At 37.2% G+C, this 72,089-nt stretch overlaps 1 long non-coding RNA gene across 1 annotated transcript; it reads right to left on the reverse strand.

Moving 5' to 3' along the window:
- Positions 1–12,077: 12,077 nt before the first annotated feature.
- On the reverse strand, positions 12,078–38,984 carry LOC150019385 (uncharacterized). The gene is made up of 3 exons (XR_016509248.1): positions 38,911–38,984; positions 13,719–13,805; positions 12,078–12,772 (listed from the first exon to the last, which is right to left on the reverse strand). It is a non-coding gene; the product is annotated as an uncharacterized LOC150019385 (long non-coding RNA).
- Between the last annotated feature and the right edge of the window lie 33,105 nt (positions 38,985–72,089).

Genomic DNA, 72,089 nt, shown 5'->3' on the forward strand with positions numbered 1-72,089 from the left:
GCATTTTAATGATGATGTGTCTTGGTGTGGTCCTTTTTGGCTCTATCTTGTTTGGGACTCTTAGTGCTTCCTGGACTGGTATGTCTATTTCCTTTGCCAAATTTGGGAAGTTTTCCTTCATTATTTTCTCATGTAAGTTTTCAGTTTTTTGCTCTTCCTCTTCTCCTTCTGGCATTCCTATTCTTTGGATGTTGGCATGTTTAAAGTTGTCCCAGAGGTTCCTAAGCCTCTCCTCATTTTTTATCAATTCTTGTTTCCTCATTCTGTATTGGTTTACTGTTTTTTCTTCCTTATGTTCCAAATCATTGATTTGAACCCTGGTTTCCTTCCCTTCATCATTGTTTTTGTGTGGATTTTCCATTGTTTCATTTAGCATAGCCTTCACTTCTTCCCTTATGCATTTGCCATACTTAAGGATATCTGTCAAGCCTGTGAACATCTTTATCACCAGTGTTTTGAACTCTGCATCTGTTAGGCTGGCTATCTCCTTATTTGTTAGGTTGGCTATCTCCTCGTCACTTAGTTCTACCACTGGAACCTTGATCCATTCCCTCTTTTGGCAATACTTCTCTGTCTCCTCATCTTGACAGGCTACTGTGTTTGTTTGCCTCTGTGTCTTAGACAGAGCTGTTGCACCTGTTATGTTATAAGGGGTGGAGCCTTAGGGATTCATCAGTACAGAGAGACCTGTTTCACCATGTTATGGCGCTGTGTGTGGGGGGGGGGGGGTCTGAGAGGGAACAATGCCTCTTTCTCAGCACTCGCCCCTTTTCTAGGCACTTCTCCCACTTCGTATGAGACTGGTGCCTCCCTAGCTATTGTTCTTGCCTTTGTTCCCAGAGTGGGTGGATCTGAGGGCATTCTAGAATTGTGGGAGCCCTTTAAACAAGCGGCCTCTGCTGAGAGACTGGCAGTTTCTGCCTCCACCCCAACCCCCACTGGTTTGCACAGTCAAAAGCAATGAGGCTTTATTTTCCCCGCCACTGGGACTGTGAGCTGCATGGTCTAGTCTGGTGCTTGGAGTGCTCCCCAGGTGTCTCTTCCTGCTTTTTAAAACATATGACTGTGCTCTCCACCACCCTGCCACTGCTGCCACTCCTGCAGCCACCACATTGCATCCTTTCCACCCAGGCTTCTCCCGTCCTACGTGTCTGGATGAGTATTTCTTCTTTATATCTTTGTTTGTTGGACTTCCATGCATCTCAGTTTTCTGGAACTTCTCTGGTTGTCTCTAGCTTTGAGAGAGACTCCTTCTTAGTTGTAGAGGGAGACATAGCATATCTGTCTAGGCCTCCATCTTAGCCGAAAGTCTGCATTCCTATTTTTAATGCCTATTTAAGACAGACCTTAAAAATGTGTTGTTGGAAGCATTTATTTGCCATGTTTAGAGTGTTGCAGTTCAACAAAATTGAAAAATACTTCTGCTGCATTAGTAACATAAGAAGAAAAATGCATTTTATCACTTTAAGTATGTAACAACACAGAGGGCAGATATTCAAATAATAGAACTAGGAAGAAACATAGTCTAATGGACTCAGCAGAGAATTAGAAGCCAAAACTATCTAAGCTGCAACCTTGGCTCCAATATAGGGTTCTTGTCCTGGGGTATGTTCCTTTCTATTTGTGGGGAAAGAAAAGATGCTAAAAACTGAAAAACAAAAAATAGCACACATGCGTGCACACACACACACACACACAAACCTCATTGTAGTAGAACAAGGGGAGAGTGATAGTAAACATGACAAATATTTCAATATAATCTAAGCAAGATTTTCACCTTAGTTCTGTCTGTTTTATTTCTATCAGTTTTTGTCACAAACTTGACATAGTCTTTGTTTATGCTGCTGTAATTCTAATTCTTTTATTGTATACCCCTTGAAGTTGAAAACTCTCTGGGCATAAGGAAGTCATTTGAAGGTGTTGAGTCAAAGAACCTTACCTTCGTTATCATCACTACAATGGCATGCAGTTATATATTCTTTAAAGAGGTAACTAGTTCAGAACCAGAATACTCATGCCTTATGGTCTCAAGTTTCTCTAAGGGTTCGACCAGGTTGAATATATTCTACTACATGCAGTCACCATCTGTGATGTTCAGACAGAAAATAGAACACATGGCACCTCACCAGCAACTTGTATAAACTTGAGGTTTTAATTAGTGAGTCCATTTGTGTGAGGGCTTACACATCACATAATGAGAAACAAGGATCTTCTCACACCACAGAACATCCCAAAACACCACTGGAAGGCAGACCCATTTGTTGCTTCTCTGGATTTCCAGCATCTAACAAAGTGTTTGATACATAGCGGGAGACAAATAAGTGTTTGTTAAATTGTTTTGAAAAAGTTTAAGTTTCTCTTTCTAATGATATAAGTAATATATTTCTCTAGCCTCCAGTCAGAGAAAATGTAATGGACTAGAACAAGGATGTCCACTTTCATAGGTTAGGTGGGCACTGCCAGATTAGCCACCACCCCACCATGCATGGAAAGGACCACAGCCTGGTTTTGTCCCATGGGAGTCCTTCTCCAGATCTTGGTGTCCTAGACAAAGTACCATGTAAGTCACCTCCTTTCCACTCCTAAAGGACTGACTGGCATAGGAACTCTCTTCCTTTCTTCCCACAACAATCACTTTCTCAGAGTTTGGGCAGGCAGCACTGGGAAACCTCCCTCAAATACTCCTACTTTTCTCCACCTTGCAAGTCAACAGTCCCAACCCTTCACTGTCCCCAGTTAAACACAGATTGCTACCTCCACCAGAGGACCCCAGCAGTGACTTTGACCCTTCGTGTTTGTGGAGGCTTGCTCTGCAGTGTGAGAGATATAATTAGAGCAAATCATTACAGCAACTGCCCTAAAAGTATCCTCTCATTGGAGTTTTTGCATAAAGACACCACTACGTCTCTGAAAGATAAAATATGTACATGCTTCCAAATTAAATCCTTTTTAAAATTTATGAGGTTCTTGAGGTTCTATATATAAACTGGAACTATTAGGGAATAGACTTTCTTCCCAGAATGTTCCTTTGTTGGACCTCTTTCTTTCCCTGTCTCACTCTGATGAGACAAAGGCAAAATGTTACTGTCTCCCAGGGAGCTTGGTTTTACCAAATGCATCAGTGGAAAGTCACACATAAAACATTCTTTCCCAGGCAGAAAGGTAAGTGTAATACACATTACTTTTAACAGGAGGTAAGTCCGTTTAGGGGGTAACTGTTGTGTACAGGAAATGAAAATATGCGAGCTCTGCTCCAGCCAGGGCAATTCTTTAGTCTTTGGCCAAGTCCAAGTCCCTCAGGGTATTTCAAGCTTGGTGAGATGGGAGGACAGAGCAAGTAAAGAACTCAGAGACCCGTAACTATGCTAGGTTGGCATTTGGCACAGAGATGTCCCACCATCTAGTTCTGCAGCTCAATGTTGGCTCAGTGATAAGTTGCGGGTAGAGGTAACAAGAGTAGCTCGGGATTCCAAGCTTAGTAGGTAAGGAAGGGATTAAAAGAGATAGGACTTCACTTTGAAAAACATTAATAGAATGGACTCCAACCATAAATTCTCTTTGGAAGAGCTTTGACCTTTTTTCTCACACTCCACGCTTTGGTAAGGAAATCCTCTTTTTATGTTCAGGCTGGGATCCATGATGGAGAGAAGGCTATGTAAGAAAAAACAAATGGGATACATGCAGTATAGGATCTTCACTGAATCTGGGACAATTGACTGCTCAAGAATTCTAAAAATGAGAATATGAGTGATTTAGGTATGAGTCCAACCTAGGAACATATTACTATAGAAAGAAAAGTAAATGCCTGTAAAAGCTACAGAGAGTAAAGCCTAAAAGACTCACAAGCTATTGATCAGGCATTATGGACTGAATGTCTGTGTGGCCCCAAAGTTTGTATGTTGAAATTTTAACCTCCATTGTGATAGAATTAGTAGGTGGGGCCTAAGGGAAGTGACTAAGAATGGGTGGAGCCCACAGGAATGGGTCAAGTGACCTAATAAAAGGGTCCCCAGAGAGCCCTCTCACATTCCTGCCATGTGAGGACACAGAGAAAAGACTATGAACCAGGAATCGAGCTCTCACCAGATACAGAATCAGCCAGTGACTAGTTCTTGCATGTCTCATCCTCCAGAACTGAGAGAATTAAATGCTTGTTGTTTAAGCTACCCAGTCTATGGTATTTTTGTTATAGCAGCTTGGACAGACTAAGGCAGCATAGATGAACTGAGATCTAGAGACAAAAGGAAGCAGAATTTGAAACCATTGCTTCAGTGTCATCTAAAACATTCGAGACAACAAAAGACATAAAACAGGACCTACGATAAAAATTAGCAAAGGATCCCAATCACAGAATGAGAGGCCACTGAACTACTGTGCAAGGTTACAAGTATATTATTTAAGAAATGATATCAAAGACTTGGAAAGGTACAAAAATGTCAACAAAATGATCAACGGTATCAGTATTTTCAACATTTATAACTGCAAAAAGAGGGGACAAAAATGAGCTTTGTGTTCATTAGAAAGGACAAGATTAGTAGAGATAATTTTTGAAATGTCTAAAACTCTGATGAGTATTGAGAAGGAAGAGACAGGAAATGGCTCAAAAGAAAAAAACAGAACATGAGCAGAAAGAAACAAAGAGATGTGCATTAAAGGGAATTCAGCAGCAATGTACTTACAGAGTAATTACTGACTGTGGTCTGCAGAAAAGGCTTCCCACATTAGACAGGCAATATCTATACCCTGAGTGTATTTTCACATGAGTCCGGTGATTGCTTTGTGGTGGGGCGGGGGGTGGGGGTACTGTCTACAGGCACAGAAGCTGCAGGAGAATGGATGCAGTTGCTAGGACAATGTGGCTGCTTTCCTTCCTGAAATGCGAGCTGCTCTTCCTCATTAAGTTAACACACTGATCTGGCATAGCCACATCCTGGAATCCTGAAGACATCAGCTTCCATTTAAGCTTTTCATTTCTTATGTGCTTAATTTGGCTTAGTCAGCTGGATAGCAAGTTTGCAATATTATAAATATGCATATGGCGTGGTATCTGCCACTGTCTGATCCTGACTTATTTGCCTATTGGAGAACGCATAAGCCAGATCAGATGTGCAGCTGGGCAAACCTCCAGGTCTAGAATTCAGGTTCCATCTTGATAAACATCAGAGAAGACCGAGTGTTTATCTCGGAGGGTCAGTCCTACAGAGCCTCTGACCTTTCTCCAAACACCTGACTTGCTCTTACCTTCTGGAGGGAGGGTAGAAATTCAAAAGCCACCCATACCTACCACAGTTTTACCATATTTTGATCTATTATTGTTATGAACTATTTTGACAAACCAATACTTGTTTTTCTCTGTGAGTCTACACTTTCCCTGAACATTAAAATGTATAAAAATTCAGAAAATAATAAATGCTTGAGTTACTGCAGACCATCCATGGGGTGGAAACCCAGTCTCACAGGAAGAAGTCTCCTTTTTTTCCCCCTCAATCTAACTCGACACCCCTGCACCCACAAGACATTGTTCTGTTAAATATCTCTGTCGATTAAAATGTTAATCTTCCTTTCTTCAACCTATGAATATGTTCAGATATCTCCCCGCAAAGTGCCTCTTTCCTAGTTATAACCATGCCTCATCCTTTAATCAAGAAAATTTTCTCTGAAAAAGAAAAAAGCACACACTCATGGTTCTGCCTCATGACAGTCACCAGCCCCTATTACCTCCCCAGCACCTGCGATTTGGCTTCTGGCCTCATCAGTAAATGGAAGCTGCTCTGGGAAAGGTTACTAATGACCTAATAGCCAAACCTGATGAACATTTTCAGTGTGGGGCATTCTAGCAGTTTAAATCTGCTTCAAATCCTGCTTCCTTTGGCTTCACAGACATCACTGCCTCCCCATTGTTCTGTCAATCCCTGTCTGGACGTCTTGTTTTCTTCCATGGATTCTTCTTGCTCTAAGTACTCCTTCAAGGTGGTGTTTCCAAGATTATCTCAACACTCTGCTTCTTTCCGCTTTGCTATTTCCCCTGAGCGCCCTTATATGATCTCTAAGTATCTTCTATCACCCACGTTATAAACTTCCCAAATGTGTATTTCCATTCCAAACCTTTGCTGGGTTCCTAAAACCTCAAACGAAACTGTCTACATACAGTGTCTGACTGTCCCTCACATCCATAGCTGTAATTCATTGACCTTCAAGCCTTTTTCCCATCTGCCAGTCTCTAATTCTTCCTCATTCTATTTCTATTAATGGCAACTCATAAATAGAGAAAGAATTTTAAAGTCTTCTTTCTTCAACATCCACATCCAGTTCCATTCTACCTCAAAAAAAATTTTTTTTAGAGTCAGTTTCCATTTCTCAGTTTCATGGCCTTAGCTTTTACTTCAATCATACTCCACTCAATCTATTGAAAAAGAGTTCTGCTCTTCTCCCAGCCCTCCATTAGCAAGGTTTTTTATAAATCAAATTGATCACATTACTGTCCTGTTTATATCAGGCCATTTACCGTATCAGCCACCAGAAACAAATCTCTTCTTCCATATTCAATCTCTTCCCCTATCATTATTTCCTGTGCTCCATCTAGTCTTCCCTGAGCATTTTAATATACTTGAGGGCAACATACTCTCTTGTGCTTTGGTGACACTACAAAGGTCCTCCTCCAATTATTTACCTGGAAAACCTGTCCATATGCTTCAAGGTTTATTTTAAGTATCATTTTGACATATCATCCCGGATCCTCCCCATCCAAGACGAATCAGAGTATACTTTGAACTATAGTCCTAAAGCATTTAGTAAAAATCTCTGTTACAGCTGATATCACATGTGGTCTCTACATGGTTTACAGAACTATTCCCCTTTAGGTTATGAGCGCCCAGAGGTCAAGAATGATGTTTTGTCTTTTTTGTCTTCCCTTAGTACAGTAACTGGTTTATAATAGGTACTCAATAAATGTTTACTAAAATCAATAAAAAATTTAGTTTATTGTTTCCTGGGGGTGGGGAATGTTCAAGTTCACATGGTACCAATGGTTGGGAAGGAATACCACCTGATTTCTTCTATGAAGAGTGAAGAAGGTGGGACTGGACAACTCTCTCTAAGTTAGTTTGAAAAATTCCCATGAATTTAAGCCACTAGAAAAAGTTGAAAGAATTTAACTTTTTGAACAAATGCTTACTAACCAACCCCAGAAGTTATTTTAGAGGTGTCTGGATCTGAATTTTCTTAAAGAAGTTTAATAGTAGCAACACATGTGGTATATGTAGCATTTTTTCCCTAAATGTTTCCATCTTTATCTTGGCTTATAGTTCCACAAATGTAGCCAGAAGATATGAGAATATACTGAGATTTCATTTAGCATATGAAGAACCAAGGACTCAAGATGTTAGGTAATTTTCTCAGAATTGTACAATGTGTCAACAACTGATTGGTATCCAGCCCCCTAAATCCATGTTTTATGCTCTAGCAACCTAAATTTGTTATCTCCTTTCTAAAAGGTCTTCCTTTCTCATGTAATTTCTTTTATTAATGATATATACATGCATTATACAAAGGTTTTACTAAGAGCTATGACAAAATAGAAGGAATAATCTTAGAGTTAGGAAGCCTTACCTTGAGCTCTTATGTAAATACTCAAATGCAGCAGAGCATACTGAAGAGAGAAGTTGAAGTTAGAAGATCTGGGTTCAATCCCAGCCCCACTGCTTTCTGGCTAAGTGATCTTGGGCAAGTCACTTATTTCTCGGAACCTAAATCCCCTTATCTACAAAATGGAAATAACAATACTCATCCACTTTGCTACATGGATCTGGTGAGAAAGAGCACATGAAACCTCTTTGTAAGGTGTAAATGCTATACAGTGACATTGAAAGCCTATATGGAGTGTGTACTGTGTGCAAGATGGGGTTCATTTTAATCCTAACAATAATTCTATGCAGTAGACATTACTACTTTTCACACTTTACAAATGAGAAATTCAAGATATGAAGGAATTAAGTAACTTTTTCAATACCTGACAAGTAAGAAATGGAGCTAAGACTGAACTCAGACAGTGAAATGCCCAAGCTCATCTCTAAACCACTTAATTATGCTGGCTTCCAAGCTAACATACTGAATACTTCCATGTCCTAGGATCTTAGGGTATATTAAGTCACTGAATTACTCTTTCTGGGTATTATCTTACTCAATTTCCTCTATAACCCTATATGTTTATCCAGAAGCAGCGAATAAAGAGAATGAAATTCCAAGCTTGCTCCTCTGGTCTGTTCTGAACACAGACACCAGCGCAAGCCCTCTTTTCTTGAATAAAACTCACTAATGCTTCCCATTTCATTCAAAGTCAAATCCAAAATATTTCCCATGGCCCATAAGAGCCTCTATAGTCTAGACCTTTGCTGAGTCTTTCCTCCCCTCATTCCTCAATTCTGTCCTTCTGTCCAAACTGACCTCGCTGTTGCAGAAAATGTCAGACCAGCTCCTGTTTGAAAGCTGCTTTGTCCACCATAGTCTCTCCCTGCTTACAATGTCCTCACTCAGATAATGACAGGCCTCAATCCTTTACTCCATTCAAGTCTCTGCTTTTTTTAAAAAAAGGGACCTATCAGAGGCCCCTTTGACAATTCAGTAGAAGACAGGAACTACCTCATCTCCCTCAACCACTCCGGCTAGCTCCTTACCCTGGCTTTATTTTCCTTTATGGCTCCCATCATCATTGGTATCCACTTAAGACAACTGATAGGTCTGATACTTATTTTTCTATTATCTTTTCCCCTCTTTCCATATATCATATACACATAAATGCACATAAACACTTTCCCTCTACACACACACCACACACGCACATATGCACACATGAATACTTGCTACATACCGAAGGTCTTGGTTGTGTTTTTGTTTTACCCTCTCGTACCCAGAACAATGCCTGACATGAAGCAAATTTTTCAAAACTGACAACTTGTGTGAATAAATAATCCTGTGCCTTTGCAGAGCTTAAAATCTGGTAACAAAAATAATAATAATTTTTTAAAAAAGATGAAGGAGCGTTCTTATACTCATAGATTTCTCAGGAAAAACCTGAGAGTGGCAGGAAAATCTTGGATAGCGTATGTTTGACTCTATTTCTTTAGAACCTTTCTGGAGTCCCAAACACAGTCCTCTGTTATAAGGCTGAGTAAATATGACCAAATAAATATATAACTATAAAACTTTCTCCCACAGAAGTGCCTACCTTTTGCTTCCAGCCAGATAACGGCTTATGTTATTTTCAGTGGCAAATAAGAGATTAAAATTCACCTGACTCAAGACAATTGTGGACCAGGACATAAAGTTGAAGCAGGTGCAAAATGATTTTTTTTTTTTTTTGGTTATGATCTGGTTTATGAGAATTTTTGTTTAATTAGGAGTTACAATACGCTGTGTTACCAAAACGCCTCATCCATCATTTTTAATCCATGAGAAGAAGGGCTCTAACTGACCTCTCATATTTCCATTCCTTTTCCTGTAAAACTCTGTTTCATAATGCCATACTGCAAATGAGTTGAGAAAAGAGCTGTCTTGATAAGAAAATGCTAACACAGAACACAACCTGCATGGAGGAGAGAGGAAATCACTTGAGAGAAAGACCATTTGTAGTGGTCCTAGTTAAAAATTTACCAGTGTTTACTATATTTGACACCCTGATGCATAATATGGTGGTGTTATCACCATTTCATGGAAGAATTGCTCAGAATCCTGTCGTCGGCAGCCGTCCGTCTCGAGAGACGATGGTGTAGCTTCTTAAGAGTCTATCTGCACCGCCGAGAATGGCTGTGCAGTCCGACTCGGGAGTGACACGGTATCTGTCTCCTCCCGTGTTGAATCGACATCTTGCGATGACGCTGGAGTGTCCTCTCCAGTGAAGCTGAAGCTACAGAGCCTGGGCAGGGTGATATGGAGGGTCTGCTGCTGCCCATGCAGCAGACCCCCCCTCTCTTCGCAGCTGAAGGGTCCAAGGGAAAGACGGAGTCAATACAGCTTGGCTTCAGGTGCGCCGCAGGAGTTGCCGGTGTTGACTACAACGTCAAACCGCCTTAGGGACTCCGGCTCCGGATTTTCTGTTGGGGTTTACTCCCTTAGCCTTTCCCCTGAAGAGGTATGCCGCAAGGCAGCGGAGGTTTTTTGGAGTCAGAGTTTTCCTTCTCTGAATCCTGTAAACTGGAAAATAAATCTCCACTGTTCACTATCTAGACCAGGTACATCAGTTTTTTTCCTTTCTATGAGACATTAGGATCAATGGGAAAAGCATAGGCTTTGGAATCACAAAAAAAAAAAAAAAATTGTTTTCATTTTTGGATCTACTACAGGTCAACTATTTGACTTTACTATGTAACCTAACCTTCCTGAGCCCATTTCTGCCCATCTAAAATTGCACTTGTTGCCTGGGCTCACTGGTTGGAGCATCCTCCTGTAACCTAAGGATCGTGGGTTTGATTCCTAGTCAGGGCACACACCTAGGTTGTGGATTTGCTCTCTGGTTTTGGCATGTATGGGAAGCAACTAATAAATGCTTCTCCCTCACATTGATGTTTCCTTCTCTCCCTTTCTCTCTCTCTCAAAAGCAATGAAAGAATGTCCTCGGGTGAGGATCAAAAAATGAAATAAAATAAAATTGCATTTTTAATTATGTAAGTAAAGCACCCAAGTGGTCTTGTGACAGAAAAATCTGTTATCCTCCTCTCCTTGACATAACAAAAACAAAAAACAAAAAATACTTTAAACTAGTTCTTAATAAAGAATCCAATAATTAAAATATTATTCTATCATTTGTTTCTGAAAGGAAGATTTCAAATGTTTTTCCAGACATAGCTAGGGACTTGGGGATCTGGGGACTCTAACAAAAAGGCCTAGTGTCAAATAATAAGGTTGGGGGTAATGAAAACTCCCGCATTTACCTTCTATATGTTGAGGAAGGCATTTAAGAACCAGCAGATGGTGGTTATCCTTGTTGTATCCATCCCTTAAATTTGGTAAGAAAAGAAGAACTACTCCAATCTTTAGCTTGTAGGAGGAGATATGAGATAAAATGCAAGAAGAACTTTGGTATAAAGAGAGCTGAAAAAGACGATTTGTCCCTAGGGAATGTCAGCTCTCTTCTGTCTGACTCTCTTTTCACTCACACACACACACAAAATACTGAGAAATTTCAAAGTCATTGGGTTAAAAGAAAACTTTAAAACAGCCAGGATACTTACAAAGCAATTCTTATTCTGCCTTGAGTTATGTAGGAAGCAGCTTGGATCTTCACATATCTAATACAGTGTTAGCCAGTCCCTGGATTGTCATGAATCTTGCATACAGGGTAAGTGTACTCTCAGTTTATTGCTCTTTGGGGGGTAGAAATTGGAACCCCAAATTTAGCTCTGTGTTCTGATCATGTCTCAAGAGAGTGGGAGCCCTTGAATGAGCTCCTTTGATGGCAAGGTTGATGTTCCCAAAATTCAGTAGTGAAATCTGTACTGAAAAGTAGCAACAATAGAAATTCTGATTCTAAGAGAAAAAAATAACATGGATGTAATTATAATAAAAAGGAGAACAACAATAAGCTATGAAACTACATGAAATAAATTTCTTAAAATTCATGTTATGGCTCTATTAGAAGGGAAATAGAGCTAAGTATCGGTAACATGTTTAGCTTTTGTTGTTGTTGTTGTTGAATTTATTTTATTTAGAATAAGTTTGAAGCCACCAAATTAATGATGGGCTAAGATTTTAAAGAAATGTATTTAAAATTTTATATTTTAAATATTTATTTCTCTGTACTGCTTACCTGTTGCAACTTAAGGGCTTGGTTTGTGAAAAGCACTTACTCTGCAAGCACCCAAAGCACCCAAAGGTGTCTTAAGAATGTATCCAGTAAAACTGAATACTAAGATGTCCTGAAAGATGTTTTTTTAATCTTAGTAAATTTCTATATATCAAATGTACTTGGGCAATTTTTATTTTTACATAATTAGGATTAGAGGTTATATTAGTAAAGAATGACACATTCAAAAATAATTATAATATTTTACTATTATATTGTATCTTACAACTCACTTGAACATTTTCAATATTTTGTGTGAACACACAGGACATTTTGTCTATATTACAGTAACCCTGTAAAGTAAAATTCTGTTTTACATTGATGAGAAAACTGGGACTCAGAGAATTAATGGTTCTTTTTGTCCAAGCAATGTGGCTAGAAGAAAGTAAAGCCAGGACCAGAAGTCAATTCCTTTTGGCTCTGGGAGTAGTGGTCTAAACGAATGGGCAATGAGGATGTGTGTTATGTGCAATGAGTTGGTTCCAACTCCTGGTGACCTTATAAATGAATGACAGCCAGTGTTCTGTCCTCAATAGCCTTGCTCAGCTTCTATAGACTCTTGCCCATGGCTTCTTTTATGGAATCAATCCATCTCATACTTGGTCTTCCTCTTTTCCTGGTGCCTTTTATTTTTCCCAGCACTACTGTCTTTTCCAAAGAATCTTACCTTCTCATGATATTCCCAAAGTAGGACAGCTTCGATTTTGTCATTTTTGCCTCCAGCAGTGGTTCAGGATTAATTTGACCTAGTACCCACTTGTTTGTCTTTCTGGTGGTCCAGGATATTCATAGAGCTCTCCTCCAACACCATATTTCAAATGAATCAATATTTCTCCTATTAGCTTTCTTCTCTGTCCAACTTTCACATTCATGCTCAGTAACTGGCTATATGAAGGTGACAAGTCAGAACTCCAGGGTTGTTATCAAGAAGGAAGACTATTTAGAAACAAGGAAGAAGAAAAGAAGAAATCACCAGAAAACGATGTAAAGATCCATTTCAAAATACTGCACTTGATAAGGATTATGACTCAAAATACAGAGGAAGTATCCTTAAAACTGCCAGTCAAGGACTTTTTAATAAATATTGTAGTGACTCTGTTGATGATTAGTGAACATCTTTTTTTTTTTTCAGATTTAATGTGTTTTATTGATTAAAATATTACATTTGTGCCAATTTCCCTTCCCTCTGTGAAAATCTTTTTTATCTACTCTTTGAGTGTCTACTATGAGTTGAGCGCTCTGCTAGGTGCTAACCACATAAAAATAAACATGCCTCATTGTCTTTCCTCAAGAAGCTTACAGTCCAAAATTCAGTATTGTGAGATGAGTGCTGTGCTAGAGGTTGAATGAAGGAAGGCTTTTAATCCAGCCTTGAGGCCACTAATAGATTCTCAATGAGTTTGATGACAATATCAGATAAATTTTATAGAATGAGTAGGAGTTACACAGGTGATGATAACAGAAATAGCTTTTCCAGGATGTCAAAGGGTAGAGGCTGCAGGGTAAGTTCTAGGAATTGCAAGGCAAGTTTTAAATATGGCTGAAGTATTAAGTGCTGGAAAATCATGAGTGATGGGACTAGGTATATATGCAGGAGCATATCTTGAAGATTTTTGTAGGTCATGCTAAGAGATAAAAATATTTTTATAGAGAAACATAAGAGTTCTTACTTTAAGAGGTTGAATAAACCAATAATTACATTATAATGTATGTCTAGAGGAAAGGCAATGTAATCAAAGTAGGCTGTCCAAGAGGCCTTACCAAAAATGTGATCCTTGGGCTTTGATCAAAGGGAAGAGAGATCATCTTCTAGGAAAAGCAAAAGGCACATCTAAAGTTATGGAGTCATAAAGTAGCATAGTGTTTAAACAGTTCAATATACCTGAGTCATGGGTGATGAAACTAGAGAAATGCAAGTGACCAGACCGTGATGATTTCTGCATACTAAACAAAGTTGTTGGACTTTACTCTGAAAGGAATGGGAAGACATCAAAAGACTTTAAGCAAGAAAATTACACGAGATTTCCATTTTAGAAAGATTTGTGTGTGTTGTGGCTGAAAAGTTACAAAACCAGTGAAAATAGTTCTCAAAATCATGGTACCACCCAGAAGGCATTTTGGAAAACTTGGAAGTTTTTGTTGTCATACTAATTAGGAGACATTATGAATATTTAGAAGACAAAGACACTGAATACCTTGCAGTGTTTGCAGTCCTGAATAAGAAAGATTGTTTCTGTACACAACACTACTTCCTAATGTCCTATTGGACATTCAAGTATATGAAAACTCTTTTCCTAATTATCTGAATTAGAATCTAAAACTATTTTACACATTAAAATTAAGTATTTTCACTGTTTTAATATATACTGAATTTTGCATGAATACAGGTACCACATCAATGAGGTAAAAATAAATTTTTGTTTTCTTTGGCACTTTGTCAAGAGTTGCTCACCATTTCAGAAAGAAAAAAAAAAAATCCTGAAACAAGGAAATACTGCTTGTCACCAGTAGAGAACACTTGAATCAATGAATTATTATCACTGTTGTATTCGCTGTGCTTCCGCAGGTGTGAGCTTTGACGTTTTTTCTTCCCCAGCCAGCCTTCCCTGTGGCACTGCCACAGTCCCAGATGCAAGTTGGGTAATGGCACCTCTCCAAGCCCCAGCCTTGCTATAGAGAAGGGTCTTAGAGAAAATCTAGAAGTCATGAGACAATGGAGTAGTCAGTTCTGAGTTTGGGAAGAGGAATGGATTTGAACGATGGCTCTCCAACTGGAGTATGCCTCAGCAGCAGAATTAGCCAAACTGTTCAATTTTAAAGGCAGAGTCTCAAGCTCTACCCTCTGAGAATCTGGGTTAGATAGTCTGGGGTAAGGCAAGGGGTTTGAATTTTTAACAAGTTCCCAAAGGTACTCTGATCAGATGTTTAGACCTTGGAAGATGTCTAGAGTCTCCTCTAAACTTAACATCCTATCACCCTATGAAGACTATGGCAATGGGAGTAAGAGATGTCTCTCCATTTCCTGCTTAGGACCACCAAAACTCGAAGCACCACCATCCTGAACTTGACTCCGACATAAGTGATCACAGGAGTCACATGAGTGTGAGTGCTCACACAACATATACTGTAAGCAACTGACAAAGTAGTCACACTGTTGTTACACAAAGTAATACCTTTACTATTCACACACATCTATAAAAAAGATAATGATCAAAAAACACTCAAAATGTGTAATTACATCACAGCAGGTAATAAGAAATAAAGTTTGCCAAACTGCACTAAAATTTACTCCATGACAGGAGCAGAGCATTTTTTCCATGGCTGTCATAGATTTCATGGATCCTGAGAAATCCAGCCATTTTTAGAAATTCCATGAAATTTACCTTTTCACTCAAACCCACATGAAATCAAAATTTTTCCCTACGAGTCCCCATAAAATTGGCACATTTCCTCAGAAGACCCCATGAAATTATAAAGAATATTGCAGATTCTTTGCTCCCAGCCCTTGTTGCACATCTTAAAGAGACAGGCTAGAATGCAGAATTATATTATTTTTCTATTGATGTTTACCTAAAATGACCATGAAAAACAAGGCAGCAGCTATTAAATAAATAACTTCCAAATCAAAATAGAGCTTGACCCTACATTGCATAAACAGAAAATATAAGGCATAATCTCTTCAAATTAAGTATGAGAAATATTCCAAGAAACTGACAAAAATATGAAGTGGCCCAATTTTTTTTCCTTAAATAATATTGTCATTGTTACTCATTTTCTAATTGCTCTTCAAAAACAGACTTTATCTAAACTTGGACCATGTAAACATTTGTGGAAAACCATCTGAAGTAAGGAAGTTATGAATAAAAGGACTATCCCATTTGTTTTCACATTCACAAACTATGCAATATTCAAGACAAAATATGTGTTCCTAAAAGCAAAAAGTCACATTCTCATATATGAGTTTGCAATGTCACACAAAGTCATTTATAAAGTTATGCCTCAAATGAGATCATGAATGAGCAAGCACAGACTGTGAAGTGCTTTGGAAATATTGAATAGTAAGGTGGGAAGGTTTTCAGATTTAATGAGAAAAAATTGATTATTATAATAAATGAAAACATAGATATGTCTGCTAAAAGAAGAACACATCTTCTAATAATGCAAAATGAAAACTCAGCCTTTTCAAAAAGAAAAATTAAACATGAAAAAAAATTTTAAAGGATATCACAGCAATACCAAGCAAAATTGCAACAGGTATATGGCTTTAAATTACACCTATTTATTCATTATGAAAATAAAAGGAACATACATGTTTTATATACCAATTGTAATCATAAAATCTCATCCTTCTGGTTCTGCCTGGGTACTGATTCCCTGGGACTGAAAAGCAAAACAACCTCACCAGTTCAAGTCCGCAAGGCCACACTTAAAATGCCATTTCCTGAATGTGAGCCAGTATTCCACTCAAATGAGAAAGGTTTGCTGCAGACATATCCTCTTTAATGGTAACTGACCTAATAGAAATTCTTAACTGCCTTCATACTCTCATTTTGAATCCTGTGAATATTTACTCTTTTATTAAATTCATCATCCATAATTACAAGTCCAGAAAGATGCTAGAATGGCCACAAAACTCAGTCTAATGGAAAGAGTTACTCCAAGCTGCCAGTTAGAAATTTTAGCAACATTTATAACTACCCCCAAAGTAGACAGATGCAACTACAGAGGGGAAAGAGAAATTTAGCTTGTTCTGATATTTGGAATTCTGATTCTCATCCAGATGGGAGAGACTGTGCTGTTTAAAACATCAATGTAGACAGAGAAGTGCTTCTCCTGGCTCTCTACCAACATTGATTGGATTCCCCTTTAGGTTAATCAATCTGCAGCTGAATTAACTTTCTTTCTGTTGTGATGATAACCTTCCTGCCTTTCTGCTAACACAGCGGATAGAACATGGGATTGAAAATCAGAGGAATGGGATTCTAATCCTTACTTTGCTATTAAATATCATGTGACTTTGTGCACTTCAGTTAACCTCTGTGAGCCTCACTTTCCTTATCTGGAAAATGGGGACAGTAATCCCTGGTTTGACAAATTTTCAGAGTTTTAGTCAACTCATAGCACCTTTTCAACTGAAAACTGCTGTGCACCTGTAAAAGCTTTCCTCAGCAGGGAACTCAGTGAGCAGAGGCCCTCCAGGAGTATGCCCTGGAGCCACAGCCAAGGGGCTTCCCTCCAGTAGTTTCAACATTCGCAGTATTTGCAGTGAGCAAAGGGAATGCATATATCTGTCAGCAAACCACTTTTTAGGCCTCATATTTCCAATCTAGAAACAGCCTGGGTAATGAATTTGAAATTGATATTTCTCATGTTATAAGAGGTTTTGAACAGAGTGCTTAAAACAAACAAACAAATGTATACCTTTGGTAAAATGTTAATAATCCAGCACTTGACCTGTTGATGAACTAATTTAGTCCTTGGATCTGTTTAATGAACCCATTTGGTAAGCTACATTATTTTCCTCAGCACTTTATTGACGAGAAAACTGAGAGGTAACAAGATTTGGTTATGGTCCTAAGACCCCCAGTTAGGAAATGATAGAGACTTGAATCCACATGATCTTTATCACCTTGTCATGAAGTTCCATGAGGCCTTTGTCTTCGTTTCCATTGATATTGAGAGTGGCTTCTAAAAAGCTTTGTTAACAAGGACAGTTGTCTGTTACTACTTTTTATTAACAAAAAGTGCATTTGACAGTGGAAAGTAGAAATTGGGGATGGTTAAGGAAAACTTACATAAAGGTAAAGCAAAAATACAAATTTAGCAAATGTGGCTTTACTGTTTTTATTTTTAATTTTAAAAATCAGAATGAACCAACAGAGTTAAGGATTACTGTAATAAGAAATTTTGTAGCTAGTCAAATGTGAAATTGCTACTACTGTATGTTTTCTATATGCCCTGCTTAGATAAAACAAATAAACAAACACACAACAACAACAAAAACCCACAGGCTGACATAAAGTCCCAAATGCTCATGAATAGCAACTCTGTGCCCAAAGAATTAAGGCTGTGAAATGGAGTGCGGACTATGGAATGAATGACCCATAGAAATGTTAGTCATCCCCTTGCCAGGGACAATTGGTGTTTCTCCAAAGCTACAGGACTACTTATATCTAACTTGAGACATTTAAATGAAATGACTGCTTGGATGAGATGTCCCAAAATCTGTCAGTCACAGAGACTCCACAATTCACAACTTTTTCCAAACTTTGATGAGTATTATAAATGGAACATGAATATGTCACAAATAATGCTTAATTTATCTGAAGTATCATAGGGTAGAATTTTAAAAAATATTAAATAGTAGGAAAAGAGATGGTTAATATATGTCAATTAAATAGTTACATTTATTTTATTTTATTTATAACATCATTAATATCTTGGGATTTTTCATCATTTTAAAAAGGCATCTGATAATTCATCTACTCATTAATTTGAACCCCTAATTTTGTATCAGGCAATAAAATTCTGAAAATATAGATATTACCATGATTCACACACCTTCCCCCTATCCTCAATGTTATTTCAGTAAGGTAGATAGAAGTCAGCCATCATGCAATTGAAATAGGATGTGTAAGTAAAATTGCATGGTGATATGCCAGTTACCTCAGGAGTGGATTAGCAAGGATTGGTGCCTTTCTTACGGTCTAAGGGGTAACTGGTCTTAAATCAGCATGATGGTACCACACATAAGAAGGCTAGAAACTAGGCAGAGATACTCATGCACCTAGAGGTTGTGAGTAGAGGATTCATCGAGAAGGAGATGAGGAATGAAGAGAGGAAGTCAAGATAAAGTAAATCTCGACATCAGAAAACTGTAATGAGTAGGTGCCTGAAGCGTCCATGTGTGAATCCCAAATAAGTGCATTTATTTGGAAGCCTTGCCACACAGATGTTATCTATGACCAGTTGCACACTGCCAGGGGAAGAGCAATGACTGAGAGTGGTCTACAGAATTAAGGAAACATAACTAACACTCCCCATGTCAAATCCCTTCTGCCCCTTTCAACACAAAACCAAATGGTGAGAGGAGGAGTTAAGTGCAGATAAGCTCCACCCCCAACCCCGATTATTGGTCAGTCATGGGCTGGAGAAAAAGAGAGTGTTACACTGAATATGTAATGTTAAATGTGACTGAATTGATCTTTTTTATGATACCTGAAAGTGACCAGCCTGCCATGGGATTCTCCTGAGATGATACTAGATAGAAAAACCATTTGAAGATGGGCCTTCAAGGAATAATAAAAATGTATCTTTATTCTAGCTGGTATGGCTCAGTGAATGGAGTACAGGCCTGCAGACTGAAAGGTTACTGGTTTGATTCCTGGTGAGGGCACATGCCTAGGTTGCAGGCCAGGTCCCCAGTTAAGGCTGTATGAGAGGCAACCAATCATGCATCAATGTTTCTCTCCCTTTCCTCCTCAATCTCTAAAAATAAATAAATAAAATATTTTTTAAAAGCTGTATCTTTTTTGTAACTATGGTGGAGTTGGCGCCATTCAAAATGATAGCTATGAGACTTCTGGCCAAGATGGAGGCCTACACTGACACACTCCGTCTCCCTCCACAATTAAGAAGGAATACAACTACCACAAAACAAGAAATAACCAGAAGTTCCAGAAAATAAATGGAAGTCCAGCGTATGAAGTTATAAAGAAGTGGTCCTTGTCCAGACGGGTAGGAGGGGAGAAGCCAGGGCAGAGAGGTCAAGTTGTGTTGGCAGCGGCAGCAGCAGTGATGGCAGCAGGACAGCAGTAAGCACAGACACCTGTATTTAAGGGGAGGCAATAAGTGCCTGGGGAGCACCCCCGGCTGCAGACCAAACCCATCAGCTTGTGATTCCAATGCCAGGGAAGGCAGACCCCCGTTTCCTCAGACTGTAAAGACCAGAGGGCATGGGGATGAAGGAGGAGGCTCCTGGTCTCTCAGAGGAGAGTGAATGGCAGGAATCCATCTTGGACCCCCAACCCCACAGAAAATGCCACAGCATGTTGAGAAGGATCGCCAACTTGTGACGAGTGCATGAGGCTTCACCCTCTATACCATAGAAGGTGTGACAGCCCTGCCCAGGAAGCAAAGGTAAACACAAGACTGTCAGGATGGCACAGATCATGATAGAGATCCCAGTAACGCAGCTGACCAAACAGCAAATATCTAATCTAACGAACCAGCAGATAGGAAATCTTTCTGAGGCACAGTTCAGAACTTTGGTTATAAGAAAGCTTACACACCTAACAGCAGATCTTAAACAAGACAGGGAAGGAATGAAGGCTAGTCCTGCTGAAATTAACAAAAACACATATGAAACTAGTGGTGAGGGCAAGAAAACCAGGGATCAAATCAACAAATCGGAACACAGGGAAGGGACAAACAGTCAACCAGTGTAGAAAGAGGAAACGAGAAGTGAGGAAAATGAGAAGAGGCTCAGAAACCTATGGGACAGCTGTAAGTAGGCCAACATTCATATCATAGAGTTGCCAGAAGGTGAAGAAGAACTAGAAATTGAAACATTATGTGAAAAAATAATGAAACACAACTTCCCTAACTTGGGGAAGGAAATAGACTTACAGGTCCAGGAAGCACAGAGTTCAAAAAAAAACTGGACCCAGGGAGAACCACACCAAGACACATTATAATCAAAATGTCAAAAATTAAGGCTAAAGAGAGAATCTTAAAAGCAGCAAGAGAGAAGAAGAGAATTACATACAAAGAGGTCCCAATAAGACTATCAGCTGATTTCTCAAAAGAAACTCTGCAGGCAAGAAGGGACTGGCAAGAAATATTCAAAGTAATGAAAAGCGAAAACCTACAACCACGATTACTCTATTCAGTGAAGCTGTCATTCAGAATAGAAGGGCAGAGAAAGTGCTTCCAGGACAATGTAAAACTGAAGGAGTTCATCAGATCCAAACCACTATTATATAAAATGTTAAAGGTACTTGTTTAGGAGAAAGAGGATCAAAACTATGAACATTAAAATGAAAACTGTATCACAACAACCAACAACAGAAGCTAGGGAACCGAAACAAAGGCAAACTAAGTAGACAACAAGAGTGGGAAAGGAATTATAAGTATGGGGAATATTGGGGGGAGGTCAGCAGGGATGGAGAAGGGGGGAAAGGGAGGGAGATGGAACAGAAATTAAGAAGCATAGTAGGAGGGAGTGGAGTAGACAGGAAGATGTTGAGAAGATCTATATGCACAACCAATGGGCATGGACTAAGGTGGAGGGACAACTGGAGGAAGGGGGGAAATGGGGTGGAGGGGAACAAAAAGAAAAGAAATTGGGACAACTGTAACAGCATAATCAATAAACCATATTAAAAATTAATTAATTAATTAAAAAAAACTAAAAACAAAATGATAGCTATAAGTGTTATAAATAAGATATAGGTACAAACAAAGATATAATGAGAACACTGAGAAGGGAAAATTAACATCATATTGGGTTACCAAAGAAGTCTCAAAAATGTTTATGGTTATGAACAGAATAGTACCTTTGTTAACCTCTCTAAGCCTCTTTTTCTTTTTTTGTAAAGTTACTTGTCAAAGTCCTTGAGTCATATTTATTTTGGTCTTAACTCTAGATCAGTTAATTTTAAAATAGCAAAGTCCTTGCTTTTCATAATGCATAGTCCAGTCTGTTCATACATATTTTCAAATAATTGAATTCCAGTTTGGACAGTGGTGACTTCATTCCTTTAAGTTGCTAACTCACCTTAAAGCATTCTGAGGATGGAGAGGTTTGTTCTCGTGTTGTAAAGAGAAACATGAGTGTCCAATGGAAGCACGGATTTCAAAAACCATGTTATTTGGGTTACTTGTATTAGGAAGTGAACAAGGAAGGTAAGCAGAACAAAAGAACACACACAAGACATTCTGAGGGACACAAGAGCCAGCATTTCAGCTCACTTCCTGCAGAGATGCTGCAGTTTCATACACATTTGGATGGAAGCTGGCACTGAGGAGGGGACACTAATCCTGGCCACCAGATGTGCCTGAGTGGCTCACACTCCACCCTCACTCACCTCTCCCTTTCCCACTGCAGAGTGTGCTTTAAAGAGAGAGGTCCAACAAAGAAGTCACTTCCTTTCTTTCTTTCTTAGTTTCTTTTACTTGATTTTTAAAAATCTTCAGCCTTTGTCTTGTACCATATGACTATGACTATAAGAAATAAAATGCAAACCCTCTGAAACCAGAGTGACTAAAGAGAAAAAATTTTCAAACCAAAAGCATGCCATTTTATTCAGGAAGCTTTTAACATGCCTTTCTCTGACGATGCTTTTACTTTCGTATAATTAAGAGATTTCAAAACCTGAAAAACATGAATGGTCTTGTTCATTTATGCTCATGTACACCATATATGCAGTGCTCATAATGACTCGTGCTATTTTGTGCAATTGACCAAAAAAGTATGCCTTTGCCTTTTAGAGCTAAACATTTTCATCTTTACTTCTTGCAAACCCTCATCCAAACTGTGCACTCAATGTTCAAAAGTAACTTTATGCTACAATTACTTAAACTGAAAAAAAGACTTTTTAAGTGAGAATGACAAAATTGTCTGATTTCATAAACTGAAACTTATTTTACCTATATAGTGCTATTACTTTTTTTATCATTGCCTGTAAATTTACTTGTAATTGAAGAAACTGTTATCATTTAGCACTTAGCTATAAAAACTAATAGTAATAATTTTTCACCATCACAGATAATTAAAATTTAATATAGTTCAGATTATATAATTAGGTGTCCTTTTTCTCTCTCAATGGTATAATTTAAATATACAATGTGAATAATATAAAATTATTTGAAATTTAATTTTAAAAATATGTAAGATACAAATAAAGTAATTTTCATATCATAACAGCTATCAGATTTATTAAATAAAAACAGTATCTGGTTTTCAAGTTTGCACAGAATAGCTATAGAAGCCTTCTCATATTCTTGCTCTTGGGTTTTATTTTGCTTTGCTTTGTTTGGAGAAAAAACAGTGACTCACATCTTTAGTTACAAGTTTAGAAAAAGTGACTCAATTAACTCTACTTATTAAGTTTAATTGCTTAACCAATACATATTAACAGGAAACAACTTTAATAATAATGATCAACAACCAAAAGGAAAAAAAAAGAAAGAAGGAAAGAAAGAAAGAAAGAAAGAAAGAGAGAGAGAGAGAGAGAGAGAGAGAGAGAGAGAGAGAGAGAGAGAGAGAGAGAGAGAGAGAGAGAGAGAGAAAGAAAGAAAGAAAGAAAGAAAGAAAGAAAGAAAGAAAGAAAGAAAGAAAGAAAGAAAGAAAGAAAGAAAGAAAGAGAAAGAAAGAAAGAAAGAAAGAAAGAAAAGAAAGAAAGAAAGAAAGAAAGAAAGAAAGAAAGAAAGAAAGAAAGAAAAAGAAAGAAAGAAAGAAAGAAAGAAAGAAAGAAAGAAAGAAAGAAAGAAAGAAAGAAAGAAAGAAAGAAAGAAAGAAAGAAAGAAAGAAAGAAAGAGAAAGAAAGAAAGAAAGAAAGAAAGAAAATGTTAGATGTGGTTTTGTACTTCATAGTAGATTGGAGTTTTCTCAAGTTAAACATACATTTACTAAATGACCCAGCAAATTTAGTCCAAAGTATCTGCCACTGTCCCCCCAAAATAAAAATCATGGCCACAGAAGGACTTAGTGTAAATGTTCATAGCTGCATTGTTCAAAATGTAAAAACAAAGAAAACAATTAAAATGTTCAAAAACAATGGAGACAATGCAGGTAAAACCAGCTGCAGTACATGCACATGATGGAATACTGCTCAAGGATGGAAATGTAATGAAACAGGTGACAACACGAAACCTCAGACCCATTACACTAACGTGAAAAAAGCTACACACAGAGGACAATGTGTGGTATGATTCCATTTATGTGGAATTTCCAGAAACAGAAAAACTCTAGAAATGGGCAGCAGATCAATGTTTGCCTGGGGCTCATGATGGGAATGAGAATAGGCTGAAGTGGGTATCAAGGAAATTTGGGGGCAGTGAAGACTACTATCAACACACACAACAGGGTTATATCAGTGCCATGAATGAAAATAATCCTCTCCCCAAATGTTAATCAATGTTTTTTCAGTATTCATACCCACTTTTTATATAAACATATTTTTTTAATAAAACTTTTTCACTTACAGTTTACATTGCTTATTTTTGTATTTTTTTATTCTTGTTTATTCTATTACAGTTGTCCCAAATTTTCCCCCTCTTTCCTCCCCTCACAGCCCCCATCCCACTCCCACAGTCCATCCCCACACCATTGTCCCTGTCCATGGGTCATTCACACATGTTCTTTGACTATTCCCTTCCCCTTTTATCCCATCATTCCGCCCCTTTCCTCTGGCATCTGTCTGTCTGTTCTCTGTTTCCATGCCTCTGGTTCTGTTTTGCTCATTAGTTTATTTTGTTCGTTAGATTCCTCTATATAAATGAAGTCATATGGTATTTGTCTCTTACCGACTGGCTTATTTCACTTAGCATAATAGTCTCTAGTTCCATCCATGCTGTCTCAAAGAGTAGGAGTTCCTTCTTTCTTTCTGCTGCATAGTATTCCATTGTGTATGGATCTTATCGGATCACAATGGCTTGAAACTAGAAACTGACCTCAAGGAAAAAATTCAAAAACATTCAAACACATGGAGGCTGAATAACATGATATCAAATAATAAATGGGTTAACAATGAGATCAAGGAAGATATCAGAAAGTACCTGGAAACAAATGAAAATGAACAGACAACAACCAAAAACCTATGGGACACGGCGAAGGCAGTCCTGAGAGGGAAGTTCATAGCAACACAGGCCTACCTAAAAGAGACAGAGAAATCTCAAATAAACAACCTAACCCTACATCTACAAAAACTAGAGGGACAACAACAAACAAAGCCTAGAGCAAGCAGAAGGAAGGAAATAAAACATAGATCTTAATTTAATAAAATTAAAATATCATATATATATATATATATATATATATACATATCTTTTATTTGCATTTATGCAGAAACTTTGTGAACTTTGTTTCTTCTCCATCAACCCCAGAGTTCTGAAGAATGAGAAAGAAACCTATGGACAAAAAAATGTATACTCCAAAAAATGGCACATGACAAGGAGTCCCTGATACATACAACTGTCCTTCCCATGCGGACAGTAGGTTTTACATGCTCCACTTTTAATGCTTGCCTAACCCTGTTATTCAACAGTGAGAGTGGAAATTGTGTTGATTTGAAAAACATATAGCATCCAAAAATAATTCTCTTGTAATTACTTATAATAAGTCTTTTACCATGTTCTTGTTCAAAGACTTTTCATCTTCCTGAAACTGCTCCTGTCCCATTTCTTAGTGTTATTCCTTCATAGTGTGCAGCCTGACTTCTGATAGAGCACATGCTGTGGAACTGTCATCTGTGTGCATGGGTGTTTTCATTTCACATGGTACACTGCTCTTTGGCCCTATTTTCAAACCAAGTCAGAAGCATGAATGTCAAATGGTAAGAAGGATTCTTATTCAGTGTTATTGATGAAAGTAAAAGTCTTACATAAATCAGTCTTGCAGAAATAAGAGAAAGAGAGAAACTGTGAAATTTGGTGTCATCTGTGACAATTGTCTGTTTGGCTTGAATTTGTATGGAAATTTCTTAAATTCAAGTTCTAGAATGATGTTTTGCTTCTATCAGCTTTTAAGCACCTGAAGCTATGGACCCTGGGAAATATTTCCATCAATAGAACGACTTCAGTATTTGTTGCTGTGACCAAACACTTCATTTAAAAATAATCCTAACATGTTATGTCCAAAATATGTCTAAATGTAAGAAGAAAAAATTTTGGTTGTGCAAAGAACTCAAATTTAAAACTGGGAGTGGGGTGAATAAAACCAGGCTTTCCTAAAAGTACATAGGAAACACAATATCAGTTATATTCTCTAAGTAATACTACATAGCAGTCATTAACAAGGATAAAAAGAAGTGAGAGAAGTGATTTTAAATGAACACTAAGACTTTTCTCTTCATCAGCAATAACATTGTGATGGTAGCCATCTTTTAAATAGCAGTAAGTTATCTTTTTGATAACTATAGACGAAAGAGCAGAAAGATGGTACTTGGTCTATATATTTCTATTCTGAGATGGAAATGGAAATGATAAGAATATTAGGTGATTTAGAAGCACAGCAGGTGCACAGAAGCCTTGAGATGAGTTGTCCTTTTACAAGTACTAACTGGATAGGGAGACCCAGGTAAGAGGTCAGTGGTTTTTCTCTAATAAGGAGCTGAAAAGAATAATGAGGTGAAGCCTGAAGCAAAAGCTGCAGGAGCCAGGCTCTCCAAGTCACAGAAATATTAGCATTTGTGAGCAGAGCAGCAAACAGGTTTAATGTAATGTAAAGGACAATAGATCAACATTTCAGATTTGACTAAAGCAAATTAAAAGTAGATTAAAAAGACATTTGTGTATAGGTATTGGCAGTCTTGCCTCACAAATATAAGATATGAACTCATATATAATTTGCAAACTAGAAATTATATTCTTGTCATCTAAATGAAAATTATAATATTAGTGAAAGGTGACATCAAATATATATTTTATATACGTGTAAATATACATCTGTGAGTGTGTGTAAAGAATTCATATTCTAGTTTGGAAGTATAGTTTTTTTTCATTCATCTCAAGTAATCGTTCTCGGAAAAGAATAACTCATTCAATCTTAGTTCCACAGTCGGTAGCCAATCCTGTTTACTTAGGATCAGCTACCTACATCACACAAATGGTGCCTAAATGAAATTGATCAGCCTTCATTGGAAACACTTTAATTTTGTAATGGGATTTACAAAATTGCTGTCATTTTTAAAACTTAGAAGTAGGCTTTGAAAGGTTTAACATTTTATACAAGGATTTAAAAAGAGGTCATTTTAGCATGAGGTGGTGGGAAGAGCCTCTGCTAACAAGGAGAAAGTCACTCTGATAGATATCGTTAATGTTTATTATCCAATTGGAAGTGACCTCCAGCCATATAGCATGCAGTCTGAGGCAGCGAGACTTAGTTCAGGTCTTCCTAGGGTCCTTTGGTAACCAGCTCTGTTTAGAGGGATTGCATCCCCTCCAGCCTGTCTTAATCTACAGCTACTCCCCCCAAACTAAATTTGACCTAGAAGCTTTTGGAACACATATGGTTAGTAACTTAAGTACATCATTCAAACTGAGTAGTCCTTTCTGCCCGTGGTAACATATTACTTCTGGCTAAAAGGATAATCTCTAGTAGTTAAACTACCCCCTCTCTCTCCACAAACTCTCTTCCCATATGCACTAGACTTTGTGCCTCTCCTTCTGCTATTACAGGCTATAGCACAACCACCTAATGCACATGCTGTTCACACAATCCAAAAAGGTAAGAGAATTAACACTCTATGGGGCACAATTTGAACAGTAAACAGAAGGATCCAGAAAATAAATGTATCATCCTCCTTCCCCTTTGCAGTCTGTACAAGAAGCTATATGGCCCATATGGTTCTTCAGAGTCATCCCAAAACTCTAAATGTCTGTGTTTGCTTTGGAAGCTGTGGCCACTTCAAGAACACATCACATTACATTTGCTTTCCCTTTGTTCCTTCCTCGCATTTCCTTTTTTCTTCATTCTTGCTGCCCCTCAACTGTACTCTATGAGGGAGGGGGCCCCCAAAATGGAGTTTACTTATTTTAAAATGTGTAATTATTCTTACAAGTTTAAACTTCAGTCACCTTCATAGTACTCTCCATTTGATGCAATACACCTATCAGGACATTTCTTCCACCACTCAAAACAGTTTCTGAACTCACAGATTTTGATGCCTTTTAGTGCTTCTGCCATTTTTGTTTCACCTATTCCACATCAGCAAAAACAGTTCCCTTTGAAGCCTTTTTTTCATCCAGGGACACAAACTAACAAACAAAAGTTGCTTGGGGCGAGATCTGGTGTGTAGGGAGGGTGAGGCACAGGGGTCAGGCTGTTTATGGTCAAAAACTGCCGAACACTCAGCACAGTGTGGGCAAGTGCACTTGTAAGGCACCCATCATGAAATGGGCAAAAGCACTGAAAGAATCTTCAAAAAAATTCACTGAATCTGAACACAGTCTCTCTCAACAGTGCCAGCTGGTACATTGATACCGCTGGGTTCCTAGAACACTCACCTAACGGAGGAAGCCTATACTACAAAGGGCCCACCCTCCAGAAGATAATTCCATTTTGGTGGGATGGGTCCTCCCTTGTATAATAAAGCGTTAGTGTATAAATTTTTGCCTCAAATTAATTCTGAGTTCTAAGGCTAAAAGGGATGCTTGTTAATTAAATGCCATCACATGCAGAAATTATTTTCCAATGATAATATGCAACCTAAAGTCTGTAATCTATTTAAGGCACTCCAGAACAAGTATATTCCTAATCTTTTATATAAACAGAATAAAGTAAGAAGCACAAACATAAGATTTCCAGTAGAGGATTTACAGATGTCACAGATGCTATACTGACTTCATCTTTAAGAAAGGACAAGAATATTTTGACCTATCTTGATTTAGAAACATAGCCATTGCCTATGTTTATCTGATATATTCATGTGAGATGGGAAAAAAAGTCATCACATTGTAGTCTAGAAGTACTAGGCCCTGTAAGAGATATTCCCAGAGGTCTCCTTTAATACTCCTACACATAAATTTTGGATATATCAAAGTTCTCCAAACACAGTGCTAAGAAGTTCTCACACTTCAGTGTCCTGACAGGCCATTCAATTCCCCCCGAATGCCCTCTCTCTCTCTCTCTCCCCCCTCCACCCATCTCTCTTTCTTTCTCTGTGTGTGCATGTATGTGTGTGTGTCACACATATATATATACTCATGATTCAGCTAAAGGACCTTTTCTAGTGACCGTCCCTTCTTCTCACTGCAATATTCAGTTTTCCTGCCTCCACTTTCATAGTCTCCAATTTATACTTCTATTTCAACACCTAGCTCACAGACAGCACCTATCTGTCTACTTCCTTCTTTTAATTATAGAGGGAATTCTCTAAATTTTAGTATTTCTTTACTTTTATATTTATATCCCCAATATCTCTTATGACTCCAGAGACATGAAGAGGACTCAGTTAAAAGGAACAAGGGAAAAGAAAAGAGGTGACAAAGAGGAGAGGAAAGAAGAGCATGACAAGGTATATGATCACGTCTCCTTCCATTCTTCCTTTCTCCTCAAATTTTGGTTTTGAAGAAAAAAGTCAAAGTTAAAATGATGCTACATATTTTTGAAAATCCAAAAAATCATCCCATACTGCAATGCTCTATATCACAAAACATTTTGAATCAAACTTCCAGAGATTTCTTTTTCTTTTTTCTTATTGAAAAATGATTATAATAGACAATAAAAATTAATAAAGAAAAGGTTTGCTTTCCAAAAATTTATTTTGAAGGAAATTGTCCTGAAACACTTTAAATCTATAAACTGGCAGACATTTGTATTAAAATCCTGAAGTTTTATACGAGGAAAAGGAACTCTGTGAATTAGGATGGATCATTGGGTGACTAATAATAAGCCTGCTCATCCCAATGAAGAGATAATAGCTTGTAAATATAGTCTTTTTTTTTTTTTGTTCTATTACTGTGGTCTCAATTCCCCCACCCCTTGCTCTATCCTGCATTGCTCATCCCTATCACCCACAGTCAATCACTGCCCTGTTGTCCATGTCTGTGGATCATTTATACTTGTTCCTTGACTAGACCCTTCCCCTTCTTTCCCCCCTTATCAACTTCCTCGCTCCCCTCTGGTCATTGTCAGTCTGTTCCTCGTTTACATGCCTCTGATTCTATTGTGTTTCGATCATTTGTTTGTTTTGATTATTAGTTTCCTGGATTAGGTGAGATCACATGGTATTTGTTTTTCACCACATGGCTTGTTTCACTTAGCATAATATTCTCCAGTTCCATCCATGCTGTTGCAAAAGGTAGGAGTTCCTTCTTTCTTTCTGCTGCATTGTGTAATGTATCAGTTTTTTGATCCATTCATGCACTGATGGTCACTTAGGCTGTCTCCAGGACTTGGCTATTATAAATAATGCTGCTATAAACATAGGAGTGCATAGGTTCTTTCGAAGTGGCGTTTCAGAATTCCTAGAATATAATCCCAGCAGTGGAGTTGCTGGATCAAAAAGCAGTTCCATTTTTAGTTTTTTCAGGAACCTCTATACTGTTTTCCATAGTGACTGCACCAATTTACAATTCCATCAACAGTGCACTATTGTTCCCTTTTCTCCACATCCCGGCCAGCACTTGTTGCTTGTTGAGTTGTTGATGATGGTCATTCTGACCAGCGTGAGGTGGTATCTCATTGTGGGTTTAATTTGCATCTATCTAATGGCTAGTGCTGTGGAGTATCCTTTCATATGTTTATGGGTCCTCTGTATTTCCTCCTTGGAGAAGTGCCTATTGTCTATTCAGGTTCTTTGCCCATTTTTAATTAGATTGAGTCATGAGTTCTTCGTATATTTTGAAGATTAAACCCTTGTCCAAGTTATCGTTGACAAATATGTTTTCCCATTGAGTTGGTTCCCTTGTAATTTTATGCTGTTTTCTTTTGTCATGCAGAAGTTTTTTAGTTTGATGTAGTTCCATTTGTTTATTCTTTCCTTTATTTCCCTTGCCCTGGAGGATATATTGGTAAAAATATATGGGATATCTGAAATGTTAATATCTATGTTTTCCTCTTGGATTTTTATGGTGTCTCCAGCTTATGTTTAAGTTTTTTATCCATCTTGAGTTTATTCTGGTGTGTGGTGTAAGTTGGTGGTCTAGTTTCATTTTTTTTGAGTGTCCCTGTCCAGTTCTCCCAGCACCATTTGTCGAAAAGGCTATTTTTACTCCATTTTATGTTCCTGCCACCTTTGTTAAATATTATTTGACCATAGAGACATGGGTTTATTTCTGGGCTCTCTATTCTGTTTCATTGATCTGTGTGTTCTTATACCAGTACCAGACTGTTTTGATTACTGTGGCCCTGTACTATAGTTTGATATTAGGTATTGTGATCCCTCCTACTTTGTTCTTGTTTCTCAAGATTGTTGAAGCTATTCGGGGTCTTTTTTGGTTCCATATAAATTTTTGAAATGTTGGTTCTAAATATATGAAATATGCCATTGGCATTTTAATACCGATTGTGTTGAATCTATAAATTGCTTTGTATAGTATGAACATTTTAATAACGTTAATTCTTCAAATTCATGAATATAGTATACACTTCCATGAATTTGTATCTTCCTTAATTTCTTTCTTCAGTGTTCTGTACTTTCCCAAGTACAGGTTTTTACTTCCTTGGTTAAGTTTCTTCCTAAATACTTTATTTTTCATGTTTCTATAGTAAATGGGAATTTTTTCCTAGCTTCTGTTTCTGACATTTTATTGTTGGTGTACAAAAATACCTTCAATTCCTGAATATTTACTTTGTATCCTGCTATTTTGCCAAATTTACTTATTAGGTTGAGTAGTATTTTTGGTGGAGCCTATAGGTTTTTCTATGTACACTATCATGTCAACTACAAATAATGACAGTTTCACTTTCTCCTTTTTAATTCCAATGACTTTTATTTCTTTTACTTGTTTGATCACTATGGCTAGAATTTCCAATACTATGTTGAATAGAAGTGGTGAAAGAGGATACCATTGTCTTTTTCCTGATCTTAGAGTAAAAACTTCTAGTTCTCACCTGTTGAGTATGATGTTGGCTGTAGGTTTCTTGGATGGCCTTGATTATATTAAGATATGTTCCCTCTATTCCCAATTTGCTGAGTGTTTTTTTCATAAATGGGTACTATACTTTATCAAATGCTTTTTCAGCAGCTATTGATGTGATCATGTGATTTTTGTCCTTCATTTTGTTTATGTGGTGTATTACATTCATTTATTTGTGAATATTATACTATCCTTGCATTCTAGGATAAATCCCACTTGATCATGGTGTATAATATTTGTGATGTGTTGCTGAATCCAGTTTGCCATTATTTTGTTGAGAATTTTAGAATCTACATTCATCAATGATATTGGCCTGTAGTTTTCTTTCTTTGTTGTGTCTTAACCTGGTTTTGGAATTAAGATAATACTGGCCTCATAAAAAGAGTTTGAGAGTCTTCCCTTCTCTTGAATTTTTTGGAATAGTTTAAGAAGGATAGCAGTTAACTCTTCCCTAAATGTGTGGTAAAATTTTCCTGTGAAACCTCTTGGCCCAGGGCTTTTGTATGCCAGGAGTTGTTTTTTTTTTTTTTTGTTTTGTTTGTTTGTTTGTTTTATTACTGCTTCAATTTCACTAGTTGCTATTGGTCTATTTAAGCTTTGTGTTTCTTCTTGATTCAGTTTTGGAAGATTATATGTTTCTAGAAATTTGTCCATTTTTCCCAGGTTGTCATATTTCTTGGCATACAGTGTTCCTAGTAATTTTTACAATCTTCATATCTGTGGTATCCATTGTAATTTCTTCTCTTTCATTTCTGATTTTATATATTTGGGTCCTCTCTCTTTTTTTCTTGATGAGTCTGGTTAAAGACTTGTTGATTTTGTTTATCTTTTTAAAAAACTAGCTCCTGAATTTATTGATCCTTTGAATTGTTATTTTAGTCTCTGTCATTTAATTTTGCTCTGATTTTATTTCCTTTCTTCTACTTGCTCTGGGCTTTGTTGCTGTTCTTCTTGTTCTTTTAGATGTAGGGTTAGGTTTGTTTATTTGAATTTTTTCTATATTTTTTATATCTATTGCTATGAATTTCCCTCTCAGGGATAACTTCTCTGTTTCCCTTAGATCTTAGGGTGTTTTGTGTTCATTTTCATTTGTTTCCAGGTACTTTTTGATATCTTCCTTGATCTCATTATAAACCCATTCATTTAGCATGTTATTCAGTCTCCATGAATTTGAATGTTTTTGAGTTTTTTTCTTGAGGTTGGTTTCTAGTTTCAAGCCATTGCGATATGAGAAGATGCTTGATGTAATTTCAACTTTGTTTTATGTCCTACTATGTGGCCTATCTTTGAAAATGTCGTATGCACATTTGAAAAGAATGTGGTGAAAGGTTCTGCATATATATATAAAAAAAAATTCATTTCATCTAGAGTGTTATTTAGTGCCATAATATCCTTGTTGATATTTTTCTTGGAAGATCTAACTGTTGTTGACAATGGGGTGTTCATATCTAGTGGCTTTTAAGATTTTCTTTTTTGTCTTTGATTGTTGCCTTTTTAATTATGATGTGTCTTAGAGTGGGCCTCTTTGGATTCATCTTGTTTGGGACCCTCTGTGACTCCTGGGCTTGCATGATTTTTTCTCTCATCAAGTTAGGGAAGTTTTCTGTCAGTACTTTTTCAAACAAGTTTCCTATCTCTTTACTAATGAGAAGAAAAATTGTTTTGAGAGGCTGGAGAGGAGAGTCATAGTAAGAGTGTGGAATGACAAAAGTCATAGCAAGAGAGAAAATAGAATTTAAAATGAAAATAAGAAGAGGAAATAAGAAGGCAAAATGAAGTAAGAGAAAGGAGAAGCAATATATGAGATTTGAAATAAACTGTAATGTAAAAACTAGTGACCTAATAGACACAACCTTTAAGAACAAGATATGAATGTTAAAAAGCTGTGCAGGAGGGAAAATAATGCAAATCATGAAGAAGACCATGCTAGAATTCATCTCAGTAGAATCTAGTGTTTACCACTGTTTTCTATTTCTGGATCCACCACTGATGATATCATATGGTGTCCTAGTCTGGCCCCAGGCAGCCTGTTTTGAGACTACCAGTGACCCACAGTCTGTGACTGTCTCCTTCACTTGTTAATCTAGCTAATCTGTAATCAACAGTCAGGCAGGGTTGGGCAAAGTAATTCCCATGGGTGGGGCTATTGCTTCTCCTCAGGCTGATGCCACTTGGAAGGTATTGTTCTGCCTGAGCAAGATGGTTCCTGCCATATAAGCAATGGCTCAGCACAGGGGTCCTGGCGGCTGCTCCCTCAGTTCTCTCCTCAAAACCACCATCCCCAGACTATCCTCAAGCATCTCTAGTCCACCCTGTCCACCCTTTCCCCCCTTTTCTGGATCCCATGGTAAGTGACTGCAAATTAAATTTTATGTGTTGGCCCTTTAAGAGGCTCTTTCTGTCTCCAGCTGTCTCTCCCTTGCAGACAGAAACCCCGCTACTTTTCATAGCTAGCTGTTATCTGAGTTCCTTTATGGCTCTGGTGCTATAGGCTGTGGAGCCCAGCTTGGGCTTTAGACCTCACAGTTCTCATGGGGAAACCCCCAGTCACTGAAATTTCCCTCTGGCACTTCAGCTGCCACCCATGGGAACTCAGCTGGCCCTCTCAAATCTCCTCCACACTCCATAGAGGTCACGTTGTGGTGAAGTAATTTCTTCTGTCTATCCATGGTTATAAGTCTTCTCTCTACCTACTATTTAGTTGGTTATTCCAGAAGATTTCTCTACAATTTAGTTATACTTCCAGATTGGCCCTTGGAGGGGGTTAGTGTAGCTTTTACTTACTCCTCTTGGATCATCAAGACTATGGACCTTGTTAAAATGCAGATTCTGACTCAGGAGGTATGGAGTCAGTCCAAGATTCTGCCAAGATTTCTAACAGACTTCCAGGTGCAGTTGATGCTCGGTCTGCAGACCAAACTAGTTTTGTAGACTGGAAGTTCAAGATCAAGGAGTCTTCCTGGTTTAGAGACTTCTTATTGCATCCTCACACCATGAAAAGATGGATAAATATGGTATTTTAAACAACAAATTTGAGCCCTAACAGACAAATCTCCTCTGATCTTGAATATCTAGGGAGGTAAATCCAGATGCATGGAAACCTTATCTAAGTGAAGTAGTTGTGCTATACTCATGTTCTCAAACACTGTGTGACAAGCAGTTACTTCCAGAGTAGGATTGTGGTACCTGCACATAGTTGAAAGCCAGAAGAAGCAATTGCTATTTTTTATTGTGTTCACCTGTGCATAATTATGTAATTACCTACTAAAATTTAGTCAGAGTGTTGCAAATCTAAATCATTAACTTTAACAATTGATGAACTGTTTTGATTAGTATTTTCATAGTGTAAAATAACATACTTTTGTCAGCTTTCATATGATTAGGTATGATTGAGAATTTGTTTACACAAAGTGTTTTCACTGCTTGTTTAGAGAAACACAGAGGGAGAGTGAGGGCAGTGGAGTCATGTGCGTCCCTCATGGTTCAAGTCAGGAATATTAGTGATGAAAAATATAGAAGAGGTACTCACTATCACTCCCCAAATGGCATATAATTTTAGTGTCAGGTCAGAAGAGGGTCTGGAGAATTTGACTTGGGAGAATTGGGCTCTCCTTTGTCAAGTTAGACTAACAAGATTGTCAGTGTCGTGACATCAACCTAGACTGTCATATACAACTGAAAACTTGACCAGGCAGCCCCTCTAATGGCATTGATCAATGTAGCTGCATGTCAATATAACTTATTTACCTTCCAGCACAAAGCCAGAAGCTGCAGCAATTTTTGAGAGAATTCTCTGACATGTCTCATTTCCTATTAGTTTTAGGTGCTACTGACTGTACACACACATTCCTATTAGGCTAAGATATCTGAATACAGCTAGCTATTGGAATAGAAAATCTTTTAATTTCTTGACTGTAATGGCACTGTGCAATGCCAAATTTTAGCTTCCTTTGGAAGACAGAAAGTCCTCAGGACATGAAGCATTTCTTGTCTCTGAGCAAATTGGCTGGGTTCATTTGTTTGAAGTAAGCAATTGCAAAACATGACTTAGAGAAATTTTAAAGTAAAATTAAAAACAAAGATATTCCACTGTATACTATGCATGTATTGTTTTTCCCTTCTGGGAAACATATTCCCTTCTGGGGGAATATGTTTGGAGTTGAGATAGGAGTAATCAAAAAGAGCTAACATAGGCAATAGATTCTAATTTGGAATGGAAAAAATAAGTGTGTGATTCACCATTGAGATCAGAAGGTGAGATTACTCTTTCAAAAGAATTTGTAGAGCAACATGGACCTTTAGCTCGCATTGTTCTTGTCTTTATTCTGCATTTTTATGGGGTCTTGTAGTGAAAATGCCTAGAAAGTAATAGTTTCATATGATCATCACTTAATGTCTCCTTACATAAGAGAGAAATAACATTCTCAGTGAAGCCTATTTTTCAAGAGGAGAAGAGAATGCTGTACCGTGTGAGAGGTTTTTGTTTTGTTTTGTTTTTTTATCAGATTAGGAATGTCAGATGCCACAATCAGAAAGTATTGATCTCTCAAAATCAGACATCTCTGCCATGGTGTCTCACAAGCATGAACATCTGCTTTGTCTTTCACAATAAAACTCTTCCCCACAATCAGACATGCTACTGTCTTTGAAACCAAAAGCTTAATTACATTGTTTTAAACATTTGTGACTCAGCACACAGGACCCAATACCACTTCTTCACTGCATCTTTAATCTTGTTTTTCCATGTCTCTATAATTTAATTTAAACTTAATTTTTTTTAAATTACCATTTAGCCTTATAATTTTTCTACTATTTTATATGAATCCTACCTTTTTGGGAGACCATGCCTCTAAAAATTATAACTAGTTTAAGAAATATCTACCTTTTAGAAAATTTGAAGATTAAATTCTACTCTATGTCTCTTCTTTGGTAACATTATCAGTTATCTACTCTATTATGCAAAAAAGGAGAATGCAGTGTCATGCTTTACCATATTGTTTTGCTTTCTAAATAAAAGAATAACTCATAATTTTTATTATCAATTTTTGTATCTCTTTTTTATGGCCTACACAGATATGCAAGCTTGCAGCAAATTTGGGGCAGTATTTCTTCTATAGTAATATGTATATAGGATGCTTACCCTATAATGCAAAAACCATCAAACAAAAAAAAATGAAATAAAAGGAGGAAGAAGTCACCTGGGTATTGCAGAGAAAATGCGTTGAGGAGTCCTCCTGCATCTGCACATCATATTCAATAAGGCTATTTTATAGCTTAAAAAATCCTTTGTCTTCTGTTTTTTTAAACTACAACATATTTGAATACAATTTGTCAGTTAAAATTCAGGTATCAGATACTGCTTAGGGATGGGGTCAGAAATGGGATATTATGGACATCTAGAGTGGAGAGAGATTAAGGATATTATAAGAAATGATGTGAGTCTCAGCAAAGAAGAGAGTAATAGGGTAAACCTAGGATGGTATAAAATAATGAGTGTTTTTGCACTATATATAAGCTATATTTGTGTTGTAATAAGGCTGTTTGAGACAATAAAATAATTGCATCAAAACAAATCAAGACCTCGCTGGGTGGCTCAGTTGGTTTGAGGGTCACAGATTCGATTTCCAATTCGGGTACATATCTAGGTTGTGGGTTCTATCACAGGGTGGGCCGTGTACAGGAGGCAACCCATTGATGTTTCTCTCTCACATCAATGTATCTCTCTCTGTCTCTCTCTCTCTTTCTCTCTCTCTCTTTCTCTCTCTGTCTCTCTCTCTCTCCCTCCTTTCCTCTTTCTCTAAAACCAGTAAAAACATATCCTCATGTGAGTTAAAAAAAAATCTCTAAACCAAGGTTTCTTTGTTATGGATGGCTGTCCTGTGCAGTGTAAGATGTTGAGCATTACCCATAGCCTCTACCTACCAGATGCCAGTAGCCTTTCACCCAGTAGTGACAATCAAAAAAGTCTCCAAGCATGGCCAAATGTCCCCTGCTGGAAAAGCAAAACTGCTTCCATTTGAAAATAACTGCTCTAAAAATCTTAAAATGTCTCACTTTACTCTTGACTTAATATCATCTCCTATGGATTTTTTCAGGATCCTTCAAGTTCAGTTTTTGAGTTCAAACATTTCACATCCATGACCTAATCATAATGGTTAAATAGTATTTAGTCACATGGTAAGAAAAGGAGTTTGATGGTCCAGCTCTATCATGGATTCATAAAGACACAGTCACAACTCTGTTCTCCACAACAGAATCCATACCATAAGTAAACAAAGAAGGTCAAGTGTCTCCACATCTTACTTTGGAGCACTCTTACTACATGCACATGATACTCTTTACCTACAGGGCCATTTATTTTTACACTTAACATTCCATTGATGAAAATCTCAAGAATGGTTGAGGTTGGAACCCTAAAGAGGAAGCCAGTCTTTTGAGACATTCTCTTAGAGCCCTCCAATTTTCCTCACAGAACAGCAAAGTAGTTTTTTGTCTCTGGATGAAAATAATATCATTTCCATTTTAGAAAATTCAAAGGTTCATGATAAATTTCTCCTTCATTTAAAAATTCTCACTATGAGTTCCTTCATATTTCTACAACTTTTAATAATATGGTCTTTGTTTAAAGGGTCAAAACAGAATTGTAGAAGGATAGCAAAACCATTTAATATAATTTTATTAAAAGTAGAATTGTTTTTAAATTTGGTATATTACTAAGTAGTTTATGGAAACAGATATACCTTTTATATAATTTTACATTTCTGAGGATGCTCTAGACTTCCTTTTCCTGATCTCATAAACTTTCTAAATTTCATAGGAAATGAAAGATTCTAAAAATCATAAAAGTTCCTGTTATTTCCTAAACAGCATGCAAAGCTGTTGCATAATCTCATAAAAAGATAGACAGGACAGACCTTACAAATATATTTTAACACTCTGAAATGTAGACAAGAATATGTAAATTGAAAGTAAATTTATTTTAGTGAACTGGCAAGAGGGAAGAAATATAGGGCCATATGTTACCATCAGTTTTGCTTTGCATATTTGGGGGGAAAAAAGTTTCTTAAGCCAGGCTTTTTAGTCCATAAAATGCCTTCCATAGGTAACCACAAGCTGGCAAAAGTAGTAAACACATGTTGAAAGTTAGAAATGAGGACAATGCTTTTATTGGTGGCTAAGCAGAATTGGGAACTTGCTCTTAGAGAAATGGAAATGAGGGCATGACAATATTACTTCAGTAAAAATGGTATCAATGAATACAAAAATCTTACCTGGAAGCAGAGATTCTTTGTTTTATGGTGTTTCCTTCTGTTGGTCTCCTCAATCATAGAGGAGCAATTTTGAAAATAACCTAAAATGTAAGGAATATGTATTTCAGCTCATTCATATAATATAGGCATCTAATGATTTCTTCTTTTATGATTTGTTTCAATAAAAATATCACAGTACCGAGGAGGTCAATTTGAGTTCTAGCCATAGGCATAAATAATAAATTATATAGATTTTTATATAAATAATATGCTACACAAAACCAACACTTTATCTGTTCTAAGTATAATATATCATATGCAGTGCTATAACAATATCTGGCATACAATAAGTGCTTGATAATTTTTAAAAGAATGAATAAATGAATGAATATTGATAACAATTATTTTGTGAATGATAACAGAAGCTTATATATTTTATTTTATTTTTTCAATCCTCACCCAAAGACATGTCTATTGACTTTAGAGCAGCGGTTCTCAACCTGTGGTTCATGACCCCTTTGGGGGTCGAATGACCCTTTCACAGGGGTTGCCTAAGATCATTGGAAAACACATATATAATTACATATTGTTTTTGTGATTAATCACTATGCTTTAGTTATGGTTGGGGGTCACCACAACATGAGGAACTGTATTAAAGGGTTGCAGCATTAGGAAGGCTGAGAACCACTGCTTTAGAGAGAGAAAAACGGTAAGAGAAAGAGAGAAAAGAAAAATACTTTCAATGTGAGAGAGAAACATTAATCAATTGCCTCCCATACATACCCAGATCAGGAACTGAATCCACCACTTAAGTATGTGTTCTGTCTGGGAATTGAACCTGCAACCTTTTGGTATATGGGATGGTGCTCCAGTCAACTGGGCAAACCAGCCAGTGTGAAGCTTACATATTTTACATAAATAATTATTTTTGTGTGTGTACATGTGTGTCTGTGTGTGTGCAAGTGAGAGAGAATATTTGAACTTCGTACATTTTCACAAAAGATTAAAGATTACTCAATAACGACAAGATTTTGTATGTGTGTACTCCTTCAGAATTTTGAAAAGCATTTTCCCATGGCTTTAATTCAGAAGACATAATTCTAATTATTTCAAAAGGCAGAATTTTAATTTTTAACTGATACAATAGGCAGAATAAATCTCTGAATTTCTCTTAATCTATGAAGTCACAGTAAAACAGCTCTCATAGGGTTCCTATGAGAATTAAATGGACTAACGTGCATGAAATTGCTTGGGAAAATATAACATACTGGATAAATACAAGCAGCATGACTGAAGTTATTCTCAGAGAACAAAGAACATGGGTGAATGTAAAGATCATTCACACATTAGCAACAATATGACCTTCTGGACTCCAAGCGATTGGAAGATTCAAGGCACCAAATGCAAGTAACCAAGAGTTCTGGGTTCCAAGTCTAATCATAATACTGAGTTGCTGCAAAACTGGCTAGAATTCTTGAGTCTTTTCTGTGCCTCAGTGACATCATCTGTATAATGGCACCCTCATAAAGTTCACTGAGATTCCTTTCTGACCTAATTTATTTTTCTACTTAAAAATTATCATTGGGGTAACATTGGTTAACAAAATTATGTTTCAGGTACAACATATCATCTGTACACTGTATTGTGTGTTCATCATCCAAGTCAAACCTCCGTCCATCACCAGTTATCTCTCCTTTACCCTCCTCTACCTCTCCCCACCTCCCCTTCCCACTGGAAATCACCACACTGTAGTCCAGGTCCATGAGTTTTTTTCTTTTTCTTTTCTCAATCCCTCCATGTGCCCTGACCACTCCGCCCCCACAGCTATCTAAGAGTCTGTCTCTATTTTGCTTACTAGCTCATGGTTAAATGACACAAAAAAGATTAATGAGACAACTGGATTTGAGAAAATTTTTATTTATTTTTTTAGATAAAAAAGGGGAGAACATTGGTCACTTCTTTTGTCCAACTTACAGCCTCTTGGTCCCGCTTTCACTGCAGTCATTATTGCAGCCCCTCAGCTTTCCCTCAGCTGCGATCTGTCCCCTCAACGTGGACTCCTCAGGAAACTAATCAGGCATTCACACATGTGCAGCCTTGGGAAAGCAAGGAAGTTAAAGCCCAATGAGGAAAACTTTCATTAATGGAGGACAATATCCAAGGGATGAGTCATCCCTCTTCTTTCCCTCAGGTAGGCTGTTCTGAAACAATTGTACAGGGCTTCTCAGAGAGCCCTGGTAAGAGAGAACCCTGATTGCCCTCTGTGATGACCAACGTAAGATTGCATCATATATTGGCATTTCCTCTCACCTGTTTCATGCTTCCTAATCTACTGTTCCCTGTTCCTTGGGATGACTTCCCAAATAAACTGCCTGAACATAAGCACTTGTCTCAAACTATATGCTTTTGGTAGATCAGACTAAGAAACAAGTGGTCTTGGAAAGGAGACCCTCAGAATGAGGTTTTGAAACTGGATCATTCACCAAATGCACTGAGATAAAGACCCCATTATTGTAGTAGCAGATATCCTCTGGCATTATAGCTATATCATGACAATTATTAAGGCTAACAACAGAGTTTAGTTGGGAGGCTATAAAAATAATAGGAATACTAAAGAATTATTTAGAGAGGCTCTTGTTCCCTGCATCTGCAGGGTAGACTTTGCTAAAATTTAAGCCTTGGACTTCATTGAAAAGACAGAGTTATAAAAATGACTAAATTCATGGGTTAAATAACTTGTCTATACCAAGGTCAAAGACCTGATAGAAAAATCAATAGTATTCGAAGACCAGAGATGGGGGTATTTTTTACCAGGAGGTTAGACGGTAAGCTGCATGAGAGAAAAATCTATTGACATGAAAGCACTGATATTTCAAGATTTAACATTCTATTGAAGAAACCTAGAACCAGTCTCAATGTGTTGCTAGGATAACACCATGAAGTTTGATCTATAATAAATCATATAGAGATGTCAGAACTACCTTAACAGAGGATTGAGGAAGGAGTCATAATCCTCAGAAAAAAAGAAATGATGCTTTTTGTTTCCAATATGAGACAAGAGAACCAATACCTATGAGGCCACCATATCAATGAAATTCTAGAGTCAAAAGGCCTGGAGCAAGGTAGATATTCCCAAATCTTATAATACTGTAGAAGACAGGTTGTTAGACTATGCACTCTCACTACTAAGGTAGAGGTACACAATGTAGTAAAGCCTGTCTGGATTTTGGAAACTGTATGCATGCACTTAGAAATATGATGACACAGAAGGTTGCCATTTCTTTCCCTGGAATTCTTCCATATCTACTTACTTTACAAATATTTATAAAACTAATAAATATAACGTTTTAAATATCGTCGGCAGCCGTCCGTCTCGAGAGATGATGGTGTAGCTTCTTGAGAGTCTATCTGCACCGCCGAGAATGGCTGTGCAGTCCAACTCGGGAGTGACATGGTATCTGTCTCCTCCCGTGTTGAATCGACATCTTGCGGTGACGCTGAAGCTACAGAGCCTGGGCAGGGTGATATGGAGGGTCTGCTGTTGCCCATGCAGCAGACCCCCCCTCTCTTCGCAGCTGAAGGGTCCAAGGGAAAGACGGAGTCGATACAGCTTGGCTTCAGGTGCGCCGCAGGAGTTGCCGGTGTTGACTACAACGTCAAACCGCCTTAGGGACTCCGGCTCCGGATTTTCTGTCGGGGTTTACTCCCTTAGCCTTTCCCCTGAAGAGGTATGCCGCAAGGCAGCGGAGGTTTTTTGGAGTCAGAGTTTTCCTTCTCTGATGTACCCTGACTGGAAGATCGAACCAGCGACACTTAGCTCGCAGGCCGACGCTCAATCCACTGAGCTAAACCAGCCAGGGCAACGTTTTAAATATATTTTATTGATTATGTTGTAACAGTAGTCCCAATTATTTTTCCCTTTGCTCCCCTCTATCCAGTACTGCCCTTCCCTCCAGCAATCCCCACCCCCTTAGTTCATGTCCATGGGTCATGCATGTAAGTTCTTTGGCATCACCCTTTCCTATATTATTCTTAACTTCCCCTTCTCTATTTCACACCAACCAATTATGCTTGATTTCTGCACCATTTCCTCATTTCTCCCTCTTTGCCCTCCCAACTGATAACCCTCCAAATGATCCCCATACCTATAATTCTGTTCCTATTCTGGTTTTCTTAGTTGGATTTTGTCTTTATTTTTTAGATTCTATTGTTGATAGTTGTGAGTTATTTATTTATTTATTTTAAGTATATTTTATTGATTATATTGTTACAATAGTTTCAATTTTTTCCCCTTTGCTCCCTCCCGACCAGCACCCCTCCTCACCCAGCAATCACCCCCCTAAGTCCATGCCCATGGGTCGTACATACAAGCTCTCCCACTTCACCCTTTCATATATTCTTCTTCTTCTTCTTTTTAATAAATAATTAATTTATTAATTAATTTAACCAAAAAAATATCAATCTCTCCCTTTCAGACTTAAGACACTTTATAATCTTATGAAGAACAAGGGCGAAGGTCTCAAGCTCCTCTAGCTGCTTCAAGCTGGATATGGTTGTCTTCCTACCTACCCTTAGGTCCAGAAATCCCTAATAAGAGTGGGGGTGTGGAGGGGAGGGTGGCCTTCCCACATGGGGAAGAATCTTGCAGACTCCAGGTTGGTTGGCTGTCCCCACACAATGGCGTGCTTGGTTTAACAGGCTGCATCCTTGTATTCTGGGGGCAAAAGATTTGGCGAAAAGGGTTAAAAGACATCATTCAATCCATAACCACTACATGACATAAGGCAGGGATTAATTTTTCAATGTCCCACATTAGGAAAAAAGAGGGCTTCTTTGGAGAAAGTTGTGCCAGGCACATCTCAGCTGTCCAAAACCGTTTTGTCCACTATACTTAGTTTGGGCTGAGGGAAATATTTTAGGTTTCCCCACTCTCAGAACTCTGGGCTATTTCTGCCCAAGACATTAGGATAGAAAAGAGAAACCAGTTTTAAAGTGAAGCCTACAGACCACCCCATACTTCACCATCCCAGTCACTTAGTTCAGCCAAACCTTTGAGTCTCAGGAGGCAGCGATGCAGACAAAATTAAGTGAGGCCTATATGTACAGACAATCACTCAGGTGATGAGATCATAGGCTTATGCCCTTTGAAAACAGAAAACACATTTTAATTTATGTAACATAACCCACAAACAAGTCTCTAAATCTGTAAGAATGTCTTTTTTTTTTTTTTTTGACATTTTAACCATTTTATTATTCTGAATTTGGAATTTATCAAAGGATATACAGTGTGAAAATACTACTAGTATTCAAAGGCAAGAGACAGCTACAGGCAATATTTTAAAAAATATACAGCATTGATTAACCATGATCGTGAGGAATTTTAACTTTCTTAAAGTAAAGATTTTTGTTGTTATTAGAATGATTCAAGACTGTGACAAAGTACAGAAATATAATATAACATAGTGTGTGGTATTTCTTCAATCTAAGTATAGAAGAATTTGTCATTATATTAAAAAATCTAATTATACTCTGAATATTACATATTTAACTATATAGATAGAACACAACATTTATTAGTATATTTTATATGTATATATTCAGATTGATGTGGACTGAACTGTGCCCCCTCAATTCATATATCAAAACCCTAACCACCAATGTTATTGTACTTGGCACATGGAAATAACTAAGGTTAAATAAAATTAAAATGGGGTGGGAGGTGTCTAATAGAATTAATACATTTAGAAGAGGACACATCAGAACTCTCACTTCCTCTCTCCGCCATGAAGGCAGCTGTCTTCAAAATAAGAACAGAGCTCTAGTCAGAGACTGAACCCTGCTGGAACATCCAATTTGTATTTTTAGCCTCCAGGACTGTGAGAAAATAAATTTCTATTGTTAAAGTCATGTAGGCTGTGGTATTTTGTTATGGCAGCCCAAGTAGACTAATATACACAGATATACATGCACAGTTTTATGCATATATATGCACAAAAATAGATGACATATTTAAATTTTAAACTTTAGAATTAAAATTAATTTTATCAACATACAAATAAAACAACACATATATTTAACATTTTACTTTTTTGAATGTAACATTCTAATAAACCATAATAATTATCTTTTTTTAAGTATATTTTATTGATTATATTGTTACAATAGTTCCAATTTTTCCCCCTTTGCTCCCCTCCGCCCAGCACCCCCCTTCCCCAACAATCCCCTCTCCAAGTCCAAGCCCATGGGTCGTACATACAAGCTCTCCTACCTCACCCTTTCATATATTCTTCTTCTTCTTTTTTAAAAATAATTAATTAATTAGTTAAATATTTTAAGAATAAAAAATAACAATCCTTCCCTCTCAGACTTAAGACCCTTTACAATCTTATAAAGGACAATGGACGAAGGTCTCGAGCTCTTCTAGCTGCTTCAAGCTGGACATGGTTGTCATCCTACCTACCCGTGGGTCAAGAAATCCCTAATAAGAGTGGGGGTGTGGAGGGGAGGGTGGCCTTCCCACATGGGGAAGGATCGTGCAGACTCCAGGTTGGTTGGCTGTCTCTGGACAATGGCATGCTTGGTTTAACAGGCTGGCATCCTTGTTGTATTCTGGGGGCAACAGGGTTAAAGGACATCATTCAATTAGTAACCACTAGATGACAAAAGACAGGTATTAATTTTTCAATGTCCCACATTAGGGAAAAGAAGGGCTTCTTTGGAGGAAGGTATGCCAGGTACATCTCACCTGTCCAGACCCTTTTGTCCATTATACTTAGTTTGGACTGAGGGAAATATTTTAGGTTTCCACCCTCTCAGGCCTCTGGGCTCTTTCTGTCCAAGCCATTAGGATAGAAAAGAGAAACCAGTTTTAAAGTGAAGCCCACAGACCACCCCGTTCTTCACCAACCCAGCCACTTAGTTCAGCCAAACCATTGAGTCTCAGGAGGCAGCAATGCAGACAGGATTAAGTGAGGCCTATACGTACAGACAATCACTCAGGTAATGAGATCGTAGGCTTATGCCCTTTGAAAACAGAAAACACATGTTAATTTATGTAACATAACCCACATACAAGTCTCTAAATCTGTAGGACTGTCTTATCAGAAAGACATCCAGTTGCAAGGCATTTGACATTCTTCTTGCCTGTAAATTAAACATCTTTGATAATGCCACAGACATAGTTTAACTTTCAAATGAAAACAAATTTTAAATGAAAAGAAACTTTAAAGACGGTTAGTTGCACTACTTTATAGTCTACCACTGGGCATTGTGATCTTCTTAGAATCGTGATTTTTCTCCCTAAGATTACCCTCCTTGTCATTGAAGGGACTGCATTAAGTCCATTTTTAATTTATCCTATTCATTTGCATAAACACAATAAGAGCAGCAAATGATCACTTATGATCTTTAGTTCTGCTTTGCTGGAACTTATGCAAGGAACATTTAGGGTGACCTTCAGTCTCCCCTTCAAGGCACAGAGGCAGATCCACATACCTGGCATTCAGCCTTGCCTGTAAACACCTATTTTTTCCAGGTCCTCTTGGTTTTCCATTGTGCCTTAAGGTCCCTTCTAGCCATCTTTCAGGGAAACAACCTTCATTCCTTCCCTGAAAAGATTGCTATGGACCACTCATCCATCCAAGGTACCAGGCCTTTTATCTTGTGGACTTTTATTACCTTTGAAAGTCAGTCCCAGTTGCTCAGGGCTTTTTGGTAACAACCAAAGCCCAAGCATGTCTCCTTTAGGTATGACATTCCATTCAAGGTCTTAGTTAAAAAAGAAAAATAAAACCTCTATTAACAACTGGTCTTATTAGTTTTATGCAAAGAAAGTTAGGTGATTACTTACTTCTTTAGAATGCCAAATTCTGGAGGGATCAGATAGGGAGAAAAATATACAGTGTGAAGGAAAATCCTTGTCCTTCTAATATTCACTGAACTTGCATTTCTATTCTTTATATTTTTATTTTCTTCCCCCCACTAAAAAATTTTCTGTTTGTTTGTTTTTCCATTACAGTTGTCTCACTTTTTTCCCCCTCTTGCTTCCCTGCACTCTGCCCCCGCTTCTTCCACATTCAGTCTCCACCCAGCTGTCCATGTCCATGGGTCATTTATACATGTTCTTTGACTAGACCCTTCCCCTTCTTACCCCCTTCTCTCCTTCCTGCTTCCCCCCTTGTTACTGTTAGTTTATTCCTTGTTTACATACCTCTGGTTCAATTTTGCTCATTTGTTTGTGTTGTTCATTAGTTTCCTGTAACAGGTGATAGCATAAGTTGTTTTTATTTCGTTGTCTGACTTAATTCACTAAGCATAATTCTCTCTAGTTCTATCCATGTTGTTGCAAATGGTAGATGTTCCTTCTTTCTGCTACATAGTACTCCATTGTGTAATTGTACCATAGTTTTTTGATCCACTCATCTACAGATGAGCACTTAGCTATTGTAAATAGTGCTGCTTTTTATGGCCTTTGCTGTGAAATTTGTTTTGTCTGATATAAGTATTGCTATCCCAGATTTATTTTCATGTCCATTTGCTTGAAATACTTTTTTCCATCCCTTCACTTTCAGTATCTGTAGATCTTTTGTTCTAAGATGGGTCTCTTGTGGACAGCATATATGTAAGTCATGCTTCCTAATTCATTCAGCTACCTTATGTCTTTTGATTGGAGCATTTAATCCATTTACATTTAAGTTTATTACTGATAGGTAGTTATTCATTGTCATTTTCCCCCTTTGTACTTGTGTTCCTCTCTGTCCCTCTCTGTTTCTTCATCTTCTTAAAGCAGACCCTTTAGCATCTCTTGCAATGCTGGTTTGGTGGAGATGTATTCTTTTAGCCTTCTTTTGTCTTGAAACTCCTTATTTCACCTTTCATTTTGAATGAGAGCCTTGCTGGGTAGAGTATTCTTGGTTGTAGGCCTTTGTTTTTCATTGCTTGGAATATTTTTTGCCATTCCCTTCTGGCTTTTAGTGTTTCAGCTGAGAAATCTGATGATAGCCTTATTGGAGCTCCCTTGTATGTTATTAGTTGTTTCTTTCTTGCTGCTTTTAGGATTCTCTCTTTGTCTGTCAATGTTGCCATTTTAATTGTGATGTGTCTTGAAGTGGGCCTGTTGGGGTTCCTCTTCATTGGGACCCTCTGTGCTTCCTGGACTTGCGTGACTCTTTCTCTCCACATGTTAGGAAACTTTTCTGTCATTAGTTTTTCAAAGAGGTTTTCTATCCCTTGCTCCTCTTCTTCTCCTTCTGGAATTCCTATGATACGGATGGTATTACGTTTCATGTTGTCCTTCAGCTGTCTTAGAAACTTTTCATTCTAGTTCAGTCTTTTTTCATTTTGTTGCTCTGTCTGGGAGTTTTTGTCTACATTGTCTTCCAGCTCGCTGATCTGATCTTCTGCTTCCTCTAGCCTGCTTTTAATTCCTTCTACTGTGTTCTTCAATTCAGAGATTGTATTCTTCACTTCCTCCTGGCTCTTATTGATAGCTTCTATGTCCTTTTTCATGCTGGTTACTTCTCAGTAAGTTCCTTGTAGTTTTTCTGGAGTTTCTTGTAGTTTCCCTGGAGTTCTTTGTAGTTTCCACTGAGCTCATTGAGCTTCTCCATAATCCATGTTTTGAATTCCATATCTGATATTTTGCTCCCCTCTATTTCATTTAGCACTCTCTCCGGGGATTCTACCTTTCCTTTTGATGGGGGGGTTGTTTCTCTGTCTCCCCATTTTTGTGACTCTTATTGTTTGTTGCTGCTTCTTAGATTGATCTGCACTTCCTGGATCTGCCCCTGGTGGCATCAGATCATGTACCAGTCTGGCCCTAGGCAGCCTGTTGTAGACTTCCAGGGATCTATTGCCTTTGTCCGTCTCCTTTAGTTGTTAATCTATTCAATCTGTGATTAGCCATCAGGCTTAAGGAATGAGGATGTGGCAGCTTAATTCCTGTAGGCAGGGCTTTTGCTTCCCCTCAGGCTGATGCCACTCGGAAGGGAATGGTCTGCCTGCAGTACTGTGGATTAGTCAGCACTGGGACCCATTTGGCTGCTTCCCCACTTCTCCCCTCAAAGCCACAGTGCCAAACTCTCCCCAAGTGTCTCTAGTCCTCTCTGCCTTCCCTCTGCTTGAGCCCAGGGTAAGTGGGGGCCAAAATATATTCATATGTGATCCACTTAAGAGCTCTTTTTCTCCAGCTGTTTCTCTCCAGCTAGCAAGAAACCCTGTGGCTTTTCACTTTTCACGGCTGGATACTGTTTTACTTTCCACTCTGTTGCTGTAGGCTGGGAAACCCAGCTGGGGGTTTAGACCCTGCCCTTCTCAGGGGGAACCCCCGGCTGCTGAACTGTTTCTTAGTCCCTTCAGTTGCCACCCGTGGGAGCCCAGCCAGCCCTTTCGCGTCTCCACACTCCCTACTGATCACGTTGTGATGTAGCAGCCTTTTCTGTCTCTTTATGGTTATGACTTCTCTCCAGTTAGTATTTGGTTAGTTATTCCAGATGGTTTCTCCAAAATTAAGTTGTAAATCCAGACTGGTCCTGGGAGGACGTTAGTGTAGCTTCCACTTACTTCTCCACCATCTTGGATCCTCCGTGAGTTTGTTATTTTAATGTTCATAGTTTTGATCTTCTTTTTCTTAAATAAGTCCCTTTAACATTTCATATAATAATGGCTTGGTGATGGTAAACTCCTTTAGCTTTACCTTGTCTGGGAAGCACTTTATCTGCCCTTCCATTCTAAATGATAGCTTTGCAGGATAGAGTAATATTGGTTGTAGCTTCTTGCTTTTTATCGCATTGAATATTTCTTGCCAGTCCCTTCCTGCCTGCCGAGTTCCTTTTGAGGAATCAGCTGATACTCATAAGCACCCCTTTGTAGGTAAATCTGCTTTTCTCCTGCTGCTTTTAAGATTCTCTCTTTATCTTGAAACTTTGGCATTTCAATTATGATGTGTCTTGGTGTGGTCCTCCTTGGGTCTATCTTTTTTGGGACTCTCTGTGCTTCTTGGACTTGTATGTATTTTTTTTGCCAAATTTGGGGAATTTTCCTTCATTATTTTTTCACATAAGTTTTCAATTTCTTGCTCTTCCTTCTCTCCTTCTGGCACCCCTGTGATTCAGACGTTGGCATGTTTAAAGTCGTCCCAGAGGTTCCTAAGCCTCTCCTCATTTTTTTTCAATTCTTGCTTCCTCATTCTGCACTGTTTGACTGTTTTTTTCTTCCTTATATTCCAAATCATTGACTTGAACCCCAGTTTCCCTCCCTTTACCATTGGTTTTGTGTGAATTTTCCTTCATTTCATTTAGCATGGCCTTCACTTTTTCCCTTATGTGTTTGCCATACTTAAGCATATCTGTCAAGCCTGTGAGCATCTTTATCACTGGTGTTTTGAACTCTACATCTATTAGGTTGACTATCTGCTCGTAACCTAGTTCTACCACTAGAACCTTGATCCATTCCCTCTTTTGCCCTATACTTCTCTGTCTCGTCATCTCAACAGGCTACTGTGTTTGTTTGCCTCTGTGTGTTAGGTAGAGCTGTTGTACCTGTTATGTTGTAAGAGGTGGAGCCTTAGGTATTCATCAGTATGGGCAATATGTTTCACCACATGTGGCACTGTATGTGGGGGAGAGGTCTAAGAGGAAACAATGACACTTGCTCAGCACTTGCCCCTTTTCCAGGCACTTCTCCCACTTCCATATGGGACTGTTGCCTCTCTAGCTGTTGCCCTGGCTGTTGTTCCCTGAGTGAGTGGGTCTGTAGATGTTCTAGGACTGTGGAGGTCCTTTAAACAAGAAGACTCTACTGAGATACTGGCAGTTTCTTCCTCTGCCCCAACTACCACTGGTTTGCACAGTCAGAAGCAATGAGGCTTTATTTTCCCTGGTGCTGGGACCATGAGCTGTGCAGTTTGATCTGGTGCTGGGAACACTCCCCTGGTGTGCCTCTCTAGTTTGTGAAATGTATGACTGCACTTTCTGCTGGCCTGCTGCTGCCACAGCTCCTGCCACTACCATACTGCATTCTTTTTGCCCAGGTCCACCCTTCCTACCTGTCTGGATGAGTATTTCTTCTTTATATCTTTGTTTGTTGGACTTCCACCCAGCCTGGTTTTCTGGAACTCCTGGTTGTTTTTAGTTTTGAGGTAGCTGTATTCCTTCTTAGTTGTGGAGGGAGATGCAGCATGTTTGTCTAGGCCTCCATCTTGGCCAGAAGTCCAGAAAGTTGCCAGTTTTGAGTATATTTCAGAGTAGGATTTTGCATTACAGCAGTCCCTAACTCAAGTACCAGCTGCCCTAACTGATGGGCCATAGGACACAGCCAATCCCAAGGTTCTAGAAGTGTCTGCAGTTCTGATGCTGAACTGATGTCTGGCAAGTTCCAATAGGAAAGTCATTGCAGAGAACTGTTGCCCATTTGAAAAGCAGTTCCTGGCTTGCTAGGAAGTCTTAGTATGGAACCAATACCTTGACCATGGCACACAGAGAATATCAACAAAAGCTGTCCATCCTGATCTAACTCTTATCCCAACCATTGAGTCATAAATTTGGGTAAATGAGGCAGTGATCATGTATGATGGGTTATATGCAAGTAGGTCCAAGAATTACAAGGAAATTCTATGAACATGTGGCTCAGAATCTCATTTCTCCTGCCTTTGTTATGCCAATACTTTCCCTTAATTAATACCTAAGGCTTCATGGGGTGTTGCCAGTGCTGTAAACTGAATGGCAGAAGAGAAAATAATGTGCACCCAATTCACCAATAGATTATCTTGAATGTTGGTACTAGTCAGATATGGACCACTGATGCATTACAGCCCCACTCCAGGTGATCCTGACAGTGGTGAAGGGAAACCCCCAAATTCTTTTCAGCTCTAATGCCCTATGACAGAACAGGTATATTGGAGCACTTGTAGCAGCAGTATCCATAATGGAGGGCTCTACTTAAGCATTTGAAAGAAGAATCCACTGGACTTCTCTTGGGCCTCTCCCATGGCCTATCTTATACTTTAGCCTTTGCTGCAGTAATCAGAAACACAGGATGAATCCTAATAGCACCTTGTCTCACCTGCTCCAAATAACAGGTGCTTCATGCTCTGGGGCTGCAATGACTCTTCAGCAGAATGGGAACTCTGGGGAACTGCCAGCTTGCTGGCTTTGTAGCCTGGAAGTGAAAGAGATCTAATGTCCCATTAATAATCAATTTGCTAAAGTCTTAAGAAGCTTGGGGAAAAAAAGATAACCTCAGATTAGCCAATTAGCAACTCAAGTCATGCTGTGCAGGTCAGAAGGCTTCCAAGGCAGTGTTTAAAGAGACCCACTAGGTATTAATGCAAGCACAGCTGGAAAAAGCAAGAATGTTACCCTCCAGGAAGTCATTTCCCCAAACATACTACTTCCAACCAAGTCCTTGTCATAAATCTTTTTTCTCCTGGGAAAGCTAGAGACCAGAAATGTGAGATTGGGAAGCATAGTTTCTTAACTGGAGACTTGGCTCTTCTATTCAGTAATTCATGAATATGTAGATTTAACAGAAGAAATGGCATTAAATCCCAAAGATCACTCTCTCTTGCTATCTTACACTTTAGCCAAGATATTTTGATTTGCAGTGATGATAGGAAGAAAAGTTCCTCAGAAAAACATGGGGAAGATGATAAAAGACCTATCTAGAAAGTATCCCCCCAGACTGTCACAATTTATGATGCCTGACCCTCCTTCATTCTAGACAAATATTTATTCCCATACTTGAATAAAACCACATTATTTCTCCTCAAGAGCTTCTTGACAGTTTCTCTTTTAATTCAGCAATTCCAGTCTTCTCATACTACTATGCTACCTGCTATATTGGGTTTGACAAGGGAGTCAACAGCCTGGGTTAGTTAGCCATCTTATCATGAAGATACTTTAAATTTAAAATCAAAAATAAAATTCAAACATGTAATATCTATATGACCTTGAGAAACTTATTTACTTCAATGTCCTTGTCTGTAAAATAAAAGGTTGTTATAAAGATTACATAGAGTGACAGGAGGGAGTTGTGTCTGATACACAATCACACTAAAAAAATATTAGTTTTTATTATTAATAAGTATAAATTAAAGTTATTTGATACATATATTCAGTTGGCCTATAATGAATGAATGTACATCCTGGTAGGATCTACTCCAAAACTGTGTTCCTCTCACTATAGCCCTGCCATTGACTTTATGGAAACCTAGACAGAGCAGGGAAATCTAGCATGGTAGAGTTACATCAAATACTTAATTTGACTTGTTTCAATAGAGTACAAGTTTCCTAGAAACTTTTTCATGTGGCAGGAAATAAAGTTAAGAAAACCATGTAAGCTCTGGAAGGAGCAGGGAGGGAATCAAGACCAACAAATGCCTTTAAGTTTTAGAATCAAATTATTGTAGAATCAGAAATTTAGGCTTTGGAAACATCAATATTTTTTACTTTTTCTGTTTTCTGAAGTTTTTTTCCCATCCCCTTTATTACTTGAAGGTTCTGTTTGGTTAACCTTTGAAAACATTGTATCATCATTTGAACTGCAGTGTAAATAAGACAGCAAAGTATCCCCAAGAACCAGGCATAGTGAAGGCATCAAGGTGAGGCACCCCCAAAAGGAAGGTCAGTTTCAGGTTATACAGAGATAGATAGGTTGGTGCTGCTGTATGTCTTGTGTAATGCCATACAGAGACCTCTCAAGAGAGATCTTAAGGCTTGGAGATTTCTGTGAGACTTTATATGAAAGATGCCAATCTCTTTTTTGTTGTCATTTTGTTTTGATTTTGATTTTTAAATAAGAATCATGTATATTTAGGCTTCATAATGTATTTGGCATAAATATACACAATAAAGTGATCACTACAATCAAGACAAGTAATATAACTGTTTACATAGTTACCATTTTTGTGTGATAAGAACACCTGAAATCTACTTTTTTGGCAAATTTTCATCTTTCAATATAGTATTAACTATAGTTATCATGCTGTACATTAGATCTTTGGGCTTTATTCATCCTACATAGCTGCCACAATGGACCTGTTGACCACTATCTCCCCACTTTCCTCACTTCTCTGATCCTGATAACTATTTTACTCTCTGCGTCCATGTATCCGATGTTTTTAGATTTCACATATAAGTGAGATCATGCAGTTTTTCTGTCTGGCTAATTTCAATTGCATAATGTGCTCCAGCTTCATCCACAGTGTTGCAAATGGCAGGATCCAAAAGAAGACCAACTTTTAAAAATGGCATTAGAATCAGGTATCTGTCATAACTGTCATTTCTTACTGCTAAGGCCAAATATGAGTCAACACTTCAAAAATACACCAGAAATGTAAGACTCTTTGTCAACTATATTATCCCAAAATAGCACAATATTTCATGCAAGAATAATCTCTAATACTCATTTCATTCATTTTTGTATAAATACTAACATTGGTATTAGCCCATGTCAGTGATGCCAGAGAATAATAAAGAGAACATTTAAAAATTAAATTAATCTTGTTCATTTCAGCATTATTTACAATCACCAAGATATGGAGGCAGCCCAAGTGTCCATTAGTGGATGAGTGGATAAAACAACTATGCGACATTTACACAATGGAATACTACTCAGCCATAAAAAAGAAAAATTTACCCTTGATGACAGCATGAATGGACCTGGAGAACATTACATTAAGTGAAATAAGCCAGTCAGAGAAAGACAAATACAATATGATTTCACTCATGTGGAATCTAATGAACAAACTGAACTAACAAGGAAAATGGGGACAGAATCATAGATGGAGAGCAGGATGATGGCTGAGGAGCATGCTGGGAAAGTAGGGAGTGGAGGGACTGAGCAAAAGGAAAAGGGGCTCATCGACATGGGCAACAGCGTGGAGATTGCAGCAGGAGGAGGTCAAATGGAACTAAATGGTAATGAAAAAATACAATAAAAATTTTTTTTAATTAAGTCAATCTAAAATTATCCTCCACAAATATTAGCAGTTCTTTTGTGCAGTTGCTTGCTCTACATTTGTTCTTTGACCTCACAGGAAACTCTCCCTCAGCATCCCTTTACTTCTTCCTTATGGACACCCTCCTTTTCTAATAAGCTTACACTTCTTAGTCCATCATTTAAATCTTCATATTGTTAAAAGGTGCAAGCCTCTTCTTCTATTTCCTTCCAAGAGAGTAACAACTGACAAAACCCTGGGCTCAGGGGAATCCCACTATCCATATTTTCCAACTCTGTACCAGGACTAATGAGTGCCACGCATGTAGCTCAATTCTGCAAGCTGCCGTTATTACAAACCTGAGGTCTCCAATCTCTCTGTTGAATCCTCTGCACTGCCTGACCACCATTTACATCAGGGGTTCTCAAGCCTAACTTACACATTAGAATCCTGGGGAGCTTTCTAAAAATTCTGTTACCCGGGCCTCATCTAAGACTAATAAAATTAAATCCTTTGGTGGGGGGGTCCAGACATCAGTAATATTCAAAGTTCTCCCCCAAAATCCCAGCACACAGCCAGGGTTCAGGGCAGTGTTCCCAGCCTTGGTAGCACATAATCACCTGGAGAGTTATTCAAAGTACAGGTGATCCTTGAACAACACAGAGATTAGGGCTTCCAACTCCCATACAGTCAAAAATTCACATATAACTTTTGACTCCCCCAAAACTTAACTACTAACAGCCTATTGTTGGCTGGAAGACTTGCTGATAAAATAAAGCCAATATATATTTTGTATTGGATTCTGTACTCTTACAAAAAGTAAGGCAGAGAAAAGAAGATGTTAAGAAAATCATAAGGAAGAGAAAATATCAATTCCATAAGTTTATGTAGTCTGCTTAGAAGATGAATTGTCTGTCAGTACCTACTGTCTTATATATTGTCTTATATGATACAACATACTGTAGATGTTATGCATATTACTAACACTAGACCTCAAAAATTAGAAGATAATGTGAAAACAAAATTCATCTTTATTTACATTGATAATGAAGAAGCAGCAATATGATTGCTTCATGGTAGCCTGATGTAAGTAATATAGCAGGAGATGGCTACAAAATTATTACAGTGGTACAGTATGTACTACAGTTAATTTTATGCAGTTATGACAATACCATATCTTTGTTTACATTTCTTTTGACTACAAATGGCATCATGTAAAGTCCATGTTTATGTGCATATGTTTTCATAAACTAACTTTTTATAACAGATTTGTGTATATTTTGTGATAGTAAGTGATAAAATAAACAAGTATCTACATATATCCTATGTATTTATGACATATCTAACATTTTCTTAAATTTTTAATATTTTTAGGTTATGTAGTTCATCTGCAAGTTTCCCTTTCCTTTTCTTTTTTGCAAGTTTTTTTTTAATTACTGCAATTTTGCAAAAATTATCCAATATATTTATTGAAAAGCAAAGCCATGTGTAAGTGGATCCATGCAGTTCATACTTGTATTGTTCAAGGATCACAGGCATTGATTCTGGGTTCTGCCTTCACCTATTCTGATTTAACTCGGCTGAGGTACAGCCTGGGAGTTTTAACAGATCTCCAGGTGATTCCAATGTTCAGACAAGGTAAGACCTACTAGTTAGAGCCACTGTTTCTCAGGCATCTAATCTTCCCCTCCCTTGCTTCCTTCTTCACAGAGAAGATAGAATATTAGAAAAGACTCCCTTATTTTCCTTCCATCCCACCACCAATTTTATAGACAGAGTTCCTTCTCCCCATGGTTAGCCTCTTCACTTCTTTTCTTGCTCTGCCCCTTCCCACATTCTCTGTGGTTTTATCAATTATTCCCATCCTTTCCCTTTGTCTGTTCCCATCTATACTTAACATGGTTCATTCTCACTCATTGCAAAGGACACCTGTCCTTCTCCCCACATCTTCCAGCTACCTTCCTACCTCTGTCACCTATTCAGAAACAAACATCTTGAAACTGTTGTGCATTTCAGCTGTCTTTTCTTCTTTACTTACTTGTCACTCCTTTATACGTGCCATCTATTCATTGCAACAACTTCAGAGAAACCAGTTACTTTGTCACTAATTACAGTGCACAGTTCTCAACCATTATCTTTATTAAATTCTCACCAATGTTTGACCTAGCTGACCTCACCCCAACTTCTTGAGAACCTCTACCTGACCTTGGTTTATATAACCACCCTACATTTGAGGTTTTTTTCACCTAGCTCAATGGATTCTCTTCCAGCTACTTTGCCTCCTCTTGTTCTTTTAAATACTGGTCTCCCCAGGCTTCTGTCATTGGCACCTACTGCTTCTTATGTCACAAGTTCATTGGTTCTTATGGCTTCAATTTCATATTAAATACTAATCACTCTTTTGTGGGAATGAAACTCAATTCACAAATGCAAATAGTTAAGAAATAGGACTCGTTTCAAACTCCGTCTCAGAGATATTATTCTGTAGACTAATAGAAGGCAACTTAAGTCCTAGCAATCCATGTGGTCACAAGCATTGGGGTTGTGATGGGGAGCTAAGTAGAACATCCCATACTGGTGAACCTCAAAGGATTCTAAAAGATCTCTGCATGCCTAGCCTATGTTTTATGTTCAGAGTCCACAGCTTATATGCTGTTTGTATTAAACTTAGGACACAAGGATTCTGTTGTCCTCCCACTTACGGGGTACACATTTCCAACAGAGCATCTCTCTTCCTCTCCTTTGCCTCACCTGTTTCTCTGTCACCTCAATTTCACTTCTCACCTAGCTGGCTGCTTCTCATTGTATTCCTCTAGGAAAACTTTCCTATATACCCCACAAGTGTTTTGTCAAATTAAACCACTATATTACAGCTAATAACGATGAAGTTAGGGAAATGCTTCCTAAGAACTTGTAGATTTTGACTCTGAATTTAATGAAACCATGCATCAAATTAATATTTGTAAAGAAGTTATCACAGTGATAAACTTATAGGGAACACTTAATAAAAAATAGCTATTCATATTTCATTGTTTAAAAATAATTTTTGATGCCACATTAAAAATAAATGATTGAAATAAATGTTTGAAACAAATATTAAAATGTGAATGCCAAGTATTGGGTTTTGTCATTTAATGTTTGGCATGGGGATTTCATGCCTAATAACAGTTCAAATGGGCCAAACAAAGACTTAGACAGGAAAATTACTCAGCTTCTATCAGTATTTTGTAATAAGAAGAACATTAGTAGGAGAGTCAGGTGATTTTGTGTGACTATATGTAAAGCACTTAGAAATTCTGAGCCTGGTTTGTTCATGAGTAAAATGAGAAACCAGGCTTATTTATTTCAAAGGCCCTTCCCATCTCTAAAAGCACTTGATATTACAAAAATAATTGCAAATAGTCACCACTCAACTTAGGAGACAGAATGCTACTAATAACACTGAACCTTTCCAATGTGCCTTCATAGACTGCATTCTCCTCCCTTCCAGACAGAGGCATCCTTGATGTTAAGTGTTTCCATGGACAAATGTATCTATTTCTAAGCATATACTGTTACTGGTCTGTGTTTTGAACTTTCTAAAATTATATCATGCTGTGTGTGTACAATTTCAGAGTTGGATTTTTACTTATGCTTATGAGATTCATCTATTTGGATGTATAATTATGATGGGAATTTAGCATATATATTCATGAATGAGGTAGCACTATATTTTCTACTTTCTTTGCCTGGTTTGGGTACTAAATCTTATGCTATGTATATACAAATATTTTCATATAATATACATTTATAATTTCATATGTGCTTATATAGAATGAGATAGAAAGTGTTTGCCATTTTATATTTTCTAAAAAAAATTTATTTATTGGCATAATTATATCTCTAAATGTTTGGCAGAACTCACCTAAAAATCGGTTGGAATTGTTTACTTGGTAGGAATATTTTTAAATATTGATTTAATTTCTAGACTAGTTGGGGTTATTTGGTATTACTGATCTACAGTCCCTTTAAGTGTTATATTTTCCTACTTATTTTTATCTATTTTATCTAAGTTATCATATTTATCATTCATATTGTTCATCTTATTCCTTTATGATTTTAACTGTCAACTGTAACTACACTTAAGTTCATTTTTATACTTAATATGTTATAACTTCTTTTTTTCTTGATCCATTTTGCAAATGGTTTGTATATATTGCTAATTTTTTCAACAAGTTATTTTAAACATGTGTATTTAATGTGTATTCTTTGTTTCCATTTTCTTCAGGTTAATCCTATTGGCTTTTTTTCTAATTTATGCTGAACACAGAGTTCATTCACCTTAAATTTTTATTCTAATATAAGTACTTATTGCCATACATTTCCTTCAAAATATTGTTCCTCTAGTGCAGAAGGATTGGTTGGCATGTTTTGTATGTGCTGGCCATGGAGGTGCACTACTCAGATCTCCTCCAAAAGAATGAGCTTTGGGATCATAGTTGGCACTTTCCCAGGTTGCTCATAGCCAGTGACTGAGCTCAGCAAGGGTGCTGGAGCAGAGCAGTTCAGCTGGATGTGGAACTCCTCAGACAGACAGCCTTGACATAGGGACTCCATCAGCTTGGCTTAGGCCTTCTCGGAACTGTGCAATTGTCGAAGTTCTTCCTCCACAATCCTCCCTCCATTTGTTTCTCTTTTCACAGATGTCAGCCTTGCATTTCAGTGTGAAGGCTCCTATGGCCTGCTCCTGTTCCCTCCGCCTTTATCCTTCAAGGGTTTTTCCCCAAAGTAGCTCCTCTACATCTAATCCTGTGTTAGTGTCTACTTCTTAGGTGACTCAAACTGACAAACTCACACACGTACTTTCATTATTACCCAGTCTAAGCATTTCCAAATTTCTAGTAAGATTTCTTCTTTGACTCATGTGCTATCTATAGGTAGTTTTTACTATATTTTTGAGAAGTTTTTTAACTCCTAACTTAATTTCATTTTCTTGTACCCATAGATTGTATTTTTTGAAATCTTTATTTTACATGGTACCTAAAGAAGAATGGGTATTCTACAATTATTGGGTGCACTTCTTTTTAAGTTTACTAAAATGGTTTGTTGAATGTGTTATTCAGATTAAGTAATATCGAATAATGTGAGTAATGTTTAAATATCCCATTCTAATAGTAGATTTGTTCATTTCATCTTACAGTTCTGTCAAGTTTTGCCCTATATGTTTGAGGTTATTTCATCAGGCATGTACAGATTTAGAATTGTTATCTGTTCCCAGTGAAGTGGGATTTTATCATTGTCTAGTGAGTTTCTTCCTTCTGGACATTACTTTTGACCTAAGTCTAAAATTATTATTCATATCTACATTTTTAGGCTAGCATTTGCCTTTTCCCCCATGTTTTATACTAAAATATTTGTCTTTATGTTTTAGGTGGTGCATCCTTGGCAAACAGCATTTGCTGGATGTTGGCATTTTATGCATTTTAGAAATATCAGCATTTTAATTGGTGAGTTTAATAGTTGATTCACTTACATTTATTGTGATTTCTGATACACTTTTTCCACTTTCTTATTTTGTGTTTTTTATCTGTTTCATTTTTTTATGCTACCTTTTTTCTTGTTTCTTCTTCTATTTTTTCCTTTTTTTTTTTTTTGCATTGAATGCATTGATTTATTTTATTCCATTATACCATTTGGCTTTATTTAGCAGTAATAAGTTCTCACTGGTTAGCTTTGAAAATATTCACCTTGTATTCTTAATATTTTTTAAAATCCCTTTATTATCTCTCCAGCTAAAAAAATATAAAGATCTTAGAATATTTCTACTTTAATGCTTTAATTGTCTTCATCTGAAATTAGTTTATATTATTGTCTAGGATTTTAGTTCTCTCTTACCTTCTATTTAATCTTAACTTCACACATGAGATATTGTCATTCATTACTTTTTATACAATGTGTATCTATATTTGTTGATATGCTTAACAGGATCTTTGCACACCATTATTTGGTGTACTTCAGACTTTCTAGGAAGATTTTTCTTTTCTATTATATAGCTATCCTTTTATTTTAAATCTAAATTGATTTGCATTGTCTAGTCTGCTACAATTCTGAAAGTAGCAATTTATTCCTATTGTTTTGCTTATAAGCTTTGCCAGTATTCAATGTATAGGTTTACAGATGTACCACCATTCATTGCATGAATTCTAAGGTCACAAGTCATCTTTAGAACATGAGGTCCTGAGGAAAGAGAGGGGTCTGCCCGGCTTAGACAGGAGCTGATGGGGATGCCTCCATGCAGGCATCTGCTGTTTAAAGTATTAATATATATTACAATCACATGAGTCAATTAAGTAGCTTTCCAGATTGTATTATCTAGTTTCAATGAAACAAACCTCATATAAGGGACCAGAGCCTTTAAAGGTCTCTGTAGAAAAATTACAGATTTAAAGTACCATGAACAATAGTAGCGTAGAAAACAATCTGAAGGAGCAGAGCTGACAGCTTTCCTGTTTCTAATTTGAGTGCTTTCTTGGCCACAGGTAAAAATAATGACAGTCTAATCAGACATGACAAGAAGTCAGCCAAGAACCTTAAAATTATCAAGCAGATGATCTGATATAAAGGGTAACAATTATCACTGTTAAATATGAAACTGGCCTAATTAATTATTGCAGTTTTAATTAATAAGCAAATAATAGGTGAAGGTACCACAATTATCCAATTAGCAAAAATATTTTTTGAATAAGATTTATTTTACATTTGTCTTATCCCTTTTAATTGTATTGCATTTATTTTATAATGTGTATATTCTACAACTACATCTATTACTATACTTTTACTATGTCAAAATATTTTCCCAAATAAGGATATGTAAATTTTTAAATATGGGAGGCATTAATTTACCAGCAAATAAGCAACTTAAGGGTTTGAGCCATTTGGGATTTATTTTTATTTCTAATGTTGAGTTTTGTATGTGGTAGAAGACTAATAACTATTTGTAGAATTAATCTTTTATTCCTCTTAAACATACTCAAATCTACTCTTTCCACTGAGTTTATTTTTGTACATGGTGGGGATTTTGAGAAGTATTCCCTCTTGAATTACCTAATCTATTCCCAGAATGTTGGTAGAATTGATTTTTATTATTTCTAACTTATCCCTGATGGGTGAGTGTCAAGTGCTACTATGAATGTTATTAGCAAAGGTGAATTCATTATTTCTCTTGACAATTTGCACCATTGCTTAATTGTTCTCATGGTTAAAAAAGTTTTCTTATATTTAACTTAAATATCCCAGCTGCAGTTTAAGCTCATTACTTCCTGCTCTGCTTTCATTGATTGGTGAGAATTGGTCCCTATCCTCCTGCTAATATTCCTTAACATATTTTCAGAAACTGTCATGTCTTCCTTTAGCTTTCATTTCTCCAGATTGGGAAATTCCCAGCTCTATTAACCTTTAATCATATGTCCTTTCCTTCCTGAGTTTCCCATTGTTTGTGGTTTTCCTCTGAACTGCATTAATTTGTCCATAAAAAGAGAAGTGCATATAAAAGTCAATAATTCCCTGAAAATAAGAAAAAAATAGTGTTATGGATAATGTACCTATTTTGTTAGAAAAATAAGTATAAAATTCATTTGAGGAAATAGGTTTGCTTAAAGTTAGTTCTTATTCAGCTTCATAAAGGACCGTGTAAGATTATTCTTTTGTTTCTCCCTTTATTAGAGAGAGTTCAAGGGTCTAAAATTTTATGCAGTCTTGCATACATGCACCCATATACATAAGATTATATCTGCAGAGTGCACTTTTCTGGAAAAAGGATTAATAGCTTTTGAGATGAAGTTCTGCCTCCCAACAAAAATCTGACTGGATTCTAGTCAAGGGATAAAACTAAAGTAAATAGAAAGTTAACTTATGTTGAAATTTTCTGTTATTCAATTTTCCCTTTTGAAAATGAGGAACTCATATAGCAATATACTTTAAATAAATAAAATGAAGTAATATCTATATCTGAGTGATTTAAAAGAAACTTGAAATCAATACTGACCCATGAACTAGCACTTGTTTCTTAGCATTATTTTCATCATATTTTTATCCTCCTCAATCAATTCTGCATACCCTCACAGGGGCGCTGATTCAGAGCATCCTATTTCTGTCAGGTATAATGTTGGCAGCTACACTACTAGCTGTTCTTGGCCACTCCCAAGTGTGTAATATACAGCCCTCACATTCGTGAATGAGCCTTGTAACAAGGCAGAAATTCTCCATAAGGATTAGTCCCAAGAAAGCAATCAAGGAGAGAAGAATTGTACTTCCAGGCATGCCTGTACATTCTTTACAGGTATGGACCACAAGCCTTTCCATCCATCTTAGAATGTCCCTCAAGCATCAGTCTTTGTTAGCAAAAATCCCATCAGCTACATCCACAGGGAGATAAGTCCAATAAGAAGGAAATTATCTGCAGCATAGAGGCTATGCTCACAAGATCTCACATTCATGAGGATATGTTTAGATGGCATATGTTTGCAGAAGAAAATAAAGACCTTTCATATCAGACACGAATCACCATTCTCTTCAGATCCTCTTGGCATCTTTGTTCCAGCTCTCCATGTGTTCTCACCAAATATACCTGATGCAACTGGATGATGCCCCACTTTCTGACTCACCAATGTATCTCTGGCTTCCATCCTAGGTCTGCATGCTGATGTAGTGCAGGATTCTGTTTAGTTCCCATACACTGCATGCACAACCTGCAAGTATGGGAACTATTTTGTCAAGGGCCAATGAATATATTGTTTCTACTTTCTCCCTTCCTTCCCCAGGAGTGGTCCAGAGATACAATTTATTGGCACCTTCAGGGTGTGGTACTGCAGTCAGTTCAATACCACTGCCCTATTTTGGCTCCACTTCCACCTTTGAATTACTTCTTTTGTTCTTCACTCCCCCTCCCTGGAATCATCCTCCTTATACAATAAGGGCACAGTAGTCCTTTGCTTTGGCTCTGCTCTTTTTTGGAAACAAGACCAAGAAACTCTTTTAGCATTTTTGGTCAGTAATACATAATTAAAAGACCACTTGTTTTATGTAATTTTTCTCATTTAACAGCTATTCGATACAAATCTATGTTTCAAATTAGAAACAGGCATCTCCTATCCTGACCAGTAAAGATAACACAGTGAGCATAGTGAAAATATCTAATGACAATTCAACAGCTGTTACTGAGCTCCTATAATACCTCAGATACTGTGCTATAATCTTGCTTTCTGTCTACAAGCTGTGGATTGAGAAATTTTCATATTATAGCAGAAAATATGAGCTAATTAATCTTAAGAACTTCACCCTCTCAACTTTCATAACAATGGTCTTTCTAAACAGCAGGTGCAATGAGGTTACTAACCTAATATAATAGAACCAAGAAGAGTAAAATGTAATTGAACATTAACTCTAACCCACAATAATCCTGTTAAGGTCGTACCCTTAGGAATTCTTCAGACCCTACGTTACAATAAAATTGGAATTAATGAAAGAGAAGTTCTAATCCATTAAAACATATTTATTTTTAAAATAGGAAAACAAGTAGAATTAAAGTTCCTCAGAGAGTAATGACATAAAGAAGAAAAATTGGCTGTCTTTGCAAAAATATGAATAAGAAGTGATGGCTAATGCTATTTTTCTGATATTTTTATATTATTAGTAAAAAGATAAGAATATCAGGACAAAGCTATAGCTGTTTCTAAATGATTTAACTATAATTATGAGTGTGTTGAGTATAGTAAGGAGAAACTGCTTCGACTTATTATTTGCTTTTTTGGAGCCAATGGGCATGTCATCTATAAGAGGTGAGAATGATAGTCACTGGGTAGGCATGGGTAACTGAAGTTTTCAAGAAATAAACAGGGTTGTCTCCCAGGAAACCAGGTTACATGGCTGGTTGTCAGAGGGTTCCAAGAGCAGCAAGGTAAGGTTGAGGGCAAGGAGTACTAAAAAAATAAGAAGATTGATGGAACCTACTTTGGATTGTAAACAAAACAGAAGGCATGGATATGTAGCTGGAAGGTGGAGGCATGTAAAAAGGAGAAGCAGAGGGGAGAGAGAACAAAAGCCTGAAGTCATTCTTTTCAAATATGTTTCATTCTGAATTCTCAATTTGCTTAATATAAGGAGAGGAGCCAACCACACTAGGTAAATGAGAGCTGATGCTAGAAAAATATTAAGCTCATAGAAAAGATCCAGATGTGGGTCTTTGAAAATCCTGTGCATGACCATGGGAGATCCTCTTCTATATGAGCTACCTTTTGAACATGAATAAAAGGCTGGAAAGAGTTGTTAGTAGGAAAGAAGTGCTGCTTCCTTAACTGCTAGGATACCCATACAAGTGGACCATGCATCCTGAATATGGAAGTAAAGAGAGAAGGTACAAAGAAGAGAGGAAGAGTGATGTCCAAGAAGTAAAGTTCCCAGGAGACATGTCAAAGAAATATGACCATATAGATCAACTTATTCACAGGACTTGGAGCTTCATGAAAAAGATGCAAACTCTCAACCCATTGTCCAGAGGCTCTACATTGCTTGTCATCATATGCAGAAGCTTACTTGTTGGCCCTACAGAAGTTCCCAGGTCATACCACTAACTGGGCCCACAGCCTCCCAAGCAAAGTCCCCTGTTCCTTCTGCAACACTCCTCATCTCATCAAAGACAAATTGTTTTCACAAGTCCATTCACTTTATTGAAATTGAAATTCTAATGTGAAGAACATTGACAAGCTTAGCCTGCTCACAAAAATTTTTAAAGTATATATTTTAAGTATATATGTTTACTTTAACAAATAAGCCTATATTATTTTATTAACTAGTCACCTCAATAAATTCAATAAAAAGTAAAATGCATACATATATATATAGGATTATTTTTCTTCTTCTTATTGAACTCTAAGTATTCTTTACATATTATAGATGTAAGTAATTTGTACCCATGTTTTTTGCATATATTCATATATTTTCTCCCAATCTGTGATTTGCCTTTTCAGAAGTTTTTTATTTTCATGAAGTCCAGTTTATTAAAGTTTTTATAATTCATTCTTTCTGTTTCACATCTAAGGAAGCTTTTAATTTCCCCAAGGTCAATACCACAACTAATCAAATTGGGGTCATTAGGGAGGGCCCTGATACAATGTGACTGGCGTCCTTATAAGAAGAGGGAAATTTTGACCCAGGCACATGAGGGAAATGCCACGTGATAACAAAAGAGGCCAAAATTGAAGTATTCCAGCTGAAAGCCAAGGAGCTACCAAAAGCTGGAAGAGTCAAGGAAGGATTCTTATCTACAGACTTTGGAGACATCATGGCCCCTCCAATCCCTTGATTAAATATTTTTAATCCATGAGAGAGAAAAATTCTGTTGTTTTAAACCAATAAATCTGTGGTACTTTGTAATGGCAGCCCTGGGCAATTAATTAAATGTCTTTGTGTAGTTTGGGGGCCAGAGTAATGTTTGTCACATAAAATAATTAGGGAAGTTATCCTTTCATGTAGAAATGGCATTATTCTTCATAATGTCTTTTAGATATTACAACTGCTAGTAAAGCCACTTGGGTCTAGAAGATTTTTGTGGAGGAAGATAATTACAAATTTTTCTTTAAGTGATATAGAACTATTTGGAATTTCAGTTTCTTTTTTAATCAGATTGGGTAATTTGTGTCTTTTATGGAATTTTTCTACTTTGTCTAAGTTTTCAAATAGCATAGTTTGTAATATTCAGTTATTATGCCTTTAACATCTGTAGGATATTTGGGATGCTTAGGAAACAGAGAGAGGTGGACCAAGTATCATGCTTTACTTTTTGGTGTAAGAGCATGCAAGATACAGAAATTTATCTTTTATTTTTGTGTTGATCTCACTCTTACCTGACCACAAGATCCTTAAAATTTTCACTGAAGAAGCAATTCCCTGAAATTACAGGAAAAAAATTTTCCCCAGTCTCCGCTGCACATGTCTTTCCAAGGTCTCCAGTTCACTAGCCACATCTTACTCGTCCTACCTCATTGGCATGATACCACAAATTTAATGAACCAGTACGGATACTGGTAGGGTGGTCAAACAGTTCAGATCTCTTCAGACTATAATATAATGAAGGGAGAAACATTAAAATAGTCTAGAGGCAAAACTGAACATGAAAATTTTTGTGTACCCCACATTAACAAAACTATTTCAGATCTAATTTTAACTTAGAGTAAAAAATAATAAATTTGCAAAATCAGTGGCTACATAACATGTACCCAGGACCTTATTAATCTCCTCTAGCAAAAAAAGAAATGTGGAAGAACAGATGTTACAGATGTTATAGGGTCCACTATTTGCTTGACATTGATCTAATCTATAGTTATTTGCCAGGATCATTCAATTTCTTCCTCAGGGACAAGAGTAGAAAATTAAATAGATATAATAAGGAGCTCTAATCCTTTTAGGTATTTAATAGTTTGACTAATCTCTGTCATTCTGTCATTTGTTTGTTTGTTTTTTGCTTTTATTTGTTTTTTTGCTATTGTTTTCCTTTTCATTGAATTTACTGGGGTGACACTGGTTAATAAAAACTACACAGGCTCAAGGTGAACAATTTTATAATATGTCATCTGGATATTGTATTGTGTGTTTACCACCTCAAATAAAATCTCCATCCATCACTATTTATACCCCCATACCCTTCCCACCTACCCCTCCCCAACCCTCACCCTGGCTATCACCACACTGTTGTCTATGTCCATAAGTTTTTTCTCCCTTTTTTTCTTTTTTGTTCAATCCTTCCCACCACACACAGCCCCCCTGCCCACATAGCTGTCAGCCTGTCTGTCTTTATTTTGCTTGTTAGTTCATTTTGTCCGTTAGCTTCCACATATGAGTGAAATTATATGTTACCTGTCTTTCTCTGACTGGCTTATTTCACTTAGCATAATGCTCTCCAGGTCCATCCATGCCATTGCAAGGGGTAAAATTTCTGTCTTTTTTATGGCTGAGTAGCATTCCATTGAACAAATGTACCGCAGCCTTTTTATCCATTCATCTAAGAACAACAACAAAGACATTACAGAAGTTCTCACCCAGTGTCCCCACTCTGGTAGTCCACAGGCAATGTGAGTGTTGTTCCAACTACCAACTACAGCAATTCTACATTGACAGATATGGGAAGTGACTTTTGGGTGAATCTGTGGACCCAAAGGTTCTACCATGAGCTGATTTTATCCAGAGCTCCAGACTTCTTTTATCCAGACCTCTTTAAGCCCTCATTCTAAGAAAAAACACAGGTGATTCTTTAAGCTTTTCTGTATCAATATGAACTTATACTTTGTGTTTATAGGTCCTCAAAAGTCTGGGTAGTTTTCTGTGATAAGCAGAATAGACCTTCAAAGATACTCATGCCCTAATAGCTAGAAGCTGTGAATATATTTCATTATATGGCAAACGTGACTGTGCAGATGTATGGGATTTAGGATAGGGAGATTAGCCCGGTTTATCCAGGTGGACCCAAACCAATCATATGCACATTTAATAGCAGAGAGCTTTCTCCAACTAGAGTCAGAGCGACACATAAGAAGTAAGAGAGTGTGAGAAGGAACTCTGCAATCATAAGTATCAGACAATTAGCCCACTCGGCTATGCCTGCTCTTCCACTGTAGTATAGAAGGATCTCTTTGAAAGCTAGAGATGCCTCCTGCTCTCACACTTGTGTTTAACTGCTTATTAATATCTTCAGTTTCTCTTGCTCCTCTATGTAGTATAAATACAACTCATGAGTGAACATTCAACTCCACTCTCTTTGCAGGGATTTTTTTTCCATGTATTTCAAATGGCTCACTGAAACTATAAGGGCATTTCTCTCTGCCAATACATTTTTTTCTTAGTTCGACAATGGTAAAATCTTTATCAATCCTGCCACTACCTTGTGCCAGGGATTATCCATACCCAACATATTATTCAGGATTCATTCCATTTTATCTGCCTTTCAGTAAATAATCCAGTCCCAAGTCCCTGTATTGCCACTGTTCATTTGCACAATTCCTAGTATCCTTGTGTTAGTTTGTGTCTAACAAAAAGTAAATGCCTTGATGGGATTTAGGTATGTAAGAGGTTTAATGGTGGAGGGAGGAATAGAAGATGTGGAGAGCTTTTAGACCTTAATTCAGACTTGACATCTATAGAAGGAGAAATAAACGGAAGGTAGCCAAATCTTGGAATGCAGTGTATTTTCAAAAAGGTTCAACAAGGTCCTGGGGAGAGTTTCAGCCAATGTCACCTATGAAAGGGTCCCAGAGCTTGCTAGAACCATCCACATTGGCAGCCTCACCATGCTCGGGCTTAGGTTAGAAGCAGCCTGAGGACAGTGTGCTCTCAGCATGAAAACAAACGTGATCCCAGAATGACAGCTTGCTCCTGCTGCAAGATAGCTGAGCAGTACAGTTTCATGTCCTCCATAATAATTTTTTTTCCTGCCTATAGTTTTGATTTTCTCCTTATTTGAATGCCCACTAACTTTTATTGGATATTGGACATTATGAATTTTACATTTTTGAATACTGGACTATGTGTGTTTGTTAAAATTTCTGGCAAATAATTGTTACTTTGGGGTTCTTTTTCAGCATAGCTACATAATTTAAAGTTTTTTTGTCCCATTAATTCCTGCCAACTCAGTCTCCCTGAATACCAATCTCTGTCTTCTCAATTCATGAGATCATCAGACCATATTCATGTTCTTTCTTCCTGTTCCACAGTCTAGAAATGACTTGAAGTTATAAAACCTGAGTAGTTGTAAAATTCATGTTTCCCTTTTCTCAGTTCTATGCTTCCTGTTGCCCAATTCCTGAAAGACTTGTTTCTTGTATTTTGATCCAGTTCTTTAATTGTTTGTAGCAGGAGATTAATTTTATATTATATTATTCTTTCATGGCCAGATCAGATGTCTGCGGTTCTCAAATATTTAAAAGTAGTATTACATTTTTAATTTTATGTAAATACATAGTATTATCAGTCAAGTTATTTTATCTGATTGAATGTTATTTCCTCCTTTATTTAAGGACCTCTGTCCCTCTCTTCCTTGCCTCTTCTCCTGTTACTTTTTGTGTGATTTTGCCTGTCACACAGTTAGAGCAGACATCTGTATGAGTGTATGTCTGATAAAGATTGGCCCCAAGAGTGAATTGGAAAAACAAAAAAACAAGAACAAATAAAAATATCTTTATTGAATTATAACTTTAGGTCCTCTAAACATTTTCAAGATTTCTTAATATTGTAGATTTTTTGTAAACACACAAGAAAGCATGAAAAAATTAAATAGCCCAACCACAGCGAAATAATATGAATAGTGTTTAACCTTAGCTACTGCAAGCAGTGCAGAAATTGATAATATCACACAGGAAGTAAACATCATGTAAAGATCTTTTTAAAATGCATACAAAGATTCCTGATAACATCAGTGATAGAGCTATGTTGTTTCCATCCAAAAACTATGGGCTGTTTTAAGAACTCTCCTTCTACAGGGACAAAAAGGAAGCATTTACAAATTTTTGCAGCAGGCATATTTTCAGAGTGTGAAGATAATAAAACCATTAACAACTACAAGGATATACATAAAAGCAAGTAAAAACTAGAAATAGCTCCAGTGAGACTGTAAATTCTTTGAGATCAGCAACTGTCTTATTAATTTTTGTTCATCTTGTAAATATTCCATATATCTTGGGACTCCAATAAATATTGGTTGAGTTAAATTGCATTGACTTAATTTGAGAATTTTTAAAATTTCACATTGTTTTAAATATTTTTTAAAATTAGATACAGTTTTGTAGGAGTACTTGAAATTTTAATGAAAATAATTATTAGACTGTAAATTTCCAAAAACAGGAGAGAAATAATAGCTAACACTAACTTGTCACAATGACTGGCTTTCTTTATTTTCTCCCAATAGATTGAAGCAATTGCTATAGAATTTCCTGTAGGAGATATTTTATTCCCAGAATTTTGAAATATAATTGAATAAGTTTTTTCCCTTAATTTGAAATTCAGTGGGAAACCTGACAGATTCAATCAGGAAAGGATGTTCCTATAAGATGGACAATTTGGAAAGTGTCAAATTAGAAAATATTAACATATCAAAAATGAGAGCCAATATTTTATTTATGCTATTTTTACCTTGGAATACTTGTCATTTTTAATATTTATTATTTAATATTAAATTGGAAAAAGAATTTTAAGCAAAATAAAGCCATTAGGAGTATTTGTTGTAGATTAGGAGGGGGAAAGAATGAACTGGCATTAATACTATTTAATAGGGTTGCAAAGTGAAGGGCATGAGTATTCCCAGTTTTCTCCAAGATAGTAGTCCCTATATCCAAAGTGCTTATATAACATTCACATCTAAAATATGAGCTAATGATCCCTAATCATGTGGTTCAGTTGGTTGGGCATGGTCCTGCAAAGTAAAAGGTCACCAGTTCAATTCCTGGTCAGAGCACAGGCCTGAGTTGCGGGTTCAGTCTCTGGCCAAGGCATGTGCAAGAGGCAACCGATCAGTGTTTCTCTCTCACATCAATGTTTCTCTCCCTCTCTTTCTCCCTCCCTTTCCTTCTCTCTAAAAATAAATTAATAAAATATTTTTGAAAATAAAATATGAGCTAATAAATTGGGGGAAAACTATTATAAAATGTTTTATTAGGGTCATTTAATACTTATTTATCAACTTCTTAGTTTTCTGAGGTTTTCTTGGTTTATTGACATTACTACCACTTGTGAATGAGTTAGTGCTCTTGAATTTTTTTTTTTTACTATTATAGAATTGCTCAGTAGTAAAGACTGACTCTCAAGTTTTACTTAAAAAACAACAACAGTTGTTATTAAGGCACAAAGTTTTTCTTAATCTAACAGAAATTTTCACTTTCTAGTAGGAAAAAAAAAGAACCTTAATAAGTTAAGTTTTAACTGCCATTCCTTGTTTTATATAAACTAGTCTGTTGGATCATTTGCTATTTATTACATACCTGTATAAACATATACATTTACCATTTATTTATTGTTTTCTTTTTCAGGGAGAGGAAAACTAAAGTCTATAAAGGAAATGTGGACAACTGAAATTAAGTGGAGCTAGTTCTGAAGGCTTTATGTAATAAATAAATATAGAACTTGGCATCCAGGGTCAAGCATTTAAGCTACCTAAAAAGCACACACAAGAGTACTTGATATTTGTGTTATTTTAAATTTTGTTCTTAATCTCACTGTTTTCTTTGAGAGTACAGTATTCTCTCACTTA

This window comes from Furipterus horrens, unplaced genomic scaffold (genome assembly GCF_987537825.1).
Source record: "Furipterus horrens unplaced genomic scaffold, mFurHor1.1.pri manual_scaffold_2, whole genome shotgun sequence".
NCBI lineage: Eukaryota > Metazoa > Chordata > Mammalia > Chiroptera > Furipteridae > Furipterus > Furipterus horrens.